The 72089-nt window shown below is 31.3% G+C and overlaps 4 protein-coding genes across 7 annotated transcripts; 2 read left to right on the top strand and 2 right to left on the bottom strand.

Annotated features, from left to right (window-relative positions):
* Window positions 1-9336: 9336 nt before the first annotated feature.
* On the bottom strand, window positions 9337-24147 carry LOC107437372 (uncharacterized). Its single transcript, XM_087152317.1, has 8 exons — window positions 23779-24147; window positions 19876-19982; window positions 19772-19802; window positions 18922-19048; window positions 17433-17517; window positions 15009-15107; window positions 12935-13114; window positions 9337-11243 (listed from the first exon to the last, which is right to left on the bottom strand). The coding sequence occupies exons 1-8, from the start codon at window positions 24006-24008 to the stop codon at window positions 10873-10875; spliced, it is 1230 nt and encodes a 409-aa protein (XP_087008443.1). The 5' UTR covers window positions 24009-24147; the 3' UTR covers window positions 9337-10872.
* A 4779-nt stretch (window positions 24148-28926) lies between these two features.
* Window positions 28927-31608, top strand: LOC107437371 (uncharacterized). Its single transcript, XM_016049355.4, has one exon. It carries the CDS (start codon window positions 29251-29253, stop codon window positions 30514-30516), a length of 1266 nt encoding a protein of 421 aa, XP_015904841.3. The 5' UTR covers window positions 28927-29250; the 3' UTR covers window positions 30517-31608.
* A 9038-nt stretch (window positions 31609-40646) lies between these two features.
* LOC107437373 (tRNA-specific adenosine-34 deaminase catalytic subunit ADAT2) lies at window positions 40647-47801 on the bottom strand. 4 transcript variants are annotated; one of them, XM_087152314.1, is made up of 6 exons: window positions 47685-47801; window positions 47073-47177; window positions 44574-44724; window positions 43329-43435; window positions 42762-42834; window positions 40647-40794 (listed from the first exon to the last, which is right to left on the bottom strand). In XM_087152314.1, exons 1-6 carry the CDS (start codon window positions 47694-47696, stop codon window positions 40754-40756), a joined length of 489 nt encoding a protein of 162 aa, XP_087008440.1. In that variant the 5' UTR covers window positions 47697-47801; the 3' UTR covers window positions 40647-40753. The 4 variants fall into 4 exon arrangements, with proteins under 4 accessions (XP_087008440.1, XP_087008441.1, XP_015904843.3 ...); XM_087152315.1 differs by having other exon boundaries at window positions 47325-47763; XM_016049357.5 differs by having other exon boundaries at window positions 47539-47762.
* A 12271-nt stretch (window positions 47802-60072) lies between these two features.
* On the top strand, window positions 60073-65130 carry LOC147804323 (uncharacterized). Its single transcript, XM_087151524.1, has one exon. It carries the CDS (start codon window positions 60073-60075, stop codon window positions 65128-65130), a length of 5058 nt encoding a protein of 1685 aa, XP_087007650.1.
* Window positions 65131-72089: the final 6959 nt, after the last annotated feature.

The following is a 72089-nucleotide window of genomic DNA, read 5'->3' as shown; positions in this document are numbered from 1 at the left end:
AAATTATTTTTTCCTTCACAGCATATTAAACGTATACACCACTATATACTTATATATTACATACATGTATAATAATAACAGATCGCTGGGTTAATGTTCTTACAAAATTTAAAGCAATACTTTTGCCTACAATTGTAATTCAAGTGCACTATCACTTGTGAAAATCAACTTTGGAAAGAAAGTAAGTTAGCAGGTAAACTACTTTCCTGCTTCCTTTCCCCCACGGCTAAAGAGAATAGAAGGGCTAGTTCACTCCGCTCTTAGAGCTGAAGCTACGATTTCCCTCCTCATGACGTCACTGTGTCCACAGATCTCGGAGATCGCAAGCAAAGATGTTATGATAACTTTGCATCTTTCTCTCTGTAAAAATAAGTTAGACTTTTTCTGGTTATTAGCTTTCAAACTTTACGTAATTAACACATTATTTCCATAGTTTAAAAAAACTTTCTTGGCCATTATATTATAAAAATATCATTTTAAACTTATAAAAATGTTTTACTAGTTAGCGAAAATGACACTATAAATACTTTATTTTAAAAAGTTCAGTTTTAACTTTAATTATTAAGAAAAATGAAAGCATATATCGACACTTTTTTTATCTACATATTCTTTTATAACAATAAGTTGAGTTAAATTTAGAATCCCTGATTTTAAAATATGTCGTTAATAGCAATTTGTTCATACTTAATCATTAGGAAACATCAACCTAAAAAGCTAATTACTGAAACAAAATAATAATTTAGGTTCATAATGACATTAGAAATTTTACAACGGTTTATAGATAGTTAAATTTACGATGATATAATTTATAGATATTTAAATTTAAGAGAATATAATTTTTAAAAAAAAATCATAAGTATTTAGAATAACTACATTTAAAAATATGTTATGAAATTAGGAGAATTCCAACTATATACCATATATTTTATTTATACTTTTTATTTACATTTTCTTTGACTTTATCAATTTTTTTCACCTGTCTTTCTTTTTGAAGTAACGAGGCGGTTTCTATTCAGATAATGAATTTTTATAAAAGTTCTTAATGACAGAATAAACGTATTGCTGTTTTATATTAACTGTGTCATTTCGGAATCCATTCTTTCATAGTTGTTCATTTACTTTAGGAAACACGCGGAAAATTACATTGTTTCCTTTTGTTCTTCTATCAGAATTTTTGCAAGTTGCAATCGCGCAAACTGGCATTTCGATAATAGTTTTAAATTCTCGTAAATTCATTGCAAAAACTGAGGAAAGTCATTATAAAATATAACAAATGTCTTAGAATATGTCACAAAAATAAATGCTCCAATATTAGTTAGAGCTAGTAATCCGAACGCTTTGTTCTTGAAGTAAAAGTGCGAGCTTTGCGCCAAAGTGACGTCACTAGAGAAAATCGGAGGATCGGCGCGGCGAGAGTTTCCTCAAAGGAGGGAACCAGCCCTTCTATTCTCTTTAGCCCTGCCTTTCCCCTAAGGTCCTCTCTTATTTAGTTAAAATGTTCTTAGATATTTTAGAAAGCAGACAGTTGAAATTAATTTTCTTTCTTTAAGTTTACACATGTTTCGCATGTTTGCCAACTTCTACTCATGGTAGCAACACTCGTCGTTTTATGTGTAAATCTTGATTTAATTATTACTTTATGATCACTTTTTAAAATCTGTCCCAGCTATATCGTACCAGTTGGCAGCTAAGCACAGAGGGCCTGATCTAGAAATGTGGGAGGCCTAAGCACAGAACTTTAAACTAAAATTTACATGCTGTTTAGTTATGACGTGTTTTTAAATTATTTATAACACTAGTAAATTACGATATATTAGTAAATTTAAGCTTACATTTGTTTCAATTTTTGCAAAATCATAACTCTAATAGACAATTCTTAAGGAAAAACACAAAAAGGAAATATTTGTAACATTCAGGGGGCCCTCAGAAATCTGGAGGACATTGGCCTGGGCCTCTCAGGCCTAATGATAAATCAGGCACTGTATGCACATGCGATATGAAGCAAAGTAATAGTTTTGAGCAAGTAAAAATAATTTAAGACATTTAACCTTCTTTTTTTGGAATTTTGTTTTAGAATCTAAAAAAAAAAAAAAAGGAATAAAGGATAAGTAATAATTTAGATAACTATTTAGTAATTTTTGAGGCCTCTCTCAGAAATCATGGGTCATCCATTCCCATTGGTCAAAGGTGGTAAGGAGACCCTGGCGGACCCCTTACAAACTCATTTACATTCTCGTTCTAAATGTATTTTTCTATCAGTTATATTTAATAGTTGAAATAAAGAAAGAGTGGAAATAGGAAGAAGAAATTTACGTCGTTTTGAAAATAGAACATTAAAACTTATTACATGATTATAAGGAATTTCTGAGAACTTAGCGTTTAGATATTTTTCAATCCGTTATACATAACAGTTAATTTTAAAGGAGAAAAAAGACGCTTGTTTGAAAATTGGGGATCTTTTGTTTCACGAAATTGCATCTGAGATCACTAGGTCGAATCCTGAAACATTACGTGACACCAGCATAAACAATACTTTAGCAAAATCTGCACCTGGAACATGAAGTATACACAAATGATGCGTTACACGCGCCATTTTAAACTGTATTCTTTTGTTCCAAATACGTAAAACTAAAATAAGTGGACAAGCAATTATCAACGCTTGGCTACAGATGCATTTTCCCGCGAGAATCTAACACGGCGTTAGCCATGCGTAACAGATGATGCGCAAATGAGCTTTTTTGCCTAATGATTCATCTTATTGTGGTTTTTTTTCCCCTTTGTCGTTCTCTATGGAATAAATTTGATTAAATTTTGAATAAAGTTTATGAATTCTATATTGTTGGACTTTCTTATTCCCAGACAGCGGAATACATAGACTTGTTCTCCCCCTGCAAGTTATGGTTAAAAAATTTTTTTTTATATGAAATAAGAGCACAAAAATCCAATTTTCAAATCCATCACTTGGCATCCATCGGCATTTCCAACCATACTTTTGAATTAAATGGAATAATACAGCCTTTTACTTCTTAACGAGCTTAAGTCTCTTTTTAAATGCATCACATGGCATCCATCGGCATTTCAAACCATACTTTTGAATTAAATGGAAAAATACAGCCATAAGTCTCTTTTCAAATCCATCACATGGCATCTATCGGCATTTCAAACCATACTTTTGAATTAAATTTTTGAATTTGTACAGATTCAAGATTTTATAATTATTAAGTTGTGAGAGCATATGTGAACAAACAAAATAATCAAGCAAGTTCAGATCGGGGGAGTTGAGAGGCCATTTATCCTTCGACAAAATGTCAGCTAAATATTTGCTGCACCATTCCTGAACCACACCTGCAGTATGAGAAGGAGCACTATCTTGTTGGAAGCAGAAATATTTTACCCCATACGTACTCTGGACAGTTGGGAATAAAACTTTTTTCCAAAACCTTAGTTTAAAAATGTTGTGCATTGATTTTTACTTTTTTTTCAATAAAAAATAACTGGATATATATATATGGATATATATATATTATTTTATATATATATGGCCACTTCTCAAAAGGTGGAAACAATAATATGTATTAACAACAGCTAATTTTTAATTCTATTGATATTTAAGTTAGATGCACTAAATCGTCACTAATTATGTAATATACGTTTCCATTTAAATAAATGCAACGTTAGTAAAATAATTTTTTTCATTGAATTTTAGGACATCAGATTATCTTAGCAATAAACAACAAATACCTTAAACAATATATTTATGGGAAAAATTGCAGGCGTTGCAAACGTTACACAATTTGGCCAATACAATATTTCATATGTAAAAAAATGGCATTTTGTTGCAGAAATATTTCACAGAAACATTAGAAAATACTTAAATGTTCGTAAAATTAACCAAAAGGATGGGTTGAAAAAGTGTACTGAATATACTTTAATCTAATTAGTGCATTATTTTAAGATAAAACTTAGATGCATTGCATGCAAAACTGGAGATCAGTAAACGGAATATCACAATATGTCCAGCAAAAACTATTTAAAGACAAAACTATTTTGCGTTTTTGAAATTAGGATAGAATAATATCACCATTCAGCAATAAAAAATAATAAAAAATTTGGGGGTCAGAAATTCGAAGAAAAAAAAAATCCGACAGCGAAACTTTTTTTTAAAAAAATGAATTTTTAAGGTATTTAATAGAAATTGCCTTTAATAATTTATGTTAAATTCTGTGATAAAAGTATTTATTGTGAATTAAATTCAAACGTAATTGTTAAAAAGGGATTAAAGCTTAGATCTGTGTTATACTCCCACCTTTCTGAAAACTTCTTATTTTCAGTGAGCAAAATATAAAAAATTGGGGCTAAACTGCACTTTTTAGATATGGCAAGAATGCATGAAGATTGAAGCAGCAAGAAAGTCTTTTGAGAAAAGCCTATGCTAAAAAGACATCAGGGTAGACTGTGCTGAGAATGATGTAAAAAATTCTTAGGGTTAAGCCCTAGAGAGTAGTCGCTAAATGTAGAAATCACAAGAGAAGGCCAGGGCCCACCCCTGAATCCTGTTTTATGTCATCTCTCACCATTTTCTGGAACCCAGGACATTACCAGGAATTAAAGAAATACATAATTTTACAATGGGAATCAGCATGAATGATGCTGGCAGCAAAATCCATCAATGGATTTAAAAATAATTTTACATAAAAGGAACAATTATGTAAGCATACATTTTAAGGCAAAATGTAAAAGAAATGAAAGTAAGTGAGATATGGTTTATTTATAGTGAATATAAAACAATGGCCCAGATTATATTTGTTCAAGAACAGAAATATAAAAACAATTCAAAAACACATTCATGTACAAATATAACAATCATATAAACTTTAAATTTTCCTTTTTTTTTATAGAAAAAAAAAACAAAGATCACATCAGGAGAAAGACTTAAGATGGCACGGTAACAAGTAAAAAAAATCAATGCATTTAAATCAGCAACAAAACGTACAGTCAAAACAATTTATACAACATATTATGCACTTTTTTTATTAAAAGTATGTTGCATATTGTAAAAGGAACAGGATAGCCACAAACACTCGGGAAGAAAAAAATTCTTTGACTTTTTTAGGCAGATTTCCTTTTTAAATTTCCTTGATTTTTCAATCAATAAATTTAATTTCATTATTAATTTCTCAGCAGAGACTTTTTTTATACAGAAAACATATTACAGAATATTTATGAATCATTAAAATTAAAAATAAATAGTTTAAAAAAATTATTGCGAGACCATTTTCTTTGGAGGAAAAATTGGATTTTTAAGAGTATCAAACTTAAATTAATTCATTCTTCCTGACTTTTAAGGTATTTAAATTTCTGACATTTCCCTGATTTTTCCACATTGATAAAATTACCCGATTTTTCCAGATTGTTAAAATTTACTGATTTTTCCACATAAATAAAATTCCCTGATTTTTTCCACATTAATGAAATTACCTGTTTTTTTTTCTTCAGAATGATAAAATTCCCTGATTTTTTTCTACAGTGATAAAATTTCTTCATATTTCCCTGATTTTTTATAGATTAATAAAATTCCCTGCTCTGTGGCCACCTTCAAAGTGTCAATCGCCAATCGACATCGTGCTGAACTTTCTAATTACAAAAAGTTTCTTATATCAAAAAGATTAAGTCTGTTTTGAATTAATTGTTAAGTTATAAATTATCAAGAACTATCACTTTTATCTAGGATATGCTGCCAATTTTATCTTGAAGAAGTAAATCACTGTCTGAAAATGGTTGCATTAAGTTAAGACACTTTTATCTTTAATTGGAAACTCCAACAAGTGTAGTTAAAAAGATTATTTATTAGATGAAAGATTCTTTTGAATTTGAAAAGTTATTAGAATAAAACTCTATTTTAATTTATTTTTGTTTTAAGTTTTTTTTAGTAAGAAATTCCAAATGATTCGGTAAATATCTTTTAAGATGACAATATATTTGCTGGATTAGAACACAAATAAGGAATCATATTAAAATTTGGCTTTTAAATATTTTAAGTGATTTCTACAACTATATTTGTTATCACACACTGAGCAATATTCTTGAAATTGCAATATTCTTGAATCTATTATCTACAAAAAAAAAAAAAAAAAAAAAATCCAACTTGATTGGCAAATAACACTAGTTGTAGCAAAATAAAATTCTTTTTCCGTGTCATCACACAAAAAATTCATATATAAAGATTGGAAATGACTAGATTGTTATATTCTTTTCTTTCATATGTAAACAAGAAAATAAATTAAAAAATTTCAAAATAAAACAAAATCAACAATAGCTTACAAAACTATCAAAAGTCACATTATAATTTATGATTAACAAATTAGTAAGGTTAAAATTATGTAGCATAGATGCGTATTTATATAATAAACAAGCAGCCACCATTGTTAAATATGAAAATACAGTGCACAAAAAAACTCAACTTATTTACTGATCGTATTGTCATGCACTAAGATGCAATTTTAATGATTTAAGAGTCCAACCTTAAATATGCTAATTAATGTATATGATACTTAAAATTTCAAAACCAGGCAAAATAATCTATTTTCTCAGAATAAACATATCTTTCTCAATAGATTTAGATTTAAATCTAACTAAAATTTAGATTAAAATATGGGGTGTAGTACAGTCAGTGACCAGTAGTAATATCTTTTTTTAAAAAAAATGTGGCCACTTTTCCAAAAATTAAATATTCTAAACTATTAAAAAAAAATATTGATACCATTAATTTAAAGCATTTCTCAAAACATGGTAAATACTGCAGGATTCATTTTTAAAAATGAAGAACTATTTTCCAGTCCTCTTCAAATATGTATTGTAGATAACATTTCAATTATTAAAATTTACAGTTAAAATCATCGAATCAATAATATATGTTAATTAATGTATGTAAACAAATAATGTATGTGAATATGTTAATTTTAACAACAACAAAAATTTTCGTCTAAAAACTTAAAATCTATTAGTTACAATAATTCTAAACCTGAAATAATTGTAATCACAATAATGAAATTATATTAATCAGATTATTTTTAAATATTATTGGTCAAAAATTTAAATTATAAAGGCATATAAAATTAACTTTAACTCTAATGAAACTTTTGACAACCAAATCCAATCCCCCTGAAATTTTGAACTAGTGCAAAATAACCTGAACATTTTGGAGATGATAACCGCTTTTCCAAGTAATAAATAATATAAGAGAAATTGAAAGTATTTGAGGTTTCTGTTAATTTAGACCTATATTCGTAAAGTTAAAGTTTTTTCCTAAAATTTTTTTTTTTAAAAAACTAATATACTCAAGTACTAATATACTTGAGTATAGACACTTGTATCATTAAAGACACATTGTAGTATAAGAAAATCTAATCAGTAAATAAAAAAATATTGAGATTTTTATTTTAGGCACTGTAAAAATTGTTAAGAATTCTCAGACAGAAATTTAAAATAAACAAAAAACAGTTACATTTTGGCTTCTAAATTCTGTAATCAAAATTAAATAAATGGAGTACTAAAATATGCTTATAGACCTTATAATTCTATCCATAGTAGTATTAAAATATTTCAAAGATTTATTTTAACAAACTTTCCTTAACCTATAACTAAATTAGGTAATAATTACTTTTAGAAAGCAGGAAAAAAAAATTATATCAAATAAAGCATAAAAAACAAGTCCTCTCTTTAACACAACTGTTACAAAACATGCTTGTAATAAAACACAGAATTCCAAGCCAGATAAAAATTAAAAACAATAATTCAATATGAAGACCATATTTCTGAAGAAAAAAAACTTAAAAATTAAAGGAAGACGTTTAGTAAATTTCAAACGAAATAAAACTTATATAAGATATATTTTTTTCTCCCTTTTGAAAACCACTTTCTCCCTCTTAAGACTTCACACCACACGGTAAATCACAACTAAACCTAGATTGTTGGGGTTTTCAATACGTAACTAAAAACATTTCTTCGTTTAACTCTTTCTACATATTTACTAAGGTCCAGATTTTGATGACATTCACATTTTTTACTATTTTATAGAAGCCTTTTGAAATTTGTTTCCATTTCAGGGAATTTTTTTATATTGTGGACTATTTTATAAGTTCCTTTTTTTTTTTTTTTGCATTGAGCAATTTTTCGTACTTTTGCTTCTTATATCTCAATTCTAAAACCTTGCTTTCCTCTTTTAATATTTATTTTGACTCAGTTTTAGCATGCATATTTTAATACAATTAAGTGTAAATTCTGGTAAGAAATACTGTTTCATACAAAATACTTTCTTAGTTACACAAGAATTTTTTTCGATTTTAAAGTCATTATTTTGCTATTCTTAAGGTTATTTTTAGGTCATCAAAACCTATCTTTAGAAACAAATTTTTTTTTTTTTAAAAACTTCCAACGTTCTTGGAAAAGGGCAAAAGGGTAGGTAGATACTTTATTTATGTCCCACTAAAGCTGCGCAATGGGCTATTGGCAACTGCCTGGGAAACATCTCTGAGGATGATCTGAAGACATGTTTCACAATTTTAATCCTCTGCAAAGGGGATGCTATTCCCGCTTTGAGTACTTTATGGTAGAACAGTTTCACGGGGACCGATACTGCGCACCCTTTAATCTCTATGCAGGCTGGTTAAAGTGGTCACCTACCCACTTACTGACCTTAGAGCAAAAGGGATAAGAGTTTGAAATAATTATAACACTTCCAACACCGAGAACCATCATGTATATAAATTTATGGATGCAACTCAAACAAAACCTTGCTAACAATTCGCTAATAAGCTGGCAATATTTAAATTGCATCCAATTCTGACCACAAAAACAAATTGAATAAATAAGAATCAGGGCCTTTAATGTGATATCTGAACCACAAAATCACTTCAAATAGATGATGTTCTATAGAATATACAGTTTAAATACTATAAACATGATATCACAAGTATATTAATTCAATGCCATATGATCAGTGAAAGGAGTTAAATGATAAGTGAAATATATCTATTTAAGGCATAGAATGCAGTAAAAAATGTCTAGAACTAGTAGTTATTATTACTAAAAATAACAATCTAATGACAAAGACTGCTCATAAAGTGAAAGTTAAATATAAGGTATTGTTCATATTTAGTAAAGACTTTACATAAAGTAAAGATATCTTCTTTGCAATCACAATCAAACAAATTGTCAAAACAAAAAAATAAGTAATAAACATACTATTTAACCAATTGTAATACCAGGCTAATTTAGCCATAATAATTTATTTAAGCTGTCAGAATATTATGATAATTTCTCAAATATTTCATAAAATTTTTCTTTTTCCTAAATACTTTTAAGGTGCAGGGCATTTGAAAATTCTTATCTTAATCAAATTGCACTACATTTTATTAAAAAAATAAATTTTTTCATTGTTTAAATTAAAATCCTTTATAAAAAAACTTACAAAAATATAAATCATATATTAAAACCAATACCAATTTTTTTGAGCAATATAAATTTTCACACGATATTGCAACTGATATTATAAAATATCCAAATAAAAATATTTCATGTCTCACATAAAATATGTCAAAAATATATTCTAAGCTTTGCTGAGATCAAATTGCAATTGCAGTAACAAAATGCAAAAGTTTATAAAGCAAGTCATCATAACAAACTTGTTAATAAACATACTTATACTGTTAACAGTTACATGCTTCTCAACTGTTATTACACTTTATGCTAAAAACTGACCTATATATTATATCTGCAAGTAAACAAATATAGATAATCTTCACCAAATATGTAGTGAAATTTCACATAAAAATTTTTTTTAATGACAATTAATTAAATATTTCATTGACAGTCAAGAATTTAAAAGTAAAAAATGACTTAATACAATTTCTAGAAGTTTTAATTTTAAATTTGCAACCATAATAGTTATAAATAAAATTTTTAGTTAACAATCTATAGCATTGTTTAAACTGCTATAAAACTTTAAAATATCAAAGAAGCATAAATAAACCAGCTGAAATGTCCATTCGTTATTTAGATGAAATAAGGGTTGAATAACCTGTGAGGCCCACTAGCTAAATGGAAGCAGCAAAATTCAAGGTGATCAAATATTTAAAATTTTCTACAATTCCTTTTTTTAAAAAAAAAAAAAAAAAATCTTTGGCCATAATGTGTTTAAAAAAAAAGTTGTCTTGCTTAAATTTAAAATTGTTATACAATAAATAACATGTATTTTATGCCTATAACTTTTTTTTATTAAAGATAAAATTTTGAATGTTAATTTATTGTAGATAATACATAGACTTCGTCAAATTTTTAAGATTTATTGCTTTTAATAAATCAATAAAAAATTAAGATTTTATCAATTGATACAAAAGCTATAAATTCATAGTGACCCTTGACACCTCTAGTTTAAATAGATGTCCACAAAGAAGTGGATTATAAAATAAATATAAAATTTTAGGAATTCTTATAAAACTTCTCTAGCAATTGAAATGAATAAAATTTAAATATAGATATAACATTATAAAAATTACTTTAATTAATAACTTTTACAATTCATCATAAAAAATATGTAAAAAAACAAAATTCAATCCTTTTCCTAAAAAAATGTTAAACGATGATTGAAAAATGGGAGCTTTTTATAAATTACAATACTATAACTTGTAATGTTACTTAAATATATAACTATATGATAGATTTAAACTTTGGTGAAAATGTGCACACAACCACAACACACACAAAAAAAAAAATCTCTCTTAAACACTAACTAAAACAAGATAGCAACTAAAGTAGTCGAGATCCCCAGTTTTAAAAAAAAATCTGAAGAATTTTTATTAGCAACAGATGTCATCACTTTAAACTAGGGATATCAGAGTCATCAAGCAATTCAAAATCTTCTAGTTCGTCTTCTAAATCGGAAGATAACTTGCGAGTTTCTTTTCTTTTAGAAGACTTTTCTTGTGCAGTGGTGTCTTTTGTGCACAGTTGATCACTCGATGGCTTTTGTTCTTGTGCATCGCTGAAAGAGAGGCCTTCCGTGAAGGCGGCTTCGCTTTCCGATTCAGAACTGTCTTTAAAGTGTGAGGGGTTAAAATGAATTTCAATTTTTTCTGATTCTACTTGAGGCACGATGTCCGAAATATCTTCATCAATGTCGCTTTCTCCTTCTTCTTCGACACTTGGGAATGCCCCAAGTCCTTGATAGAGGGAAAAGTCATCACCTACATTTTGCAAAAATTAAAAGAAATAAATACATTATTTTCTGTCTAACTTGCAATTTAAATTTCAACAAAAATAATAGTTTTTGATTTATGTGATTAGCTGAATCAAACGCCTTTCTTTATTGAGCATCCTATTCCTGAAAGCGAATCACAAATTGCAGGTTTAATTATCAGGGGAATTTAATAATTCCTAAATGCCTCATGTATTTGTTTAGCTAATTGACAAACACGGTTGGGAAAAATAGCCGATATTTATTTACAACACAGTTTCAGTAGAGAATTTATAGTAGAAAAAATGCATTGCAAAATTTCCCCCAAAAAATAGAAAACAAAATAATTTATTCTCGTGCAACTGATAATCCAAAAGTTCAGTTGTAAAATTCTTTAAATAAAAAGTTTGATAATATTAGAAAGCACTTCCTTTTGAGGATATAATCATGTGAGCTGGTGAAAAGATTATATTATCCCCCCCCCCTCCCCCGGATTTTTTTTTTTTTTTTTTTTTTTTAAGTTATTTTATTTTAATAATTTTCTTCCTCTCCTTTCATTATTCTGCAATGTTTCATGATTGAAAACCTATCAAATAAATTTAAATTTTTTTTTTTTAAAAAAGTCAAATAAATATATAGATATTTTTTATAAAAACTAGGGATGAAACGAATAATTTTTCCCCATTGCATATGCCCCCCAAAAAACTTTAAAGGGTTATTAAAGGAGGGTTTTAACAAGTTTTGATATTGTAGAGTTAACACATATAGTTTTAAAAAGTCGCTGATTAATTAAATTAAGTTACTTTATAGTTGGTGCTCAACAGTTATCTACTGATAACATCACCTACACACCCAAAACTCATTGAGATAGTAATATCGTACATATTATATGTTTGTGATTGGCACTGACTTAAAGGAATGAAAAAAAATTTCAAGACTTACAAATTTTATTCGCTTATAATGATGCTTGATTTAAAAAAAAAAAAAAAACAAAAAAAAAAAAAAAAAGGGATTTGTCAAAGTAATAGGAAATACTTTGTTGGTATAATTTTAAGTCTATTAGAGCATCAAACCACGGTTTTTACAAACAATCTGTGTTCGAGGAAGAGGTAGCAGACTCCAAAAAAATTTGAATTAAAAGGACAAAGTAGAGAAGAATTGAAAGCTATGTATATTTCGATTCCAATGCTATCACTTCCGAAATAACTACTCCTGATGATATTGTACCTGAAATATATTCTAAAGCATATGAGAAAATAATGAAAAGAGCAGTGACGATAACAATGGAATGGATGTGAAGAATTCTAAGCTGAACTGGACTCGACATACACAATGCCATTTGAGTGTGGAGAGACACTTAAAACTATTTTCAAAGGCAGCGGTGCAAATGAAGATGTATTTAGGAAAATAAATCTTATCTGAAGAACAATAACACAACAAAGAAAGAATAAGACAGTTTAAAACAAATTAACTTACATTTTTATATTTCTAAACAGTATAAAAAACAGTAAGTACCATGTATGAAAATAATTAAGCATATATGAACCTTTTAATTTTTTGACAAACCCATTTTTTACAAGCAAATATTACAGTTCCTATGAACTCGTTATCGGCAATTTTGACTGCATAAATACTCTTATATAAACTACATTCAGAAAAATTAAATGGGCCCAAAATTGAGCAGAAAGACAAATAACTCACTTTCAGTTATAAAACTTGCATCTCCAGAAATGGCAGAGCTTTCTGTTAAAACAACCCCTGGACTAGGAATTTCAGGCACATCATCCTTTAAAGAAAGCTGCCTAATAACCTCTGGTGATATTTCAGGTACAAATTCCTCTATATCACTGTCTTTGTCCGAAATGCATGGGGATTTTGAAACTATTAGAAATTATTGCATTGTTTAGATGTTACAAGAAATACATTAAATTCAATTGAGATACATCAAATGTACAATAGTAAAAGATAGGTTATAGCATGGGTATGTGTATATATATATATATATATCAGGTGTGTAGCAAAATCTAACAAAAAATAAGCACCTTTTAAGTATTTTTTAAGCACTCAAAAGATACTTTTAAGTACTATATACATTTACAAAATGCAAAATAATTGTCAAAGATTTTACATGATCATGATAAAATAACCAGTTTCTGACAAAAAGAATTCTTGATTATATTAACCATTGTAAAAAAGTTTAAGAGGTTTTTCGGTTCAATATAAGAGGGTGGAAAATGAAGTTTGAAATAGAGAATATCTTCCAAAATGTAGCAGCGTTGCACATGAGAGTGCAATAGTCTCACCAAACCCAGCTTTGTTGAAACACATGCGGATCCGCAAGTATTTCAAACATGTAAAATGATTGGCGCTTTCATACGCTATGGATCGACGGTATGTTGAAATAGATTATGGTTGAATGAATTGGAAATACGCTGAATAGAACAATATGAAAAGCACACTTTTACATAATATGTGGCAAAAATCGAGATGGTAAAGAAAAATTTTCATTTTGGAAAAGGGAAAATTAAACAGTTTTTAAAAACACCCAATGAAAAAAGCATCCTTGAAGGCTTTTAAAAACGAAAATAAGCACCTTTAAGTACTTTTTAAAAATGCTACACACCATGTATATACACATATATATATAAGCATTCCCACAATAGCCCACTGTGGGTCATGGCGGAAAAGGCTCCACAATTTTGTGACCAATGACATGATTGCCGCAATGTCGTCAGCACTGTGCATAATACTTTTAACTTATCTTGAAATAATATTTTATCTTATCTTTTGCAAAACAATGTTGAGAAAACAAAAACTTACATTGTAATAATGAAATTTTTTTAATTTGAATGTCGAATTTTTGTACTTTCAAGTATTAAAAGTATAAAATGAATTTTAAGATATTATTTATCTTAGAGGCCTATTATATTTACAAATATTTTTATATTTTGAATTACTTACTTAATGTTGTTAATATTTTATATTATCATGCATTATTTTTTTGATATTTTATAACTTTTATAATAATAAATTTTACCATAAACATATGAGTATGCAACTTATAATTTAGTTAAATAGTTATTTTCAAACATTAAATTTATTAATTTGCACTTTACACTTTGTTCATTCATTCATCAATAGCTCAACAGTCCTGGATGGACCCTGGCTTTTTCAAGATGATGAGACCATTCTTTCCCCCTGGGCGCTACAGCCAGTCTCTGGTTTTATATTGAAACAAAGTCACTTTGAAGGTAGTCTGACCACCTCAACCTGGGTCCGCCTCTCTTTCTTACTCCTATCGGTTTTGGAAGAAGGATTTTTTTCCCAATCATTTGCTCATCATTCGTTCCTAAAATTTATCCGGCCCATTTCTTATGTTATGTATTTCAGACTGTCGGGTTTTCTGAATAAATCATCAAGTTCAGAGTTAGTTCTCCGAACTCCGTTATCGCAAAAGCCACCATAAATGGATCGGAAAATCTTCCTCTCAAAAATTGTGGGAGTTTTTTCACCAGCCTGGGACAATGTTTGTCTCAGATGCATAAGCAACTTGGTGTTCCGTTTAATGGAGTCAGAATTCAGACTTTATTTGTTTAGAATTAAAGTTAATTTTAACATGAAAAAAAATTAGATTTTACTGTTTTTGACAGCTTATTCAGGTAGGTCTTTCGTGGGCAGTTTTAACTAGATTTTACAGCACCTTTTTACACCAGTCTCAAATACTAGACAGCCCTGATAGTTATTATTTCTTAAAATGTAAAAATCATAAATATACCTTGACTGTCGGTTTCAGAAAAGTAGCCAATTATCTGATCATAAACAGTTGAAGGAATTAGATGTAAAGCTACTCCAGGTCCCAGGGTTAATAACAACACTATATAGAAAAATATATATATATGAAATTAATAAATAAATTTGACAAAAACAATTTTAAAAAAAATGACAACAGAGGATCTTATCGTGCAAATAAGAAATTTATAATTGTTATGCATACATTTGTTATACATAGAGTTCATGCCAGTAGGATGATGCGGCGACAATTGTCACCAAATGTTGCTAAAATCATACAAATGGGCGGCAAATTTACTGCCTTGTTTAAAATTTATAGAATAGCAATCCCATCTAATTCCATGAATTTGAAACAAAATTTGTTGTACTAATTTCACAGTTCTATGCATGGTATGGAAGTCAAATGGAATAACTGAAAGTGTCTGGTACAAAAAAATTTAAATGGTGAAATTTCAACTTTACATGTTGTGCTGTGCCTTCATATACTGACAGTACAAATCAATGAGATATTTTTTGCTCTAATAGAATTGACTTTATTTAAAACTTTATAATTTTTATCTAATTAATTTATAACACATATTGTTAGTTATTACTTTCTTTGTTTTCTTCATTTACTTAATCAGCATTTTAATCTCTATGTTGAATCTATATATTTATATTATTTTCACTTAATTTTAATAAATCCTAATATTTAATCATTATATGGGTAATGAATCCAACAAGTTTTAGGGTCGTATAGATGGCAATAAATAATTCTTAAAGTGAACCATAAAATGTATTATCTAATAGTGCAGTTTGATTTTTTTCTCAAGTTTTTCTACCATATTAAGTTTTGGACCACTAAATGAATACCTAGGTGATCCTATTTTACCACTAAATTTTCATTGCTGGTGTGAACCCTAGTTATACACATGATAAAAGATAAGATCGAATTTAAAATGCAGCATTACATTTAAGACCTTTTTAAATTTTAAATATCACTGGCTATTTTTTTTTATGGCTGCTTATTTTGACTACCAGAACTTATAATTAATTTAAATATATAAAGTTCACTCAAAGGTGCTATGTTTTAAGTAAATTTAATAATTGAAATCTAATAGTTATTTCACTAACAATAATAAATATTTTCCATGCGATCATTAAAAGGAGGCAGGTAAATATTTTACTAGAGTACCTATAATAAATTGCTAATTATTTAACAAGTACCTGTATAAATAGTATGTAAGTTTGTAAATATTCTATTTTAGTACCTATTAGAAATTGCTAATTATTAAATAAGTATCACCATTTACTTAACATTATATTAAAGAATAATTCAAAACACAATTTAACTTTGTGCTAAGAATACATTTGTTAGTGTAAATGTTATACATGCATAACACATAAATTTATTTAATACATTCATAAAATTATAATTTATATATATTCCTTATTTTCGATAATTATTGTAACATTAAAACTAATATTAATGATCTGATATTATCTGTTTCCAAAGTAATCCCACTTTGGATATTTATGATAAAACATGGTGCTCACAATATATAAGAACAATTTTTTTAATATATATATTGCCATCACAATGCTTAAAAAATATCCATATTTTATGATAATATATCACCTAGCTTCATTTTCTTCTAACCAACATGATCACATGTGGATGATATTGAATGAAAAAAGCTGAAGTCGAAAGCTTGATAATATTAAAGAACTTTGATTATAAAATAAAGTTTTACTATACTCTGTATGTAAAACATTGAAAGAAACTTTGTATATTTGTTTTAATTTCTCAAGGCATTCATTAAATTTATTTTTCTTTCCAATTTTTTATTTACCTTATTTAAACATTATTTATAAAATGAATTGAAAATTAATATTATTTTATTAACTAGAAACTAGATTATGTTATTAAACTAGAATGCAATTAAAAAAGTTCAAAATTCAAATACTTGATACTTCTCATTTAAAAAAAGAAAAAAACACTGTGCAATAACTTGCTGTCTTTGAATGATATTTGATACTATCAGATTTTATATTCCTCATTGTCGATAATTATTGCAACATTAAAATTAATAATCTGATATTATCTGTTTCAATAGTAATCACACTTTGGATATTTATGATAAAATATGGTGTTCATAATATACAACAATAGTTTTTTTTTTAATATTGCTATCACAATGCTTAAAAAATATTCATATTTTATATTAATGTACCAGCTTCATGTGCCCTTAAGCAACATATGGATGTTATTTGTCAAGCGTCATAAAATTAAAATGATATATTGTCCAAATATCTCTTAAAAAATCATCATCATCTTTAAAAACATTAATATTTCACAATGAATTTGTTCAGATCTATAAATAATTATATAGACAACTATATGAATAACAACTTAGGATAGTATACTTGCCAAAGAAATAAATAATAAGCACTCCAGGGAAAACTATGCCAAACAAGCCAGTCAATGAAAAAAATCCACACATGAGTGCACAAAACTGTAACATAATAACGACAAATAAAACTTACAGTTATAAAAGCTAAAACATAGAAATTATTAATGTATCATAAAAATAATACAGAGGAACTTAAATATATCAAAGCACTAGAAAACTAAAAAATTTAACAAATTGTCCAAAACCTCCAATTTCGAAAGTTAAATGTTTTTTGTAGAGATTTGCTAAATTCCTTGAAAAGCTATTATATATAAATACACTACTGCTTATGGAGAAATAGTTTTACTGAAAAGAATGTACAATATAATTAAATAAAATAAGGTTTCTCAGAATTATATTTTTGCAGAGATCATAACTACCATAAATTCTCTGTAGATTCAGGAAATTATTTTCTTAGTGGTGGCAAAGGTAAATTAATGTCCTTATATTATAATAAACTAGAATCAAAAGAATGTTGTACACCATTAAACACAAGTAATTTAAACAGATAAAAGGTCATATAGACAAATGCTTAAGTTCTAATAAATGAAAAAAAAAAAAAAACTGTTTACAAAATTTCGGTTAAGTTCACTGGTACTGAAAAAAATAATATGCAACAACTTCAAATAGTTAATAGTCTCTGTAACATTTGAAAAACACCCAATTGTTTCATATACATTACATAGTTTAGTAGTTGAAAATTAGGAAAAGTCGTGAAATATGGACATTGAAAAAATAAAAAGAAGCGGATTTTGTTTCAAAAGATTATATTCCACAAATGAGTGTTACTTCTTTCTTACTATTTTACTAACCTGATTTGTGTATTTTTTCTATCTGAATCAAAAAAAATTTTACAATTAACATACATTCTAATTCTAAACTTTTTTCTTTATAATCATAATTTCTATTATTAAAAAATGAGAATTTGAACATTTTATTTTATCTCTCTCCCATCCAAGTGCCCAGGAAAATTGCTCAGAAATTTTTCTGTTTTGCACATTTTTCCTATTCAATAACACGTAAAAACAGGTTTTTTAATGCAGTAAAGTCTGCATTTGAAAGTTCGTAAAAAGCCAGGACTAACATTCAAAGGGTTAAATAAGATTTGTAGGTAAGATATCCCATAATCCACATCTCAAAACATTTAATTGCTAAATAACGTACAAAATTGGTACGACTAAAAAACAAAATAATGATTTAAATAATTTAAAAATTTCGATTAATTTATTGAAAGTATTTTAAAGCAAATGGTTCAGTTAATCAAACTACATAAAAACTGAAAATACTAACATTTCTAAAAGCCTACAGAAACAGAAGCTGAAAAATGCCAAAAGAACATTTGGTTGTAACTCTATTTATAACCCATCAATAAACAATTAAGCACCAATGCATGAACACAACTTAAATAATATATACATGCTAGATCAATTCAATTAATTGTTTCAAAGACAAAAATAAATTACTCACTAATCCATGGTTTTCTTTCCTCAATTTCCAAACGTCTTTCCACAGTATAATCATTTTGTCCAGGAAATCGTTTAAATATTTACACAACTCAGGAACACTCAAAACACCCGGATTCAATGTACACCAACTAATTAAACACAAATTAAGAAATTTAACAAAAATGAACAGAATTAAAATTCAAGTATTTATATAAAAAAAGGGTTTTTTTTTTCAAGATCTTTCCTTTCAACAGTTGTTAAATTTTATTTTAAAAAAATTTTGTAGCCTTTAATATTAACCGCTAAATACTGTTAAATTTAAGACCAATAAATTTTTTTATACCACTACATTAGGATTTTGATGACTCAACAAAAACTAACACGTGATAGCTAATGTAAATATTGATGAAAATGCTCCATAATATTAATGACATCAGGGGTCTGTCTAGGTTTTTCTGAGAGGTACCTATTTTGTGAAAATTTAGACATAATTTGTGAAAAATTAAAAATTATATTAAAAAATCAACACAAAAATATGGATTTATCGTTTCTTAAGGGATACAAAAATAAAATTTTAAGAAAAAGTATTTTGTGAAACTTCCGGTTTTCCTAAAATTGAATTTGTGAAACTACCGTTTTTCCTCAAGTTGAATTTGTGAAGGTACCGCTAAACGGTAGTAAATTCGGCCTGGACAGACCCCTGGACATGAAGGTAAAAATAAATTAAGCACTTGAAAAAAAAAAGCTGATTAAAAAGTTCTAAATTCATTGGTTTCTTGGTTCCAAAATTATCTTGGTAATTGCAATAAGGTGACAAATATACTTGAAACTCTAATAAACGTAACAATATAGAAAATATACTAAAAATCTACCTTTCCGTATCTTCACCTTCTTTAGGAGGCACTGAAATAAATAAAAGTCATTCAGAAAACAGACAGTTATCAAATAAAACAGCTCTAATAAGTAATTTACTCACCTCTAATTTCAGGCCATATTTGATTGACCCAAGTCTTATACAAAAATAATGCTAAAGCAAATATTGATAATATAGAAAGAAATCTCCGATTCCAAGATACAATAAGCCTGCAAAGAAAATTAATACGTTTGAAAAAGACTCCATTAATATAAATGTAATTAAATATGTGAATAGAACAAATTTAACTGCTACTCATGAATGCATTCAAGTATCAAAAAGGTCAATAAATGTAAAATATTTACATTTAATCATGGTGAAAACTCTTTTTTATAATTGAATTTTTTAAACATATTAATTAACGAGTATTTTATCTTTCTAGAATTTTGTATAAATAATAATTAGACCGAAGATTAGACATTAGATTAAAAAAAAATACAAAGCAAACAATCTAGATAGTTGAAAAGTTACTTAACTATAAAAATTTTAATATTACAGGAAAACAATATATATTTTATAAGATTAAGAAATTCATTTCCATAGTTATTACTAAATGGATGTTCACTAAAAATGGTGATACTTTTCTAGCAACACATTAAGATAATTTTTCTAAAGCACAAATTTGAAAACGTTTGGATGAATAGTTGGTGGAGATATGCTTAATTTTAAACAATCTATGCAAAAATAATGCATTTTAAATATGAGATATGTTACAAACTAAGGTAGACAACGTTAAAGAGCACAAAAATATTAAGATATCTATTATTTTTAGATATCTATTATCACAACATCCATCCTCATTAAGATATGTTAATGTCTTTTTTTTCCTCATAATTTAAGATTTTTTAAAAATTTCTTTATTGTGAATGTGAACTTAGACGATAGTGAATGCTTTAATCTACATAGAAGATTTACACTAAAAAAAAAGGTTATTTATTCATTTCAGAAAGATGTAATGATTCACTATTTATAGACACTAATTATGCCTTAATACTTAATGATAATGGATGTTGTGATAATAGATATCTAAAAAACATCAATGTAGACAACACTAGATTAATCAAATAATTTATAATAATAAAATATTGATTGATCATCATGTTTGGTGCTTGATTTGGTGAAAAAAATTTAACTATGCTAAGTCTTTTAACGGAAGAGTACCTTATTTTTTTTACAGGAGACTTTGAAATCAATAAGTACAAAAACAAATGTATTTTTAAATTCCTCCCTACATATCCATAGCTAAACATTTAAAAACAATGCACTCAACTATTATTGACGCTTATTCTAACTTAAAAATAGTGGTAATAAGTGATAATAGATACCTAATGCACTAATATAGGAACCGTTGCCTAATATATTTTTTAATACCCACCTAGAAATCAATAAGCCCAAAACAAATGTGTTTTTAAACTCCTGCTTACCTACATAACTGTTAATTTACCATCAATACTTTGATTAAATGGACGGTGTTTTCAATATAAATGTAAACAATAACAATCTCAATACCTGCTCCAGTTACAGAAAGTTTGCGACTGCTTACAACAGCCTATTCTCCGAGGGGATATTTTCAAATGGATAATTTTATTTACAATAAAAGAAGTAAATTAGATAATTAGCTCAAATTTGCCATAGTTATTTATAGATATATTGTTAAAAATGGTGACATGGTTGCCAGATTTTGAATAACTCGCTTTTTTGGCAGTCCTGATTTGGCCTCCTTCCATCTGTTTCTTACTGTTTGTTGCAAGCTGTGCACCATCTTACATTAGTGTTAGCACCTTTAGCATTGTAAACACAAGTAATAAGTAATCAAATACCATGTTCGCAAGAATCTCAAAACACAATGATCACGTGGTGAGCCAAAAATGGCTTTAAAATACACTGGAGACAGTAACCCGGAAGTATAAGCGGTATGTAGCTTTCAACATTCCCTAGTGTAGAAGACACCATCCATAGATTAAACACAGAAAGCATTACAAAAACACATTACCTAACAAAGTAACATTGATTAACAACAATTTCAAAATAAAAAACATGTACTGCTTAACTTCATTTAGTAGATATAGCCTAAAATATATATATTATCAAAGATCAGTATACATATATAAAAAAAATAATAAATAAATACATTATCAAAGTTTAGAATAGAAGATATAAAATTTATCAAACAATCACAACCAATTTGAAGAAGATATTATATTTTAAAAAAGCTATTTAACTATTAAGATACTATTTTATTCATTCATATAAATTTCGTGACAAGAAAATTTTAAAATTTTCTCTCTCTCTCATAAAAAAAGTTTAGTATTAAAAGATTTTTTTTTTAACCACAGTTGATTAACAACAATTTCAAAATAAAAAACATGTACTGCTTAACTTCATTTAGTAGATATAGCCTAAAATATATATATTATCAAAGAACAGTATACATATATAAAAAAAATAAATAAATAAATACATTATCAAAGTTTAGAATAGAAGATATAAAATTTATCAAACAATCACAACTAATTTGAAGAAGATATTATATTTTAACAAAGCTATTTAACTATTAAGATACTAATTTATTCATTCATATAAATTTCGTGACAAGAAAATTTTAAAATTTTCTCTCTCTCACATAAAAATAGTTTAGTATTAAAAGAATTTTTTTTTAATCACAGTTGCTTCGATTAAGAAGCAAAATTATGTAAACAAAAATATAGACCATAAACGAAAAGAAAACTTTTAATCTGAGGTGGGCAATTTGATGATCAATAGATTATGTATTAAAAACAAAATTTAATTATTGTCAAGAAATATTAATTTGAAGTACCTAATATATTACTATAAGTAATTTACAGATCAAGATGCAATAATTACCCTGTTCTTAAAATTCTCTTTAAAGAAAATTATAAAATTCTCTAATGAAAATACATTTTAATATTAAAAAGTGTTTATATTTTTAATAGTAGTAGATCCTATTATTCTTCAATTCAACAGCATGTAAACAAGGATATGACAATAAAAAAATTTCAACACTGACTTACATTTAGTAAGCCATAGATAATATATAACATAATAAGCACATTTCAATAGTTATCAATGAATGTTAATTTGAAGTAGCAAATATATATGTAACAAAAATAGGTCAAGGTTGGAATTACTTCTTTTATACTACAATTATTATAGAAAACTTTACAATTTACCCCAAAAAGGTACCTTAGGAATAATAAGTTTTTGTTTTCTATTAGTAATTAATCCTATTATTCTTTGATGTAGCAATGTATAAACAAGTATGTCGCAATAAGGATATTTTAAATCGAATGTAAACATACCTGGGAATTTATTGATCAATAGTCAACAAACAAATGTCAGTAGTTATCAATGAATGTTAATATAAAGTAGCAAATATATTTTGAAACAGTAATTTATAGGCCAAGACACTAATCACTTTATTTATATAAATTCTTTCCTTATTCAATCGAAGAAAATCCTAAAATTCCCCCAAAAATAAGCATTTTAGGAATAATAAGTTTTAATAGTATTTAATAATGTTATACTTTGATTCAACATGTAAACAAGAATATGATAAGAAAATATCCATACGGATGTAAATGTACAAAGGTAAACTAACAAACAAATTACGTAACGTATTAACGACAAATTTCAATAATTACCAACAAATGTTTTTTGGAAGTAACTAATATATTTTGATTTTAGTATTATATAGATCAAGGCACTAATCACATATTTCCATTTAAAGAAAATTAGGAAATTCCCCTCAAAAAAGTACCTAAAGATTAATAAGTTTTTATCTTTAACAGTAGTTGATCTAATTATTCTGTGGTTCAACTTCATGTAAACAAGAATATGAAGATAAGGAAATTTCAATTCGGATGCAAATATACATAGGTATATCAATGATCAAGAGATAACACATTATACAATATTTTTTTTTAAAAGTAAAATAAGCATTCTTACCAATATAAAATATTAAGAGTAACAAATGCGCCAGCGCTTAGGTAAGGTTTTTCCCAAATGAGAAGACTTTGCAACGACACAACATACGTCTCAATAGGACTCAAAATAGAACTTAAAACGCTGGTCTTCTCAGCACTTAGAGATGGCGAAACACCTTGATGCGTTTTAGAAGGATAAAGACTATAAGCATACTCAAAAGGTTTTCTTAAAGTTTGTAATATTGAGCTCATCTTTGTAAAATTATTTAGGTGCTCGAATCGAAAATTTAACGACAAATAACTTGATTATATCAACATTTACGTGATGTAAACAGAATCACGCCACAACAAACTGCACGCTGTTCGTTATCGTTATGACGTTCTAGACTTGCCCTCAGAAAAATGCGCTTTCATTGGTTGTAAGAAGGTTGCCAGATTTTATCGCTATAGTAGTCTTAATTATGTAATCGGACAAAAAAAGGATGAAAACAAAATAAAAATTCTTTCATGGAAAACATGTGCAGTGTTGCCAGATTGGGCTACAAGTAGCGGATTGGGCTACTTTTAAAAGTCCCCGCTACTGAAAATTGAATTTTCGCTACTTGCTACTTTTTGGGCTACTTATTATTTTTCGAACGCTACAAATCTTAAATATGCGCTACTTTTTTTCCTTACTGAAATATATATATATTTCTAAATTTTTTCCCTTCCCATTATAAAATGATTCTGAAAGTTTGCAGCTTCTTTACAATTTTTAAAAAGGACATTTTTGTTGTTGTTGTTGTTGAAAACGTTCTCGCTTCAGTTTTGGATTCTTGATATGTTTTACTGATGGAGTCTATAATCTTTCCATGTTTATGTTTCAAATCGTAGACTCGGGAAATCGCAAAGATATATATGGAAAAATGCACGGAGAGTATGATGGTGAAAATGTTTTTTAACTCCAACTATTATTAATCGTTTATCTTCTGGAGAAAAAAAATCACGTTACTCGCTTTGAAACTCAGAAAAATTAAATCCAAGTCATTTTACCTGATGAATGAAAATACACTGGTTATCATAAATTAAGGAAAAATCACAAAAATAGCGATAACTCTTTCAAAAGTAAGCCAAACCGTGCAAAATTTGCATATGTTGTCCACTAAGAGTAGCTGAGTAAAATTGCAATATGCAAATTAGTGGCGCTGCACTCGGCTTACGTCATCTGCCTGGAGCATAAAAGTCCAAGTTTGAGAGAAAGCACACAAATTTTACTGTGATTGCGACATTGAAAATCTGAGATAGCCAATTCGTAATAATGACCTCTAGGCATCATTTGCCTGAAGAACTACGATGGAGAGCCATCGGGAGACTAGAGGCAGGGCAGAGTCAATCAGAAGTGGCCAGATGGCTAAATGTGAGTCCATCTGTGGTTCATAGACTTTGGAGGCAATTTCAAACCACAGATTCGGCATCTAGGAGGTTCAGTCAAGGACGGCCAACTGTTACGACCAGTGCCGATGACCGATATTTGACATTAAGTGCACGCAGGAATAGAACCGCTACTCCGACACATCTTAGATCCTCTCTTGCTGCAGCCACCGGAAGGTTGGTGTCAACGTCAACTGTGCGCAGAAGGCTCCACGAAGGTGGTCTGTATGCGAGACGACCAGCCATTTGCGTGCCGCTCACATCACGCCATAGGAGAGACCGTTTGCAGTGGGCCCGACAACATGTCCACTGGACGTCAGATCAATGGAGGCCTGTTCTCTTTACGGATGAGTCCAGGTTTAGTCTAGAAAGTGACAGTAGACGTTATTTGATATGGAGAGAACCTGGGACCCGTTATCATCCATCAAACATCCGTGAAAGAGATGCATACGGAAGAGGCAGTGTCTGTGTTTGGGGAGGCATATCCTTAGGAGGGCGCACATACCTCCATGTCTTTCCAAGGGGAACCGTGAATGCTCAGGTTTATCGAGACAACATCCTTGATGCTTATGTGCGCCCATATGCCGGGGCAATTGGTGATTGCTTCCTGTTACAGGACGATAATGCAAGACCACACAGAGCTCGCATTGTTGATGATTATCTTCAACAGGAAACAATTACTCGCATGGAGTGGCCAGCTCGATCCCCGGACTTGAATCCTATCGAGCACGTTTGGGATGCTCTAGGGAGGCGTGTATCTGCCATCAATCCGCCCCCTCAGACCCTTGCCACGCTTGCAACTGCTTTACAAGAGCAATGGCTCTCACTTCCTATTGAACTGATAGACCGCATAATTGAAAGCATCACACATCGCTGTTTGTGCTGTATTGCTTCTAGAGGCAATCATATTCCATATTAAAGGTACTTTTTCTATTGCAAACCGATACTTCCAATTTGTTTATTTTATACATGTGCTAATTTCTATACTACTATTAATGTCTGATAATTTCTTTTTATGTTGTTTAATACCTTACTATGTGTTGTATATTGTGGGTAAGTTTCATAAAATTCCATGTGTAATTTCTTGAGTTATCGCGATTTTTGTGAATTTTCCTTAATTTATGATAACCAGTGTAGTTGTTGTGAATGACAATGAGTTTCCAAAAAATATCGTACTGTTAAATGCTTTTTAGTGAATTCATTTCACTTTTGCACGAAAAATAGGAAAATTTTAATATCTCTCTAGAGCAGGGATGGGCAAACTACGGCCCGCGGGCCAACTGTAGCCCGCCGGAAGGTTTTATCCGGCCCGCGGATATAATTTTAATTTGCCGATCAGTGGCAATATACATAAACAATATACATCCATTTTCTTGTCAACTATTTAAAATTATTTATGTTTTTCCTTTTTTAACAAAGTACTGATGACCTTTTTACTTTCTCTATTTTTGTTCTACAAAACATAAATTGATGGAAATAGTTAGCACAGACAGCTTCAATTGGTAAAATGTTGAAAGCAGAAGTTCTTCATAGAATAGTCTTAGATTGGCTCTAACTAGCGTTTGTCTTTCTCGAGGAATCTAATATAGGTAAATTGTACTTCACATTTGGCAGACTGCGCATTTTAAGATCCAACGAGCGGACAATCTAACAATCATCTGAAGCAGTTGTTTCTAAATATGCCAAAGTTTTACAAATCATTACCAAAAGCTAGTTTCCAAAATTTAATATTTCATGCCTAGAAAATCAGCTCTATGTTTACTGAATCTTATACATGTGAACAAGAGTTTTCAACTTTGAACCTTAGAAAGAATCATTTCAGAAGTGGACTAACAGAAAAGCATTTAGCCTTGTTCCGTAAAATAGGCACATCTCGCTTCGAACCTTAATATAAGGAACTTTTAAAAACGAAATCGCAATTTCATTCATCTCACTAAATATTTAAATTAAAACTTGTATATCGCTTTTTTTTTTTTAAATTTTGAAAGTTTTATTTGTCCCACCAAACATTTTTTTTCTCGATTTTTGGCCCTCGACCAAAAAAGTTTGCCCATCCCTGCTCTAGAGCTTAGATTTGCCCGTTGTAAATGATGAAATTATTTTTTTTTAAAGGAAGCTATAATATGTATTGCTATGGTTACAGTTATTATTTTTCACCTCATTTTGCCAAATATGCAATAAATAAATGAAACAAATAAAAATTAAGTTTTGTATAGTTATCACATTAAAATAAAATTCGTATTACCAAACGCAAATGATAATCAGAATTGGCATCAAGGAGAACGACATGAAGAAATATTTCATAGAAGGCCAAGGCCCACCCAATGATGACGATGAAACGCAAAAGATGGATTTTGTTTTAAAACAAAAATATATACTATGAAATTTCAAATAATAATTAACTATAACAATGAAATTATGAATAAAAATGACTAAGTTAATAGAAACATAATGCACTTAGGGATCAGGAAAACTGAATAACGACAATTTTTTTAATTCGAAAATGTCAAAATTTTAAACCTTTCGAAACATTTATAGTAATTGCAAAATAACTAGGAAAGATAATTACTTTAAATGATAAACACGGTAATGTATATGCTGCGTGTTATAAAAGGAGTTTAGAAAATTATTAAAGCTACTACAGTGAAACTATCGTAAACTGATCAGAAGTGGAACTACAATTTGATGGTTTTATAAGAGAAGTCATCTTATAAAAATGATAATAAATTGTTTTTACCAGTTTTGCACTTGATCATCAAAATCTTAGATAGGTGATTAACTTATAGAGATGGTCAACTTAACAGGTTTCACTGTGCAAGTAAAGTAAGCACAGCAACTAAGGCGAGCTGCGAGAAAAGAAAATATTTACGAGCATTTAGTGCAAATCTATGTTTTTATCATTGTTTTCTTTTTTGACTTTACAACAGATGTTACGGCTACTATAAATGAAAAAAAAATTAGTTAAAAATATTTATTGCTTCGTAGACGCTTTAAAATACTGTTTGATACGTGGTCCAAATCAAAATATTCATTTGTTCACTAAATTACTATCAAAACTATTCTCAATCGAGTTTGAAACAATTATTGCTGCTGTTACAAAGAAAAGCAAAGTCATATTTCTCATCTGCGAGCTGAATGTTTGCACTTTATATTGTTTCGAACTTCAGAGCAGAAATGATTAAATAAATTATTTTGTTCATCAAAAAAAGATTTTTTGCCTTTTATTTTTAAATACGCACAGATGTAGGCCCATGAAGTTGAACTTTTCTGAATTTCTTGTTGCAGATTGGGTCCTAGTTAGGTCTTATTTTTAATTTCCTCGAAACGCGAGATAATTTTTATTAAAAAAAATTAGCTAGTGAGAACATTTTTATGTGCGAGTAATTAAGAATCTTGAGGTTGGGGAGCGAAGCGAGCTGAGGTCGAAACCTCTTAGTATTCTTATGCAGCTTAAATACCGCACCAACATTAAAATATCGAAGACAGTTCCGACTGATTTTTACACATAAAAAAGCTGGGGAAAAAACGAGCTAGCCAATGTTATTATAATTTTAGTGTTTTCTGGCAAACGGCTCTGTTTTACAGAAATATAGCCAAATAAATTAGTGCAGTAAATAAATTTATATATATATATATATATATATATATATATATATATATATATATGACTTATTTTTGGGCTACAAAATGTTCGAATCCGCTACTTTTGGAGCTCCCATTCGCTACTTTTTAATCTTAAGTTCTGGCAACACTGAACATGTGATACAATCTGATGATAATTATAAGAGAAAGGATAAAAGAAATGACGTAGTTTCAAAGTTCGAAGTTCCTTTTTAAAATAAATCAGTATTTGCCAATTGAAACGATGCATTTGAGCGCTAAGTTTTTCGGTTATGTGAAACTGAAACTAGATTCATTCATAAATAAACAGAATAGTTGTTGATTGTAATGAATTGGCTAGCTTCATTATTACTTCATTTTATATTAATCCTTCATCAAATTTTGTTGTACATTGAAACAGAATAATAATCGATATTTAATTCAATAAAAAATTATCTTATGTTGAAAAATTTGGAAAACAACGATGGTTAACTTAAATGAACGATCCATTAGCCTGCTTCATAATATAATCTCATGTTATTTTAAAAAAAGAAGAAAAACTAAAAGTAGTAATTCATTGAACAGAAATTTATACTTTTATCCAAGTTTGAGAAAATATAATCAATTGCGAACTTTATACCACCAACATCGCATTTTATTTATGAAATCACTAATCAACACTGGTTGTTTCTTACATCATCGAAAGTACTTTAATAAATGGTGGGAGAAAATTCAAAATTTTACTGATGACCAATGGTTGAAATATTTAAGAATGAGAAAAGAAACTTTTGCTCTTTTAGTTAGTCACATAAATCCTTATCTCCAAAAATCAAGCAAATTTGAAGTATCTGTTGAAAAGCAAATAGCTTTAGCTCTGATTTTCTTATCATCAGGTAAAAGTTACAGATACTTAAGTCGTTTATTTTCAGTATCGAAAATCGATATCCAAACAATTGTGACAAATGTCTGTTCTGCCATAAAACACCTTATGCCAAAATATTTAAAAATTCCTTCTTCCACAGAACTTAAAAAGAACATCTCAGATTTCCAAGCTATATGGGGATTTCCACAGTGTGCTGGCGTACTCGGTAGCATGCATATTCCTTTAAATATATCCCATTTACCGCATAATGCTGTTGATTATTTCAACAGCAATTCTGACTATTCAATGTTATTGCAATGTATAGTTGATGCTAACTATAAATTTTGGGACATAAATGTTGGCTGGCCAGGCAATGTTCCAGAATCTAGAATTTTAACCAACTCAACTCTGTGGTTGAGGGGTCAAGATCGAAAACTTTTCCCAGAAGACAGTCAAAACCCTCGGGTAATTGATGTTCCATTATACATTCTCGCAGGGGCAGCCTATCCGCTATCCCATTGGATATTAAAACCGTTTTTGAATGACCCAGAATCTGATAAAGAGAAAGCTTTCAATGAGAAATTCACCTTCGCATATAATGTATGTGAGATTGCAATGAAACGGTTAAAAGCTAGATGGAATTGCCTTGTTAAACGAAATATACACAATGTTGAAACCTTACCTAGTGCTATTGCTGCATGTTGTATTCTGCACAATTTTTGTGAAATAAATCAAGAGCCTATACTAGATAAATGGATTTTAGAAACAGAAAGTTTTTTTAAACAGCCCGTTCCTTCTGTTTGTTCCACTGTTATAGGTCCTCAGGCTGAAACCATTCGCCACACAGTCTGTGAATATGTATCCGAATGTCCAGTAAACGATGTCTAGAAGTCTTATATTTATTTAAGAATACTAGACATTAAAGAATTATTCATAATGTTAATATGTAATTTTTCTTGTTGGTATTTTTCTGTTGTAATAGCATTACCATTCATCTTTTGAAATATATTGCAAATTTTAAAAATTGATCATTGAATTTCACTTTTGCATGCAATGTATATGAATTTGGGCTGAAATAAAAGCTAAGTAGAATTGCCTTGTTAAACAAAATATCTACAATGTTGGAAGTTCTATCTAAAGCTATTGCTGCGTGTTGTACTGTTCACATTTTTTTTAAATAAATCAAGACCCTTTATTAGATAAAATGATTTTAGAAACAGAAAGTTTTTTTTTTAAATAACCTGTTCCTTCTATTGTTCAACTGTTATAGGTTTTCAAGCTGAAAAGATTCACCATACAGTCAGTGAATATGTATCCGAAAGTCCAGTAAACAATGTCTAGAATTAATATATTTTTTAGGAATGCTAGACATTAAATAATTATGTGTAATTTAATTATTTTGTATTAAAATAGCATTACCATTCATCGTTTATCTTTTAAAATATATAGTAAGTTTTAAAAATTAAACATTGAAATTCACTTTTGCATGCCATGTATGTGAAATTGTGTTGAAATGAATCAAGGCCCTTTATTAAATAAATGGATTTTAGAGACCCAAAGTTTTGTTAAACAACTTGTTTTTCTCATCTGTTATATGGCCTCAAGCTGAAAACATTCATCATGCAGTCTGTGAATATTCATTCGAGTGTCTAGTAGAACTATGTCTGGAATTCTTATATTTGATATTCATTGAATAATTATTAGTAATTTTTAAGTGTATTTTCTTATTAATGCAATAATTATAATTCATCTTTTTATGTAGTACATATGTTTTAAAATATGTAGTTGGGTAGAAATAAATTTTGAAGTAATATACTTTTGTGTCAATGTATGGGAGATAGGACAGAAATGGTCAAAAGCCAGATGGATTTGCCCTTTTACATGAAATATTCATAATGTTGAGGTTTTATCTTGTGCAATATCTGCATGTTGTATTCTTCATAATATTTGAGAAATAAATTATAACTTATATTAGATAAATAGATTCTGGATAAAAGTTTTTTTAAACAGCATGTTTTTCCCTATCTGTTCAACTAACTCTTTAAGGTCCTTAAGCTAAAAACATTCAACTTACAGTTTGCTAATATATGTAAGAATATCTAGTTAATTATCTGAATTATTTCATAGTAATTTTATTTTGATGCTACTGAATACTATTTATCTTACATACAGTATATATATATATATATATATATATATATATATATATATATATATATATATATATATATATATATATATATATATATATATATATATATATATATATATAATGTACACAGTCAATTCGCTATAACTTGAATATTACTATAACTCGATTTTTTTATGAGGTCCCGATCCCTTTATCTTCAATTTCATGTTAATTTTTCTTGATTACTCGAATTTTACTCCTTTAACTCGATTTTTTTTTTATCTTTTAAAGCAAGGAAAAAAACCTAAGCTGATATCTTGCCTCTTCTTTTGCAACACACACTCTTCATGGAGAAAACTGCTCAGAAGCTAATGCTGCCCCCCAGTGTTGCCAGATTGGGCTACAAGTAGCGGATTGGGCTACTTTTAAAAGTCCCCGCTACTGAAAATTGAATTTTCGCTACTTGCTACTTTTTGGGCTACTTATTATTTTTCGAACGCTACAAATCTTAAATATGCGCTACTTTTTTTCCTTACTGAAATATATATATATTTCTAAATTTTTTCCCTTCCCATTATAAAATGATTCTGAAAGTTTGCAGCTTCTTTACAATTTTTAAAAAGGACATTTTTGTTGTTGTTGTTGTTGAAAACGTTCTCGCTTCAGTTTTGGATTCTTGATATGTTTTACTGATGGAGTCTATAATCTTTCCATGTTTATGTTTCAAATCGTAGACTCGGGAAATCGCAAAGATATATATGGAAAAATGCACGGAGAGTATGATGGTGAAAATGTTTTTTAACTCCAACTATTATTAATCGTTTATCTTCTGGAGAAAAAAAATCACGTTACTCGCTTTGAAACTCAGAAAAATTAAATCCAAGTCATTTTACCTGATGAATGAAAATACACTGGTTATCATAAATTAAGGAAAAATCACAAAAATAGCGATAACTCTTTCAAAAGTAAGCCAAACCGTGCAAAATTTGCATATGTTGTCCACTAAGAGTAGCTGAGTAAAATTGCAATATGCAAATTAGTGGCGCTGCACTCGGCTTACGTCATCTGCCTGGAGCATAAAAGTCCAAGTTTGAGAGAAAGCACACAAATTTTACTGTGATTGCGACATTGAAAATCTGAGATAGCCAATTCGTAATAATGACCTCTAGGCATCATTTGCCTGAAGAACTACGATGGAGAGCCATCGGGAGACTAGAGGCAGGGCAGAGTCAATCAGAAGTGGCCAGATGGCTAAATGTGAGTCCATCTGTGGTTCATAGACTTTGGAGGCAATTTCAAACCACAGATTCGGCATCTAGGAGGTTCAGTCAAGGACGGCCAACTGTTACGACCAGTGCCGATGACCGATATTTGACATTAAGTGCACGCAGGAATAGAACCGCTACTCCGACACATCTTAGATCCTCTCTTGCTGCAGCCACCGGAAGGTTGGTGTCAACGTCAACTGTGCGCAGAAGGCTCCACGAAGGTGGTCTGTATGCGAGACGACCAGCCATTTGCGTGCCGCTCACATCACGCCATAGGAGAGACCGTTTGCAGTGGGCCCGACAACATGTCCACTGGACGTCAGATCAATGGAGGCCTGTTCTCTTTACGGATGAGTCCAGGTTTAGTCTAGAAAGTGACAGTAGACGTTATTTGATATGGAGAGAACCTGGGACCCGTTATCATCCATCAAACATCCGTGAAAGAGATGCATACGGAAGAGGCAGTGTCTGTGTTTGGGGAGGCATATCCTTAGGAGGGCGCACATACCTCCATGTCTTTCCAAGGGGAACCGTGAATGCTCAGGTTTATCGAGACAACATCCTTGATGCTTATGTGCGCCCATATGCCGGGGCAATTGGTGATTGCTTCCTGTTACAGGACGATAATGCAAGACCACACAGAGCTCGCATTGTTGATGATTATCTTCAACAGGAAACAATTACTCGCATGGAGTGGCCAGCTCGATCCCCGGACTTGAATCCTATCGAGCACGTTTGGGATGCTCTAGGGAGGCGTGTATCTGCCATCAATCCGCCCCCTCAGACCCTTGCCACGCTTGCAACTGCTTTACAAGAGCAATGGCTCTCACTTCCTATTGAACTGATAGACCGCATAATTGAAAGCATCACACATCGCTGTTTGTGCTGTATTGCTTCTAGAGGCAATCATATTCCATATTAAAGGTACTTTTTCTATTGCAAACCGATACTTCCAATTTGTTTATTTTATACATGTGCTAATTTCTATACTACTATTAATGTCTGATAATTTCTTTTTATGTTGTTTAATACCTTACTATGTGTTGTATATTGTGGGTAAGTTTCATAAAATTCCATGTGTAATTTCTTGAGTTATCGCGATTTTTGTGAATTTTCCTTAATTTATGATAACCAGTGTAGTTGTTGTGAATGACAATGAGTTTCCAAAAAATATCGTACTGTTAAATGCTTTTTAGTGAATTCATTTCACTTTTGCACGAAAAATAGGAAAATTTTAATATCTCTCTAGAGCAGGGATGGGCAAACTACGGCCCGCGGGCCAACTGTAGCCCGCCGGAAGGTTTTATCCGGCCCGCGGATATAATTTTAATTTGCCGATCAGTGGCAATATACATAAACAATATACATCCATTTTCTTGTCAACTATTTAAAATTATTTATGTTTTTCCTTTTTTAACAAAGTACTGATGACCTTTTTACTTTCTCTATTTTTGTTCTACAAAACATAAATTGATGGAAATAGTTAGCACAGACAGCTTCAATTGGTAAAATGTTGAAAGCAGAAGTTCTTCATAGAATAGTCTTAGATTGGCTCTAACTAGCGTTTGTCTTTCTCGAGGAATCTAATATAGGTAAATTGTACTTCACATTTGGCAGACTGCGCATTTTAAGATCCAACGAGCGGACAATCTAACAATCATCTGAAGCAGTTGTTTCTAAATATGCCAAAGTTTTACAAATCATTACCAAAAGCTAGTTTCCAAAATTTAATATTTCATGCCTAGAAAATCAGCTCTATGTTTACTGAATCTTATACATGTGAACAAGAGTTTTCAACTTTGAACCTTAGAAAGAATCATTTCAGAAGTGGACTAACAGAAAAGCATTTAGCCTTGTTCCGTAAAATAGGCACATCTCGCTTCGAACCTTAATATAAGGAACTTTTAAAAACGAAATCGCAATTTCATTCATCTCACTAAATATTTAAATTAAAACTTGTATATCGCTTTTTTTTTTTTAAATTTTGAAAGTTTTATTTGTCCCACCAAACATTTTTTTTCTCGATTTTTGGCCCTCGACCAAAAAAGTTTGCCCATCCCTGCTCTAGAGCTTAGATTTGCCCGTTGTAAATGATGAAATTATTTTTTTTTAAAGGAAGCTATAATATGTATTGCTATGGTTACAGTTATTATTTTTCACCTCATTTTGCCAAATATGCAATAAATAAATGAAACAAATAAAAATTAAGTTTTGTATAGTTATCACATTAAAATAAAATTCGTATTACCAAACGCAAATGATAATCAGAATTGGCATCAAGGAGAACGACATGAAGAAATATTTCATAGAAGGCCAAGGCCCACCCAATGATGACGATGAAACGCAAAAGATGGATTTTGTTTTAAAACAAAAATATATACTATGAAATTTCAAATAATAATTAACTATAACAATGAAATTATGAATAAAAATGACTAAGTTAATAGAAACATAATGCACTTAGGGATCAGGAAAACTGAATAACGACAATTTTTTTAATTCGAAAATGTCAAAATTTTAAACCTTTCGAAACATTTATAGTAATTGCAAAATAACTAGGAAAGATAATTACTTTAAATGATAAACACGGTAATGTATATGCTGCGTGTTATAAAAGGAGTTTAGAAAATTATTAAAGCTACTACAGTGAAACTATCGTAAACTGATCAGAAGTGGAACTACAATTTGATGGTTTTATAAGAGAAGTCATCTTATAAAAATGATAATAAATTGTTTTTACCAGTTTTGCACTTGATCATCAAAATCTTAGATAGGTGATTAACTTATAGAGATGGTCAACTTAACAGGTTTCACTGTGCAAGTAAAGTAAGCACAGCAACTAAGGCGAGCTGCGAGAAAAGAAAATATTTACGAGCATTTAGTGCAAATCTATGTTTTTATCATTGTTTTCTTTTTTGACTTTACAACAGATGTTACGGCTACTATAAATGAAAAAAAAATTAGTTAAAAATATTTATTGCTTCGTAGACGCTTTAAAATACTGTTTGATACGTGGTCCAAATCAAAATATTCATTTGTTCACTAAATTACTATCAAAACTATTCTCAATCGAGTTTGAAACAATTATTGCTGCTGTTACAAAGAAAAGCAAAGTCATATTTCTCATCTGCGAGCTGAATGTTTGCACTTTATATTGTTTCGAACTTCAGAGCAGAAATGATTAAATAAATTATTTTGTTCATCAAAAAAAGATTTTTTGCCTTTTATTTTTAAATACGCACAGATGTAGGCCCATGAAGTTGAACTTTTCTGAATTTCTTGTTGCAGATTGGGTCCTAGTTAGGTCTTATTTTTAATTTCCTCGAAACGCGAGATAATTTTTATTAAAAAAAATTAGCTAGTGAGAACATTTTTATGTGCGAGTAATTAAGAATCTTGAGGTTGGGGAGCGAAGCGAGCTGAGGTCGAAACCTCTTAGTATTCTTATGCAGCTTAAATACCGCACCAACATTAAAATATCGAAGACAGTTCCGACTGATTTTTACACATAAAAAAGCTGGGGAAAAAACGAGCTAGCCAATGTTATTATAATTTTAGTGTTTTCTGGCAAACGGCTCTGTTTTACAGAAATATAGCCAAATAAATTAGTGCAGTAAATAAATTTATATATATATATATATATATATATATATATATATATATATATGACTTATTTTTGGGCTACAAAATGTTCGAATCCGCTACTTTTGGAGCTCCCATTCGCTACTTTTTAATCTTAAGTTCTGGCAACACTGCTGCCCCCCTTAAAGTATGTGAACAGTGGTTAAATGAAACGTTACCAAATTTACTTCAAGGATACAGTGAAAATGATGTTTTCAATATTAATGAAATGGGTTTATTTTTTAAATGTCTTCCAAATAAGACTAAGATGTTTAAGGATGAAAACTGCTCAGGGGTAAAATGAGCAAGGAACGTTTGACTGTCCTAGTTGGAGGAAATGCGTCTGGGACAAAGAAATTGCCCTTACTTGTTATCGGAAAATACCGAAATCCCTGATGTTTCAAAAATGTAAAAACGTATCCTTTGGATTACAAGTCTAACAAAAAGTGTTGGATGACATCAGTTTTATCTGAAGACTATGTAAGAAAATTGGATCGAAAATTCTTTGCTAAAAAAAGAAAAGTGATACACTTTATGGATAAATGCACAGCGCATAGTGATCTACCTAGTTTTAAAGCAGTAAACTTGCAGTTTCTCCTGCCAAACACAACAGCAAAGTTGCAGCCGATGGACCAGGGTATCATAAAATGCTTCAAACAGTCTTATCGTAAATGGCTTGTCAGAAAAATGATCTTAAATATTGTAAGCATTTAGAAGATTTGTAATTAGTAATAAGCATTAATTAAATAATCTGACAATATTTTGAAAGTCCGAAACCGAAACTAACGGTAATTCGAACTTTTTCGCCAGTCCTATCAGATTCGAGTTATCGCGAATTCACTGTATATATATATATATTTAAATACTTGTACTAAACAGAGTTGCCTACTACTATGTTTTTTGTAAAATAATTAAGTGAGTGGTAGACAACTGGAAACTAAAGCTTTCAGAATATTTTATACTTTTGCTAACATTTTAAAAACCTCACAACAAAAGAGTTGAAACAAAATGGTGTTTCATATGATCTTTTGAAGTGGTGTGAAAAATATTTTTAAATTAAATTCATCAAACGAATATCATGCTTTAAAATGTAAACATTGCTACCACTGAAAGACATTTTTCCAAAAAACGTAGAAAGTTGGCAGCCCTGACTATAATATAAGGAATTTTTGAATATTTATTTTTGCAGGGCCCGCACTAAACATTCGCCACCTCTCCAAATGTGATAAAATCGTAAATTCAACAAAACAAATTGCGTTTTGGTGAAGGTATTGGCAAATGATTTTTTTCTACCTAAAGGAAAAATATAAATTACATTTGATCCTAAAATCTACGCTAATATGAATTTTCTTGAACAAATCTTTTCTTTTTTTATGGTTACGGTTATTTCCGTTATATACGTTGCATAACTAATAAGAATTATATTAAGTCCAGATAATGTGAGCCACAAAAAAATTATGCAGGCATTATAAAAACACAAAGTTCAGATAAATACGTCGCAACACAAAGTTCAGATAAAAAAAATAGTCAGAATCTAAAAAAATTCCCAAATTTTGCTTCAGGCTTATCCTTATATTACTGCTCAGGTCTAAGTTATCAAAAAGTAACCCCTAGCTATTCTTATTTCTTTTCCTCAAAGATGATAAAGCATCTATAATTTTCATCTTCTCTCTCCTTCATTGCTCATTTACTCTTTCCCAACTGTAAAATGATTCTTGATTTGTATTTTATAAAATAGTTCAATTCATAGTAAATTAATATTTTGATTTGAGATGGGGAAAAATTCATAATAAAAATTAAAATTTGTCTTTGGCTAAGAATTTGAAGTCTTTAGCACGGGACCTGTTTATATAGCAAGTGAACATAATAGTTTTTATTTTTAAATTTTGTTGTAATTTTAAATGCATAAATAATGTTATAAAATATTACTACTATTAAACTAAATGTAATAGTAGTTTATATTAACAATTAAAAAAATATTTTAAAATTCTATTATCTTGACTTTTCCAAGATTTCACTTACGTTAAGGTATATAAAAAAGGTATATATAATATATATGTATATATATTCTATATATATGTATATATATTCTATATATATGTATATATATTCTATATATATGTATATATATTCTATATATATGTATATATATTCTATATATATGTATATATATTATATATATATATGTGTATATATATATGTATAATATGACATTCAGTTATGTTTCATAAAAATAATTTTAAAACCATCAATTTCTTTATTGTAGACAGTTTACTTCAGGAAAATGAAAAAACAAATCTGTTGAATGGTAACAAATATATATATGTGTGTGTGTGCTTTTTTTTTTTTTTAAAACTGCAGTTATGGTTATTCTTGTAAGCACACTTCTATATCAAACTCGAATTTTGTTTCTGTTCAAAAATTTGTTAATTGTATGTCATAAATGAAAGAATAATTGTTGACTTAAATTAAGATGGACTACCTGATCTGTCCCTATACCAAAATCATCACCAAGTTTTGGTTACAGCTCAGAAGTGGCATGTGAGGAACTAAAATATAATTGAATCACAAAATCAGGTTTTTGAATACTTTTTTTTGAACTACAATTTTATTAGGCGCCTTTAGAAATTTCAGTTTGGCGTAAGGAAATACCAATATGGAAATATCCCATCTAATTAAGGTTACACTTTTCTTAGAATACATATCATGGTGGTTTTGAAATTTATCACTAAATAGATAGAACTTATTTCAAGATGGTAATGTTAAACTAACTGGCAACTAGAGGTTTTTTTTTTTTTTGGAAACTATTTTTTTATCAGTTTTCACGTCCTTTCATAAAGCTATTTAGAAATAAATTATGAAGTTAATATAAAGCAGAAAAATTCATCAAAGTGTGTGAAAAGGAATATCTAAGGTAAAACCAGTAAAGGCTGTTAACTGATTCTCATTTAAAAAAAAAAAAAAAAAAACATTTTTGACATTTTTTGTCCCACTTTCTCTATACCACAAACTTAAGTCAGGCTATGTTAAGTAAACAGATATTAGCAGTTCAAATACAAAATACTTGTAATAGATCATATTTAAAAAAAAATTTAAAACTTTAACTATGTATTTCAATGATATTTGAGAACATAACAATAATGATGATTACATGTGCACTTGTTTTAATGAAAAAAGCATAAAAGCAAACAATATAAAAATAATTAATCAGTTAATTCCAAATGTCACATGTATTAAACCAAAAGGTAATCATATGGGTTTCTATGATCTTCGAGTTCTTAACATTTAGGATTCCAAAATTTCTTTCAAATGCAATCTATACATCATGGCTTTACTTGTTCTCTTCCTTTCTTTCAGCTTTGCCCAAACCTTTCTGAAGGATTTAATTCATCAGAAGAATTTCAATTTATTTAATATAATTCTTCAATGAAGGGCTTAAACCTACTATAGCGATAAATCATACTTTTTCCAAAGGTGACATTTTACATTTAACTGTTTCTTCATATTGTTTCCGTATAAATACTTTTGTTTTTATAGAAATCTCCTCTAAATAATAGCTCAATATACATAAATACATTATTTGACCACAAATAAATATTGGTGTTTTTTTTTAAAACCAAAAATGCTTTCCGGCACAGTTTGAAAATTCGGCTTATCATTTTACTGTGCCAAACCTTTCATATCTAGGCTTTAGCTTTTCTTTCCAAAAAAAAAAAACTATGACATTCATTTTTTGAGTTAAAAATTACCTTAGACACTCCTTGTACCTGTTTTTTTTTAAAACTTTTTTAAGTGCTTGAAACATGTTGACTTTTATTACTATCTGCATATTTTTGAAGTAATGATTTGAAGACAATATTGATCAAGTAATATTTGACTGCTTCAGTTTCTTGGAATTACTTATTCTATGGGCTTCTTTGTTAAATCAATTTGTATGATTATAAATCTTAATAAAGCCAAGCCTTTTTAATTTGAAGTTTTAAAAAAAAATACACAAATGAGAAAGGGACTTAGATATATTTATTTACAAAGATAAACATATATACATAGACATGATGTTTACACACACAGATTTTATCTATTTCAACACATCATGGTTTCAAATTTATTTCTTTTCAGAATTTTCTTTCAGTTTGGGAAAAGGAGCTGAATTATAAAGAGAGATAACATAAATATACATGAATTTTTCATCACTAAAATTGAAATATAAAATAGTTATATTAATAGTTATGTAGCCAACTCTTGTTGTATAATTATATATTGCAGTGTTTTCACTAAAGCGCGAGAATCTCGCATATTTTTTTCGTTTTTCGCATTAAACAATGATTAAGGCGAGAAGTTCGCGCACTCTGTTAATCAATTTTAAAATGCGCGAATCTCTCGAATTTTGGAGAAAAAATTCGTCTTCCGCCATTTTTAAAAAGATATGAAAACAGCTACGACAAGTGTTGAGAAAAAAAAAATTTGTCCTTTATAATAAGTTGTCGGCAATTTACAGCAATTTGTAAAAGTTGAAGTCTGTGAAAACTATGCTGGAAGATCTAACAAGAAGTATGAACATGGAAATAACTTCAACTAACTTCACTATTCTATAACAGAAATAATGAAAAAGCCTATGCTGGCATATGTAGAGGATAGGAAAGTGTGTGCACAAAGCTACAAATTTAAATAGTGATATCGAATAGTTCAGCATCTGTTGCAAGGTCATTTAGCACCCAAAACCGAATTAAAACAAAATATCGTAACAGATTGACTGATGAGCATTTGAGTAACCTAATGAGAATAGCTGATGAAAAAGTAGATATAGAACATTTTCCATATGATGATACAGCAAAAATATTCAATGGTTTAGAAATTAGAAGATGTTAGAAATGTATTATAATTAAAGAAATATTTTTTTAACTTTTTGAAATCTCACCCAGTTTTTGAGAAAAGGTGAAAAATTCTCCCCCTTTTTTTTTCTGTAATGAAAACACTGTTGAGTAATAAATCAATGAAAAAATATGAGATTGTAACAAATAAAACTTTTATCTGTAAAAATAATTTAACATTTGGTTAAAATAATGAGTTACATACTAAGCTTAGGGCATAAAGTGTTTCTTTAAAAATATTTCGCTAAAAATGAATTTTACATAGAGTATAATTTTTTCTTCTTCTTAAAATGTTGTGAAATAGTAATTCGTAATTTTTCCAAATTATAAAAAAAAATTCATTTTAATTAGTAAATGTTTAAAAAAAATTAATCTATATATAAGCAGTTTTCATTGAGAGACTACATTTTGCATTTTTTTAATGATGATTATTGTTAGTAATTAAAGCACTCCTGTGGTTCATTTGGTTAAGGCGTCACTCACACTGCTAATGGAAAGCTGGGGGTTGTGAGTTTGATCCTAGCTGTTGGCAAAAATACCGTCATGAGAGCGATACCAGCTTAGGTGCTGTCCGCATCATTCAACCAGGTTCAAAACGGGGCTAGGATGCTAGCCATGATTGGCTAGAGTGTGTATGTTAGTAAATAATAAAGCAAGTAAAATGTTTTTTAAAGAAAAATTCTTAACATTCTCGGCTATAGTATGATAAAAATAATAAATTCACACTTAGACCTTAACTTTTAGTTCAAAATCTACAAAGTTTCAAAGAATTCAATTCAGTAATGTGTGTTAGCACAAAGAACCTTTCTAAAAATCGGAATTTTTTTTGAAAATGCACTTAAAGTATGCAATTGATATTTTGGAACGGAAGCAGATTGCATCTATAACTTCAATTTTAAAGATTGGAATTAAAAAATTCAAAAAGATATAGAAAGTCAATGAACAGAAGTTTAAATGTAAACAATAATAAAAAATCAAAATTTTTGTCAGAATTGCTAATTTTTACCCAGTTGGATACCTTAATGAAAATTAGTCTTATTTAATTACTTTGAACTGACACATGTTTTTGTTTACCTTGACAACCTATTATAAGAAAAGTCTATTTTCTGGATTTCTTAAAGTCAAAATGACATATTATCTTTTTAAAAAAAATCTTATGATTTAGCGGTGAAACAAAAACATCTCTACATTTTAATACTGCTGAAAAAGTGATTAAAATTAAATAATAAAAACAATAAATACCATTTGGATTTTCCCCTCTATAGAACTGTTTTAATAAACTAACAGCTTCTTCAGCTCTTTCACCAGAAGTAATCTAAAATTTAAAATATGTGTGAATCAATATTTTTTTTAAATAAAATGGTTTAAAAATTCTATTGTTACAGCTTAACAATAATGATACTATGAGATCCTATGAGGTATTGATATAATAGAAAACAAGCAATATATATTTCCTCTTGATTAAAGTAAATGTTCCTAATTAATTTTGGTAATGGAATTCTAAAAAATCAACTTTCTTTTGACATAACCCTTAGGCATTAAAAGGAAAGTAAATTAGCAACAGCGAAAATACTAACCAAACGAAAGAAGATTACTAATTATTTTGAAAATAACCTCAGTAGTTATAATATTGAAACTCTGAGATGACATTCAATGAATGATGGCATTCAATAAAGTCCTGGAATGAATGATGAATTCCTAGTTACTCAGTACTTCAGCTGTTTTTATTTCTACTTCCATTTAAAAAAGTTAAACCATGACTATGTTTAGACAACAAACATAAGTAAATATTCTTAAAAATCAAAATACCTTCAATACATCTCCTTGAAAAGCAACTTTATCAGAATGAACGCTAAGAACTGTCCCACATCCACCAAATCTATCATTATCACAGCCATAAGTGACATGGGACACAGCTAGGAGCAAGTTAAAGAATTTATTTTTCTTGAAAAAGTTTTCAATTTATTTATAATAAACATTTAACCTTATTTATAATAATTTTATTTCAAATCAGTTGTCTTGAAATTAATTTAAAAAAGAATATAATTGCTTTCATGCAGAATATATCAGTTTGTATCTAGGTATCTTATTCTTAAAAAAAAATCACAATACAAAGTCTCATTTACGAACATTGGTTTTCCTGGGTACTTTTTAACAATCAAAATAAAAGGTTTTTTCCTTTTTCAAAAAAAAAAATTTTTTTAATGTGTTTTTGCTGTTTTTCTTACAATTAAACATTTATTCTGTCTCAGTAATTTAATATTAAATTTAACCAAAAAAGATATACAATGAACATAAAGCAGCATAGTACATTACGCCAGATTAAAAAAAAAGAAAAGCGCTCTTGAAGAGACAAGAGCAGTTAAAGGGAAAAAAACTTTGATGAGAAGAATAAATTACGATAAATTATGCGGTTGAAAAGAACATCAATGGATGAGATTTGTTTAACTTCAAATCCTAAATGTTTTCAATAAAATATCTCAATTTAATTCATTGATTTAGATTTTTCTTTCATTAAATCAGATTAATTTAGTTTTGGAATTTCTGAACGGCTCATTTTTATTGCCATTTTTTTTTATCTCTACTGCTAATTCTTTACTTGGTAAGGAAAAAACATATCTTTATTCATGAAAGCGAAAGTTCAAATTATCCTCTGCTAACTTTTTATTATTATTTTTTAAATTTATTTTATTATACTAAACATTTTTTCTTTTAAATGTCATTCAACCTATAAGAAAATGTTGCATGAAAGTAACTTTAACCATTATTATCCTCTATTCATTACTTTTTTATTGAATAATAAATTTTAATACTTGTTTACCAAAAGATCTATTATCCAGAAAAATCTATTTTCCAAACTTACCAAAGCTCCAATGATTCTGGATATGGGGCTTTCCACTGTATATTTTGAAAGAACCTTTAGCATAATTTAGACAAATGATTTCAATAAATTAGAATCTTCAAAAAAAAAAAAAAAAAAATCTAAAAGTCATTCAAATTTCATAATCCCTATTCAATACACTATTTAATATTAACTTGAAGGAAAAAGGATACACAATGAACGTAAAGCAGCACTGCACATTATGCAAGGTTCAACAGTAACAAAAACATGAAGATCTTTAAAAACTTGTGCCATATCTTCATTATTATCTTTGCACCATGTAATTACTTGATCAATGCAATTGATTTCAGCATGCCGAGTAGCCTAGTATATATAAAATGTAAAATTAAGTATAAAATATGTTTATTTATACAGTATAATCTCAACAATTAGAACTTCTGAAATCAGCAAAAAAAAAAAAAAAAATTGCTACTTTTTTTTAAATTTATGAGGATAAAAAGGTAAATTATACTTTTAAGACACCTTTATCCTCAAAAATGTCTGTGCTGTAGTTTAATAGTTTTTAAAAATCATGTAAAAACCTGTAGAAATAACTGGAAAAAAAAGAGACCAATAGAATTATTTTGATTTATGATGAAATTGCTGAGAATCAAGTGAAATAAAAAGGGATTGCTAAAATATGCAGTTCAAAATTGATGTTGCGCAATATCATATAAATAATATCAGAAGTTTGAAACTATATGAAAGACCCCAACAACAACTACCAAAAATACAATTGATAAAACTATGAGATACCAAAGTAACATAATGGAATTTTGCCACTTTGGTTAATGGTTGAACAAAATTGAATTGTTAGCAAATTGAAAGTTTAAAAAAATAAATGATGCAGTAAAAGCAACATAGAAACCTGTTTCAATAACTACTGATTGAATCACCTTGTGGTTTAAAGATGTGTGTGAAAAAGTGATAACTCAATAGCACAAATCAAAATTTGCAAGTAGTAACACTATCACATCAAAATTCTCAGAACTTTAAAAACCATATGAAAATACATAAAAAAATCTACTGAAACAAAAGTGATACGACACATAGATTTAAGATGGAATGGAACACATTTTTTATACCCTTTTAACTTTTTTATCACTATTGGTTTAAGTAAAATATTTAAAAACTATAAATTTCTAAAATCTGGATTTTCCTGACTTTTGAGATTATACTGTATACATATAATCATGCAATCAAATTAGGTGCTCAAAAAAATTTGCAAACACTATTACTAATTAAAAACACAAAAATACTTATGATTCCATAAAAAAATTCATCATGGCCAACAATATAGGATTAATAAACAATAATCTCCTACAGGGTTTTGTTGAGAAAAAATAATGCTTTTTTTATATTCATGTTTGGGACAGAATTTTCCTAAAGTCATCATATATTAGACAAGTCCACTGGTTTGGAGTAAAATCCAATTTGTTTTTTAACAAAGCATAAAGAGTTAATAAAACTCAATTGGTTTAAATAACGGGTAGCAGAATCCCACATTTCCTTTTTTCATACAAATAATGTCTTTAGTGTTATATAGAATATCAGCTTAACTATATGGACATTAAAGTTGAGACAGGGTCAGTTTAAGTACAGAAGCCAAGGCCGAGTCAGACGTGGGTTCTTTCTCTGAAGAAAAGTTTCGGGCGAGCTCGCATTCAGGATAAAATTTTCATTAACTTTTAAATAAACGTTTTATTTCCTTATTATGCTTAAAAATTCATAAGAATAAAAGTTTTACTGATTTGCTTCTTTTATTTGATGCTTTTGATATGTGAAGATAGCACTAATTGTCAAGTGACTTTTATTAAGCTTGATATTTTGATTTTATTTTTAAATTTTTGTTTTTGTCATCTTGATTCAGTTAGTCAATCTTTCTCTCAGCTTTTCTTTCATTGGTTGTTGATAAGAAAGTTTTTAATTCACTAATTTTTTTAATTAAACATCAAAGGCAAAGCAATGAGATCTTAAAATTTGGATTTTATCAATGTTTATTTCAGACTCTGAGTAATCCTATGTATCGTGGGCTCAAATTAAAATTCCTCGGGGCCCTAACCACCAAAAGCAAGCCCAAGCTAATCTCTAATGGATATAGCTATTTAAGAAAATGGACATGACAGTTGATTCAGTTTTCGAGACTTATCATATAAAAACTGCTTTTTTATTAAAGGAAAAACACTAAGGGATGCTAATAAATTAGTAATGTGATGTCGTACAATTGCTTTAATCAGTTAACATTACATTTAACAATATGCATAACAATATTCTTAACTTTACAATATACATTTTTTAGAATTAGTCTTTTTTAAAGAAATATTAAAAATTAATAGTTCTTTTTACAAGGTTATCATGGGTCCTATAAATTTATAATAACGATATTAAATTAGCATTTTATGAATTTAGATATTTTAGAACAACTTTATCGTTTATTGTTCAAAGAGATACCTGAAAAGATACATCTGTAATACACTTAGCCGCCCGGGATTTTGACCCGTAATAAATTTGTTTAGTGATTAGAAAAGTAAATATGAAATTCCCCGATTAGTTGCTAAATTTGAGATGAACATTAAAAAGGTGTATTTTTTTAAGCAAGCATTTTGAACTCTATCCACATTATCAAGCTCATTGAAGATCTATTTTCATTGTCATCTACCAAACCTACTTACATTTTTTGTCTCATTTATATTGTTTCTTGACGAAGCAATAACTTTATTATTGTAAAGCATAACACAACCAACTGGAACTTCACGGGCTTCTAGTGATTCATTAGCCTAAAAGAAATTTAATTCTCAAATAAAAATTTTTAAGATTTCCATACATTTAAAAAAAAATTCTTTTACAAATCTATTAGTGCGCTTATGGATTAGTGGAAGAGATAATTAGTAATATAATATACAAAGAAGTGCTGCTAATATTACGGTTTCTCTATATTGCCTATTTTTTCTATGTACTTTGCTGTTTTAACAATTTCTAAAATTTATAAATACTACGCTACAAAACTATTTAACAAATAGTAAACAAAATTTATGAAATAACATAGTTTTTAAAGTGTATTATAGTGCATAATATGCATTCTTCTAATTGTTATAAAAGTTTGATAGCATAAAAAGTATATTCAATTTTTATGCATACGAGTTGGAAAGCTAATTCCATCGTTAGAAAACTCCTTTTAAATGACACTACACAATAAACTGTATTTATAAATACTGTTAATGTTGCTCATTAAATTGATAAAGAATTATTAAGTGAAATAATGAATTAAAACGAAATTTTAACACCATGCGTTGCATTTGTAAGCAATAAACAGTCCATTCTCATGGTGATTGATATACAATTGATGATCACGATGCTGCTTATCGGCGATCAGTTTTGGAGCTTTTTGCAATTTTCAGCTTATAGCTCGCTAATTTCCAAGTTAGCAGAGATCGGTGGATAGTGATTATGGATGGTGTTTTGTACATTAGGGAGCGCTGCAAGCTCGGGACTGCCTAAATTTCCGGGTCACTGCTTCAGTTGTATTTTAAAGCCATTTGGCATCATTGTGTTTTGAGATTCTTGCAAACAATGCATTTGATTACTTATTACTTATGTTTACAATGCTAACAATACTGTTTACTGACAATGCTAACAAAAGGTCCCGCAGTGGACTGATCGTTAAGGCACGGTTCTCAGCAGATCACCGAAGTCAAGCATCACTGACTAGTGTGCGGGTGGGTGACCATTTGGATCCGTCTGCGTAGGGACCGAGGGTGTGCGGTATTGGTCCTCGTTAAACTGTGCTACCGTAAAGTGCTCGACTTCGCGCGCAGGTCGTCGGGCTACCGAAGTGGGGGTGCCATCCCTTCCGCAGAGGATCAAAATTGTGATGGCATGTCTTCGGATCATCCTCCGGGATGTTTCCCAGACCGTCGCCAATAGCCCAATGTGCAGCTCTAGTGCGACGTAAATTAACAACAATAACAACAACTACAATACTAAAAGTGTTAACACTAACGTAAGATGGTGCACAGCTTGCAACACGAACAAACAGTAATAAACAAATGGAAAGAGGCCTAATCAAGACGGCCAAAAAAGCGAGTTATTCAAAATCTAGCAACCATGTCATCTTTTTTAATAATAAATAACAAAATAACTAAAACAAATTTTCACTCCAAACTCCCCAGAATTACATAATAACATTAATATCTTATGAAATACGGCAGATTTGAGCTCAGAAATTATCTAGTTTATTTCTTTTACTGAAAACAAAATTATTCGTTTGAAAACATCGCCTATCAGAATAACATGTAGTAAGCAGCTGCAAACTTTTTAACCGGAACTAAAGTAGGTCCCGAGCTCGAGATTGTTATTGTTTACATTTCTATTGAAAACACTATCCATAGTAAGCGGATAGATTTTAGAGTTCCGTTTGTCTGATGCCTCCATTAGGTACGAAAGACCTAATGTACGAAAGACCAAGACCCCAAGACCTAGCTGTTTTTTGTGGCTGGTGCACTGTTGATCAAAGAGGTGGCATACTAGAATAGTGTGATCAATATCGGAGATGGAACCACAGTTGCATTTGTTGTCTGGAACGAGTCCAAAACGGAATAACTTTGCTTTAGTTGGATAGGATCTAGTGCGGATTTTAGAGAACGTAACGTCTTGGTGCCTGCTGGAGAGGAGTAGAAGTTCATTTTTATTTTGGCTCAGGTGAAGAAAATCGGTGTAGTATTTGCTACTCTTGAAGGTTGATTGCCTGGATAGTTGGTGGATTCGTTTTATTGATTGATAAGTATCTTCTATGGTAAATCTATCGTAAATTCTCGGTCTGGAGAGTGCTGCTTTTGCCAGCTCGTCAGCAATTTCATTGCCGAGAATCCGGGAGTGGCCAGGAACCCATGCTATATCTACAGACTGGCATGAGGATGGGAGCGCTTCTATCAAGGCTATAATTTGGTGTATGATTCCTTGTGGAGAGTCTGCAGCAGAATTTAGAGCTGTCAGAACAGAGAGTGAGTCTGTAAAATTATGGATGGGTGGTTTAATGTAAACAATAACAAGCGTCCTTAAACCGGAAGAAATTTAGAAAATTTCCGGTGTATCCCTCCGCTTATGTTATGACTACGAGGCGATGTGTGAACAAGCCAAATATTCTATGCAGTTTTGTTATTGTAATTTGGGTTCAAATCTAAACATAATTGTACCATTCATAAGAGCTTTCAGAAATGTATTGATTCTCAGAGGTCGTAAGGCCAAAAAAAATTTTGGAAAGTTAATATCTCATTGTGAATAATTCTTAAGGTTTGCCATGTTTTGTATTTTATCCCTTATTTGGCTACATTTGAATAAAATGTCGCTAAAAATATCTTAAAAAATATCTTTTTAAGTTAGCCTAATTAGAAAATATTCTAATGATTATAATATTAATATGTTAATGCTGAAGTTTAAAGGCCGAAAGAAAGAACTCGGTACTTGTGAAATACGGCAAAAGATATGATGCAATAATATGGTGGCGCGTTTTTTCAATCTGCGGCGAAAAAATATATCGGAAGCAGTAACCCGGAAGTCTTGAAAGAGCAATTTTACCACTAGCGCCACCACCCTTAGCTTTACACGATCACCCATCCATAATTCGAGAACTTGTAGAGCATTTTTGATTGTTGTTGTTGTTGTTAATTTACGTCGCACAAGAGCTGCACAATGGGCTATTGGCGACGGTCTGGGAAACATCCCGGAGGATGATCCGAAGACATGCCATCACAATTCTGATCCTCTGCGGAGGGGATGGCACCCCCGCTTCGGTAGCCCGACGACCTGCGCGCGAAGTCGAGCACTTTACGGTAGCACAGTTTAGCGAGGACCAATACCGCACACCCTCGGTCCCTACGCAATCTGATCCAAGTGGTCACCCACCCGCACACTGACCGCAGCCAGTGATGCTTGACTTCGGTGATCTGCTGGGAACCGTGTCTTAACGATCAGTCCACTGCGGGACAGAGCATTTTTGAAGTGCTAATAATATAGTTATTCCCTCAGCTGTAAGGACCGAGTAAATGGATGGAACGAATCCGGACATCGCTGATCCGGAGCGGGAGTTGTATATTGTCACTCCTGCCTTGTCTGATGTTCGGGAGGCATCTGTATAGATCAGAGTGTGGTGTGGCCAATTATTTCGGACAAAGTCCCAGAATATGGTAGGTATTAAGATCGGTGGTAGATTCTTGTTTTAATTGGGGAGATTTGTGAGATGTATACGGACTTTTGAGGGTATTTTCGGAATTCGATAGTGCATTTTAATCATATGATTAATGGTTATGACCGCATGGAGATCATGTTCTGGCGTTCTTGGAGATTAGGACAGCCTGCCTCCTGGTAAAGTAGCGGTAGTGGAGTCCATTTGGGAAGGCCCGTAGCTCTCCGCAAGGCGGCATGGCACACAGTGTCGAGTATCTTGAGCTCACTTTTGCTGGCGGGGGAGTGCAGGTGACAGCCGAAATCCAGCGTAGGCGTAATGTATGACTGGACAATTCGGAGTAAGTGGAAGGAGCGTGCGCCCCATGAGTTTCTTGATATACATTTTAGTATGTTAAGCTTTTTTAGTGTGGAAATTCTTTTTTCCTGAAAGTGGTGGCGGTAGCTGAGGTTCGATGAAAAGTAAACCCCTAAAATGCGCATATGTGGCGTCCATATGATGGTTTCTCCTTGGAAGTGCGGGTTGGGAGGGGATTCGATGGCTCTATAGGAAAAATCTATAGTTCGACATTTCCCAATGTCTGCAGAAAGGTGCCATTCTATTAACCACTTCTGTAGACGTAGAAATTATAGCTGAAGTTTGCGGGTTAGAGACGGCAGGTTCGGGGAATAGATTAGAAGGAATATATCGTCTGCGGAGATAAAACAATTGACGCCTTCGTGAAGGATATCAAAGATGTCATTTATATATAAGATGAAGAGGAGAGGCGATAGCACTGATCCTTGTGGAACGCCCTTACTGCTGCTAAAAGCCCTTGAGTATGTATGCCCCCAGCGCACTCAAAAGGATCTATCCGTGACGAAGGATGAGGATATCCCCTGATGTTATGTTGTAAGAGTTTGTATGCAAGGCCATCTGCCTAGACGTTATCATAGGCCTGGACGATATCCAAGGAGATTCCGACTGTAAATAAGTGGTTCGCTTTTGCAAAACAAATATAATGATCTAGAGTCGAAAGGAGACTGTCGCATCCACGACGGGGAATTAATCCGTGTAGATAAGGGTGGAGAGAGTTTTGATGTTCGAGGTATGCAACCAAACGTTTGAGTATCATTCTTTCCATAGTTTTGCAAAGGGTGCTGGTTAAAGATATAGGCATGTAAGAAGAGGTTTTGAGGCGTGATTTTCCGGGTTTGGCGAAAGGGAGCACCGTAGAAGTTTTCCACTCCACCGGAAGCGATCTTGAGGACAAAGATTCGTTGAATAGGGACAGCAGAATGTTTAGGGATTCGTCATCGAGCCCCTTTAGCATACGGTTTGAGATTCTGTCCGAACCTGGTGTAGTTGATTTGGCTAAGGATATGGTTGTTTGGAGTTCTACGAGTTAGAAAGGTTCTGATAGAGCTGAGTATGAGTCTTATTCACTGGAGTCGTAAGGGATGCACATAACGATTGGTTCTCTGGCGTAAAACTGACCAAAAAGGTCAGCCTGTTGATTTACGTCAAAGATGTGCTTATTTCCCCGCAATAGGATAAGATGGGAGTCAGACACATGAGATTGTGTGGGCTGAAGATTTTTAAAGTAACCTAAAGATGTTTGGGGAGGAGCCTAAGGAGCAACAAAGTTGAGACCAGTATTTTTTGGATTCCTTCTTAATCGTGAGTAGGAGGTGAGCAGCAGTTCTCTTAGACTTGATCCAAAGGGCCGTGTCACCAGAGCGTTTGGCCCGCCTCCATGCTTGTCTTTTCCTTCCAAGTAGGTGAGAGAGGTAGGAGGACCACCATTAGGGGTATTTAGCCTTCGGAAATTTTTGCCATCAGCGATTTGCCTGTAGTGTGTTAGTGCACGTCGAAGTGAATTCTGCAATTGTGTTACTACCACTATTTTTTATGGTAGCATTGACTTGAGTAGGAAAGGCATTCCAAAGAATTCGTGGACGGGAGTAATCCAGATCATAACCGGAGCCCCGTTTTTATGGGTACGTGGTCACTATCGAAGCTATCCGCATGGACCTCATGAGAGCAAAGTAAATATAAGTCTGGAGATACAAGAGCCACGTCGAGCAGCGATGGTCTATGATGCTGGTCAAAACGGGTTGGGGTCGATAAATTGAACATGCAAAAGTTTTCTGATATTACATAGTCGAGGAATTGGGCAGACCCTGGTGAGTCACTGGAGCTGCCCAAGGCTCGATGGCGTGCATTGAGATCGCCTACTATCAGATATGGTGGTTTTGATTGGTGGACAATTTGTTCAATCCAATGTAGATCCAGCCTTCCTGGGGGGGAGGGAATAGATGTTAATAATAGTTAGTAGTTGTGGTCCGACACCTGTCTCTACTATAATGCATTCATGTTCTATGGAGGGGGTAGGAGGAGGTTGTATTCGTCTGGAGGGATAACGACTATTAACTGCATTGATGAGACCACCGCCTCGTTGTCCATCACGATCCTGGCGATAAATAGAGAATGGTGGTAAGTTGAATGCGTCTGAGTGCTTTAAGAAGGTCTCTTGGATGCATAAACATTCTGCGTGGTTAAAATACGAAGTTCGCAACCATTGCCGTTTATTTGCAAAAGTAGCAGATACCCTTATACATGAGTATAAGCTTATCAGTATGTTTTAATTTATCTTGTTCACCTCATATATCTATTTTTGCACATTAAGTTAACCTCTTCCTCTTACAGCATAGATAAACTTCAAGAAAAGTATATTTTTTGAAAAATAAATTCTAAATTATCCTTTTAACGTGATTCAAAGAACTTTATTTTTAAATGAATACTATTATAAATTGAACAAAAAAGCTCAAGCTAATTTAATAAAAATATACTTCCCCATTATAGTTAATTCTTCCAAGCTACTATCAGTGCTTCTGGCTTTTACAAATAATAAACAGACCTTAGACCAATTTATTTTTTAGATATTAAATTGAAAATAGCTATGAAAAAAATATGAAAATATAAAAATAAAATTTAAAAAAATAATAAATTAAAAAATTTGGAAAAACAAAATACAGTTTTGTTACTTTTTCGTAACATAATATACTGGCTTTTAGAAATTTCTAACTTTTCTATACTCCTGTACTACATATAAAGTGTATTCAGTCGGTCAACCATAATGTATCTATATTTATTTTTAAAAAGTGGTACATACTTCGAAGATGCCCGCTAGATAAAACTTTTTGTTTGTGTTTTGTTGTGTTGTGTCATATTTTTTTTAATGCATGCGAGATTAGTGAGCGTTCATTCTCTATTGCGTCGCATAAGTATAATTATTACTATCACGCTCTCTGTTACAGAAACTATTTAATAACTAGAAAATATGATGTTAATGTTTTAAAACTCTCAGTTCATTCCAATTTAAACACTTTAAAATATAAATCAAAATTATAGTTTTCAAACCATTTCTTTAATGTAAATTCTCAGTGCTACGTTATAAAATTTAATCTCTATGAATAACTCTTATTTATGTAAAGACTATAATTCAATATTACTAATTATTCAGACAAGTAAAATTTTTGTATATGTTATTTTATGTATCTAAACAAATTGACTTAAAAATCATATTTAATGACAACTTGCTAATCTGCAAAAATTGAAAACTTAGAAAAATTATAAATTTCAATTGATTTTTAACATTTACCTAACAATAAAAGTCAGACAACTCCTGAATCTTATTTACCTCTTATTTGGGTAACTCGGAAAGTAAATTCGTTCTTATTTTTTTTTGGGGGGGGGGGATGAAAGACAATTTTCGCCTAATGAATAAATATTTTATTAAATTATAGATTGGCCATCCTGGTCCAACACCTTTTGCCATCTTTCTGGCAGTAGCATGATTCCACGCTCATAAAAGTTTTGATTTTTGCTTATAAAAAACTGATCCAGGTGATTTTTGACCTCTTCATTTGAAGTAAAGGTTCGAAAGCGCCAGATCTGGAGAATATGGTGAGTGTGGCAGTGTATCCCATTCAAGCTGTAAAAGCTTTTGGTGAGCGACCAAACTTGTATGAGGTCTCGCATTTTCTTGGTCGAACACTATACCTTTTCTGATGATTAATTAACTGCCAGAAAGAAATTCAGTTTGCCCAGCTGACGACAATGGACTTCCGAATTAATTTTTGTGTTATCTAGTAAACGCTAAAAGAAATATAGTTGTCATGATATACTTGTCCGACCTTCGTCTTAGTCTCGCCTTATCTTCGGGGACGATATCGATCTAATTGCAGTCTCAGAATCCAGTTACGAAGTAATACGCAAAATGCAATTCTCTCTCCACCAAATTCAGAAATGGTGTAGTAATGATTGGAGCCTTGAAATTCTGTTAAAATTAAGTGTACTACTAAGTATAAAATAAAATATCACACAGCTAAAGAAATACTTGGTTACTATTTAATTAAAAGGACATGAACATATAACAACTGCACACAGCAGAGAGAAGAATGCATAACAGCACTTAGTTGGTTGGTGTTGCCAACAAGAGAACCACAAACCTTTAAAACGATTAAGATTACTCTTTTGATTTTATCACAACACTTCCCCTAAATCAAAAAATGAATAAGTTCTCTCTATAAAAAATAAGGAAAAATTAGGTACACAAGTCTAACATTCCTATCAATTTCTTAAGATATTCAAATTTAATTTTAGGCAGAGCCTTAGTAAATAAGTCAGCAGTTTGTGAATCACTACTGCAGTGAGACACACCTAGTTTATTGTTCTCATAAAGTTCTCTTATGAACTTGTATCGCACATCAATATGCTTTGTTCGGTTATGGAGAACATTATTCTTAATTAATTTAATCGCACTTTGGTTATCTACATTAAGTATAGGCATTTCATCAACAGAACACAATTCATTCATCAAATTTGAAATCCACACAGCTTCTTTTCCTGCTTGACTGGCAGCCACAAACTCTGCCTCTGTTGTCGATAAGGCAATACACTTTTGACGCTGGTTCTTCCACCCAATAGCACCACCAGCAACAATGAAAACCATTCCTGAAGTAGACTTTCTACTAAGGGGATCACCTGCATAGTCTGAGTCGCTAAAGCACTGCATGTTACATTTTAAATCAGCTTTAAACATTATTCCACACTTTTTAGAACCATTAAGGTATTTAAAGGTTCTTTTCACTAAATTCCAGTGTTGTTGCTTCGATTTTTCCAGTACTTGTGACAAGACACCTATCACATAGGCGATATCAGGTCTTGTGACCATAGCCAAAAACATTAAGCTTCCTATAGCTTCACGGTAAGGCACATTATCTGGAAGACATGGTGAATCTTCATTTGTAATGAAGCCCTTTTCTATTGGTACACTAATTGGATTGGATTCTAACATATTAAAGCGATTCAGAATTTTTTTACAATAAGTTTCCTGGTGTATGAAAACGTTACCATCATGAAAATATTCAATTTGCATACCCAAATAATGAGTAGCAGCTTCAACAGTTACGCAAAATTCTGCTCTAAGTTTGTTAAGAAACTCATTAGCTATCTCTTCTTCTTTGGTGGCTATGATACCATCATCAACATAGACAATTAAAATAAGTGTTTTACTTTCATTATAAAACAAACAAGGATCTGCAGAAGATTGTTGCAAACCACAGCTTTCAGCAAATATTTTGAAACGCTCATTCCAACACCTTGAGGCTTGTTTAAGCCCATAAATACTTTTCAGCAACTTGCAAACTTTATTAGTTCCATCATTAAACCCATCTGGTTGACTCATATAGATCTCTTCTGCTAATTCTCCATAAAGAAATGCAGTCTTTACATCAAATTGTGAAAGTCTCAGTCTCTTACTTGAAGCAACTCCTAAAACTGTTCTTATTGTTTCCCATCGAGCAACAGGACTAAACGTTTTTGAAAAATCAACACCATATTTTTGGCTGAATCCTTTAGCTACTAAACGAGCCTTGAAACGTTGTACAGACCCATCTGCATTCATCTTCAATTTAAAAACCCACCTACTACCAATAGCTTTTCTTTCATGAGGCAGATCAACAAGTTCCCAAGTCTTGTTCTTCAGAAGCGAATTCATTTCTTCTTCCATGGCACATAGCCATTTTTCAGAATTCTCAGAAGACATGGCTTCTTTATAAGTTTCTGGCTCAGCTAATTCAGCTAAAAGAACAAAATCTTTTAACTTGGAAGGCTTTTTCAATTTATTTCTATCTCTCAGATAAGTAGAGTCATTGTTTTCATCTGTAACTTCATCAATATTGATTTCAATGTTGCCTACACTAATGGAGTTATTAACTGTTTCTTCAGCGATGCTTTCATTATCTATAATGTTACTAACTCCTTCAATATTTTCAGGAACAAGATCTTCTTCAAGTTTGCTTACCTCTACAAATTGTTGAGTATCCTCAACAGAAGAATAAGTAGTACCAACTGAGACTACCTCTTCATTTTGAAAAATAACATTTCTACTTAGTATAATTTTGTCTTGTTCTTTAATATATATTCTATAACCATCTTTTTCACCCCAATAATCAACAAATATACCTTTGAGACTCTTACTATCCCATTTCTTTCTGTTTGGCTTGGGTACGTGAACGAAACATTCTGTACCGAAAACTTTTAGATGATTGATGCTAGGAACTTTCTTGTCAAACCATAGTTCATAGAGACTTTTCGACTTTACTGATGAAGATCCAGTCCTATTTAAAACATATACAGCTGTGTTTACAGCCTCAGCCCACAGTTTTAAGGGAAGATTCTGTGAATGTAGCATACTACGCGCACTTTCCACAAGTGTACGATTCTCACGTTCAGCAGCACCATTCTGCTCCGGTGTATAAGGCATAGATATACGAGAGGTCACTCCTTCACTTTCAAGAATGTTCTTCACTTCAGAATTCTGAAACTCTGTTCCTCCGTCACTCAGAAATTCTTGGATTTTATGCCCTACATTTTTGGCTTCATTCATGAAATTTTGAAAGCTCTTGGTTACTTCATTTTTAGCTTGTAAGAAGTACACTCTGCGATATTTTGAAAAGTCATCTTTAAAACACGCAAAATATTTTGAATTACCAAGAGATTTCTCATGCATGGATCCAACTACATCAGCATGTATCAACTCTCCTGCTTTTGTTGGGCGTTCTCTAGTTCCAAATGGCTTCCTGCATTGTTTTCCAAAGCAACATCCTTCACACAGTTCATTTTTACATGCAACTTTAATATCATGTCTATTAAGAATCTCTTTAACATGCGCTTTATTCTGATGACGCAACATTTCGTGCCACAATTGCAAGTCATTTCTTGCAGCAATGCATACATTTGCAGAGACACTAGGTGCTCGGACTCTCAGTTTCAAAGCATATAGGCCATTAGCTGTGCAGACGCCCTTTAATCGCACATTTCCATTTCGAATAAACACGCATTCAGTTCTTGTTGCTTTAAACTCAAAACCCTTGGCTATAGTTTGTCCAATAGAAAAAAGATTTTTACAAATATCAGGAACATACCACACAGAAGCTAAATGATTTCGTTCCCAATTACCACAGATTTTCATTTCAACGTTGATAGTACCTTCACCATAGGCGAATATGGCATCATTGTTTCCAATGTACACTTTCTTTGGTATATCAAACTGTTTAAAGTCCACAAAATAAACTTTATATTTTGTCATATGAGCAGTAGCTCCACTATCTGCCAACCAAACTTCATTGTTTGTGTTACTTTCACCAAAGCACATGAAGGCATCACCATCAACTTTATTTTTATTTCTGTAGCAATCTTTTGCAAAATGTCCAACTTTTCTACAAACATAGCATTTTCTTTCAAATTTCATTTTTGAAACCACTAAGGCTGTTGAAGAACTTGTCTGTTTGGCGGGTAACCTCATCTCTATTAGGCGTAACCTTTCAGTTAGTTTAATTACATTCCGTTCTTCAATGGGAACTGACTCCCAAACACTCTTAAACTCGAAGTATTCCTGCGGAAGTGTTGATAGAATTCTGCTCATTAATAACAGGTCAGGCAAAATAGTTTTGGCGACTCGATTTAGCTCATCATTAAGCTCCGAAAAATTTCTTTGCAGTTTAGCAATGTGGGTTGCGATGTCCTCATCCATATCTTTTTCACATACTGCAAAAAAGCTTTCCATTAACCTATCAAGTCTTTGACCTGAACTCTGTTCATAAACAGATAGCAGTTTCTCCCACGTAGCATTAGAACTGTCACATGTAGAAGTTAATTCTACATTGCTATCATCCATATTACCAACTAAAATTAACTGTGCCAAAGCATCATCTTTGGAAAAACTTCTTACTTGCTTTTCATATGCAGTTCTTTCCTCACTTGTGGCACTTTCACTTAGATTTTCAGTTAATTTCCTACATCCATTTACGTTGTCCAACACTTCATTATGACGTAATAACAATTCAATTTGTCGTTTCCACTTAGACCAGTTCACTGAACCTTTTAATTTTTCTATATGAGTTTTAAACTCCATAATCAAAGCTCAACAAAATACAGTCAACGCTTATCACTCAGTTAGGCTTAAGACCGATATCAGTTCACAAAGAATAGCTTATACTATAGTAACAGATTAATCGCTGGGCCCATAACCTGTGAAAATTAAGTGTACTACTAAGTATAAAATAAAATATCACACAGCTAAAGAAATACTTGGTTACTATTTAATTAAAAGGACATGAACATATAACAACTGCACACAGCAGAGAGAAGAATGCATAACAGCACTTAGTTGGTTGGTGTTGCCAACAAGAGAACCACAAACCTTTAAAACGATTAAGATTACTCTTTTGATTTTATCACAACAAATTCTTCCAGAAAAAAGTGCCACCATCAACTTCTCTAGAAGACGGATAGCAGATAATTTTAGATTCAACAAACACATTCCTTGGGTCCAAAACCTTCGAATAATCGGCCTACATTTCTCTAGCAACATGATCTTACACTATCACTTCAAAATGTTAAAACAAAAAATTATTTGAAAACTCTCTGTGTTTCATTGCATCTCTAGCACACATTGTTGTGCACAGTCAGATCACCTGCGCAGGATAGTCACCTCTTGCATCAGGAGTGTCCTTGACTTTGGAAGTTACATCATTTCCTTCTCCCAGCCAAACCGGTCTCCGAACCTTAGACGTTTTATATGATGCCTCACTTCAAGCGGCAACTGGTCTGCGTCGATGGACACCTATTGTTGAGAATCGATTTAGTAGTTTTAATCGTAATCGTTATGTATTTGTTTTATAAAAATAATAACCTGAATCTGGGTATTATGACTGATGTAAGAAGTAATAAAGAAAGGTTGTTTTGTTTTTATTGAGAACTCAGCGTTTCTTTGCGTTGATTTAATTATTAATTTCGCCTTCATTGCTGATAATTTAGGCCTCGTTCGTGAAACGAAACAAGGCGTCCGTGATTTAAAAAGAATTTCTGCAATTAAGATTGGAAATATTGCATTGTTAATATAACGATTTGTGTTAAGCCTACTCTGGAATTTAAAACTGAAAATGGCCGAAGAAAAAGAAAATGACATTGCAAGTAACGTAGAAGATTTGAAAAAAGCAAGAACACAGTTACGCCGTGCTTTTACTACTGCTTGCAATCAATTTGCTAAGTTAGAAGAATCCGAAAATATTGAAAGTAAGGAAATATTTACTATTTATAATAAGATAGTTGATAAATCGACTAGGTTGTTTGATTTGGATTCTCAAATAAGTTTGTTAAGTAATATTTCTGACGAAGAATTTGATTTAGCTGAATCTTATAGAGAGAAATTTATTGAAGTGAAAGTATTTTACGATTCTTATGTTCAGAAAAATTTTGATGCCAAGTCATGCGATGTGCAGTCAATAGTTGGCGCAAATTTAAAGCTGCCAAAAATAGTTTTGAAAGAATATGAAGTTGGTCCGAAAACTTGGGTAGCATTTTGGGGACAGTTTTCTCGCATTCACAATGATAATAATTTAAAAGAAGAAGATAAATTCCAATATCTATTGGCGTCTATTAAGTCAAATACGAAAGCAAGAGATATCGTTGACAGCTATCCACCATCCAAAGAAAATTATTTGAAAGTAATAGAACACTTAAAGTCTCGTTTTGGAAGGACAGATTTATTGATAGAAGTTTACATTAGAGATCTTTTAGCTTTAGTGCTAAATCGCCAAAATGTACGGCTTGCTGAGCTTTATGATAAATTAGGTTCGAATTTGAGATCGCTGGAAACATTGGGGGTGACCACAAAAAATTACGCAGCAATGTTGTACCCGGTTGTAGAATCATGTTTACCCGTTGAAGTTTTAAAGGCGTGGGATAGATACAGATTAAATGCCAAAATTGGCGAAGAAGAGATGATAAATCTAACTAAAGAAAATTTGTTGGAAGCGTTAATGTCCTTTCTCTCTCATGAAGTAGAAGGTGAAGAACATAGGGTTTTAGCGGAAAATGGTTTTGGGAGACAAAAATACAAACAAGAAGTAAATAAACCATTTCAACAGGACGATCCAACAGCCGCTGCTTTAATATCATCACTTCCTGATAAATCGTTCGGAAAAACTGATTGCATATTTTGTCATAAACCTCACAATACCAAAGATTGTCGAAAAGCTTCTGATTTGAGTTTGGAAGAAAGGAAAAAAGCAGTTAAGCAAGCAAAATGTTGCTTATTATGTTTAAAAAAGGGACATTTTTTCCGAGATTGTAGAAGTAAAGTAAGGTGTTTATTGTGCAATCAACGACATTATGTGATATTGTGCCCTAATTTTAGCAAAGGATCCATGAATTCCCCTGACAAGGAACAAGGGCATGAAGAAGAAAATGCCACAGCACTGCTTTCTTCTCAATCGTCGCCAAGAGAAATTTATCTTAAGACTGTTATGTTAAGACTTCGTAATGATGGTAAAGAGGTTTGTGTTCGATCTTTATTAGATGATGGATCACACCGTTCATACATCGAAACTAGTTTAGTTAAAGAATTACATCTTCAATCTTCAGGTACCGAAATACTTTCGCAAGGTTTGTTTGGTGGAGGAACAACACCTGCTGCTAAGCATAAAAAATATAAATTGACTATAGAAGGTTTAGACGGAAAATGTTCTATGCCAGTTACATTCCTTGATCAGTCAAAAATTTGTACGGCATTACCTAGAATTCAAGATGAAAAGCTTATTTCCGAATTATCTTCCCGTGGGATAATTTTATCTGATGTAGGTAGAAATGCGTTGCCTATAAGAATCCTACTGGGAGCAGATGTCCTTGGCAGTATTTTAACAGGTAGAGTAGAAGTTTTCAAAACAGGGATAACAGCCATAGAAACTACAGTTGGTTGGACCATCATGGGTCTTGGAAAGAAAAAGGAAGTTTTCAATATGGTATCGTTAGCATTGAATAACTTTGAGTTGCATAACATTTGGGATTTGGAAGTTTTAGGAATAACAGATCCAACAGAAGTGCACGAGAAAAGAATGCTAGAAGAAGACACACTGATCCATTTTCAAGAAACTCTGAAGGTTAATAATGAAAATCGTTATGAAGTTACACTTCCTTGGTTGGTAGGACATCCTCCCTTATACAACAATCGTAAAGTAGCCGTATCTAGACTCCGTTCTGTTACGAAGAATATGGTAAAAGAAAACACATTAAAATCATATAGCGAAGTTTTCTTGAATTGGAAAAAAGAAGGAATTATTGAGGAAACTAAGTTATCGGAAGTAAAGAATTCAGTCTACTACCTACCACACAGACCAGTAATTAAGTTATCAAGCGCAACAACGAAAATACGGCCTGTCTTTGACGGTTCATGCAAAACTAAAGGTGGTGCTTCATTAAATGATTGTCTTAGTACTGGACCAAGTTTGACACAGCAAATTCCTCCCTTACTAAACAGGTTCAGATGGGGTGCAAAGGGAGTTACTGCCGATATTAAACAGGCATTTTTGCAGATAAGTGTAAATCAAGTAGACAGAGATGTATTGCGATTCTTGTGGTATAAGGATTCTGATTGTTCAACTATCGTCGAATACAGACACTGCCGTGTCGTTTTTGGAATTACTACTTCTCCTTTCCTACTGAATGCAACGATACTACATCACCTTGGTCAGGAAAAATTTAAAGGTAAAGACATGGATTTTACAAGAAGTAAATTAGAAGACGGCTTTTACGTGGATAACTTGGTTACCAGTGTGGATGAGGAAGATCAGTTTCAAATTTTAAAAACTCAAGCAATCGAGATAATGGCCGCTGGGTGCTTTGATTTACGATGTTGGTTTTCTACAGGCTCTTCCGTAAATCCGATTCAGTCAGTATTAGGACTTAAGTGGAATTGTGAAACAGATAAAATATCATGTATTTTCCCTAAAACAATTGCCGACCTGAGTCCTTTACCGAGTAAAAGAATGTTACTTTCAGTAGTAAACAGCATATACGACCCAATAGGATTTTCATGTCCTGCAATGCTCGTACCGAAATTGATACTACGAGAGGCCTGGAGAATGAAATTACATTGGGACGAAGAGCTTCCCGAAGATCTTAAAGTGAGGTTTCTTAGGTGGGCAAAACATCTTGGTCTGATTGAACAATGCACTCTTCCAAGAAGAATGTTTAGAGGTAATGTCGATGATGCAACTTTACACATTTTTTCAGATGCATCAGAGAAAGCTTATGCATGCTGTGCATTCTTGAGATGTAAAGAGCAAGGAGAAGTTTTTGTAAATTTGGTAACTGCAAAATCTAGAGTGATGCCAATGAACCGTCCAACGATTCCAAGAGCAGAATTATTGGGAGCTGTCATCGCTGCTCGGTTGCATAAATCTATTACAGAATCCCTGAAGTTGCCTCTTAAGACATTTTTTTGGAGTGACTCTATGGTTGTGTTAGCGTGGATAAGGAAGCAAGAACCTTGGAATACATTTATCGGAAATAGAGTAAAAGAAATAAGAAAGCTGACGGATATCAACGCATGGAGACACATACCAGGAGAGTTAAACCCTGCCGATTTACCATCACGTTCTTGTAATTGGTATGATCTTTTACACCAGAAATGGTGGGAGGGTCCTTCGTGGCTACGACAAGATGAAGAGTCATGGCCGGTTACAAATTTGTCTTGTCCGGAGGAAGCGCTGAAAGAATGTCGAAAGATAGTAACGAGTGCAGCAAATGTTCAAAGGGAAGTGGTCAGTGACAGATTTCTATATTTTTCGAAATATTCTATGATAGTGCGGATGGTTGCATGGATGCTCCGTTTTTGTGTCAACTGTAGTAAAGTTCGAGAAAATATTAAAGGAGCAATTACCAGTGAAGAATTTCAAATTGCTGAATTATGCCTGATAAAGATGATTCAAAACGAGTGGACGGATGTGAATAGGAAGAAGTATGAAACTTCTATGAAATTTTATGAAGAACAAGGTATATTGAGGGTCAAGACCCGTCTTATACTTGGAGAAGACGATGAGAACTTTCAATACCCTATTGTTCTTCCTGATCATGAAATAACTCGGCGTTTGATTGAATATACACATAAGATTCTAAAACATGCTGGAATTCAGACCCTTTTAGGATATTTAAGAAGCAGGTTTTGGATCCCCAGAGGACGAAGGATTATCAGGGAAATTATTTCAAAGTGTATTCCCTGTAAAAGACATTCCTCGAAACATTCAACTACGGAGAGTGCGCCATTACCAGTCGATCGTATCCAAAGAATTGCTGCGTTTCAAGTCGTCGGGGCAGATTTAGCTGGCCCTGTCTTTCTGCGAGGACGTATTAAGGCTTGGATTATTTTATTTACTTGCGCGGTGTACCGTGCCGTGCACCTTGAGTTAGTAACATCTTTGTCAACCGATACCTTTATTCAAGCATTAAGAAGATTCATCGCTCGTAGAGGGAGATGCAGTGTAATATATACGGATCAAGGAACGAATTTTATTGGCACGGCAAGAGCACTTCAAAACTTGGACTGGGAAGTTATTCAAGCAGATTCTACAGCATCTCAAATAAAGTGGAATTTCAATCCCCCAAGTGCACCGTGGTACGGTGGATGGTGGGAACGTCTCATTAGAGTTCTCAAGGATCTTCTAAAGAGAAACCTTGGCAAAGCAAGTCTTAACTATGAAGAGATGCTTACTATGTTAGCTGAGTGCGAGAGTACCATCAACCAAAGACCTCTAACCTATACATCTGAGGACCCTGAAGAGCCAAAGTCTTTGACTCCTTCCCATTTCTTGCGCGAAGTTACCACACCATTACATTGTGACACAGTCGATCTAGATCTGATTGATGGCAACCATTTGCGAAAAAGGCTGCGCTACCTGCAAAAGGTACGCGATGGTTTTCGCAAGAGATTCCAAAAAGAATACTTAGCCGCTTTAGTGAAAAATCCTGAGGAAAAACAACGCTACAAACTAAAGGAGGGTGATATTGTACTAGTGGGTTCTAGTAATTCCAAAAGAATTGAAAGATGGAAAACACAGAGTCGCTCGGTTAAAACTGGCTCATACTACCATTATTCGGCCAATACAACGACTTTATCCCTTGGAAATACGTTTCGAGGACTTATCAGTTCCCCCAAATTATGAAACGAAAATAAGTAATGAAGGTATCTTTGATATCTCTGAAGAGCCTCCTGAAATAAAAAATACACGAAGTGGTCGTCAAGTAAAGATGCCCAAGAGACTAGATCTTTGACTGAAAAGACACTTTTTCTTTTTTTTTATTCTTTTCTTTAGAGAGTTTATGTCATAAAGTAAATTTTAAACTAATTTATAGATTTCAGTTAAAGTACTTTACTTCAGTAACAGTTGTTTCTCTCAGTAGTTTGTTTATATTTCTCACTAACGTTTCCCCCTTTTTGGTTAACTTTATATGTTTATTAAGTTTTGTCTTGATTAAAATCAATACAAAAGGTGGGAGTGTTGAGAATCGATTTAGTAGTTTTAATCGTAATCGTTATGTATTTGTTTTATAAAAATAATAACCTGAATCTGTGTATTATGACTGATGTAAGAAGTAATAAAGAAAGGTTGTTTTGTTTTTATTGAGAACTCAGCGTTTCTTTGCGTTGATTTAATTATTAATTTCGCCTTCATTGCTGATAATTTAGGCCTCGTTCGTGAAATGAAACACCTATCCCACTCCTACTCAAGGAAGCGGGAGTGAGTTCCCTAGCTTCACGACATAAGTGACAATCGGCAAAATTCTACTTCCGACACATTTCCCTCCAATCATCCTCACCCACTCACTATCACCTACATCTCCCTCCATCATGCTTTCCACAAGGCAATAACAACATCACTTACACCTTCTATGCATAGATGGATGACCATGACCACGAAGCTAGATGATGTTATTAAATATCACCCCCCAACCCAAACCTCTTCAAAAGTTTCAATTTATCTTGACAAATTACCATTCCAAACCAAAAATCTATTCCCGCTACAGGTTCGAGCACTGTTTGAAAAGTTTCGCCACCGGAACGTCTTAAGAATTAAACGGTATTAATCTGGCAACAGATGGATCCAAACAATCAGACAAAATTGGTGTAGGAATTTATTCCTCCAAAGGGTACACGATCTCAAGTCGTCTTCCTACTCACACATTGATCTTCATAACCGAAGGATTGGTCATACTCTTAGCCCTCAAACATTGCGCTACAAGCAATGGCCACTATATCTGTCTAACGGAAAGCCGTTTGATCCTTCTGTCTCGCAAAAAAGGCACCCGGAAATTTCCGAGAATCTACCTCGTCTTCTTGGGTTGCAGCTTGTACAGGAATAAAAGAAAGCGAACACGCAGACCAACTTGCAGAACAAGCGCTAAACCAAAACTTCATAAGGTATCTTTCATCCCCTCAAGACCTCAGCCAAGCCTTCCTTCATGTACTGCTTAATAAGGAACTCTGTGTATGGAAAGGTTGCAAATACTTCCTTTCCTTTTCCCACCTTGATTGATCTCAAGATTACCGTTCACTCATCAGTTCCCGAAATTTCGATGTCCTAATTGTCAGGCTCAGAACTAAATCTCTTCCAACAAATGCTATCCTACGCAATTGTAAATTGATACAAAACCCAAACTGCCCGTATTGCGGAGGTATCGGCACAGCCATCCCCTCGGCAAAAAGAATCGAAATTGTGATATTATGTCTTCGGATCATCCTCAGGGATGCTCCCCAGACAGTCGCCAATTACAAATTCTTACAAGCAGCAAACCGCTTCTGACTTTTTGCTGCAAACTCTAGCTATCAATCAAGCCTCAACCCTAAATTATATTAATGAAAATACAAAGCTATACGCTAAAACCTAGAAATCGTTGTTACCTTCTTCAATCAATCAATCAATCATTATTTGCTGATAAGATAAACACACAGAGGAATGATAAACTATATTATAACATACTTTCTTACTAATACCGAAGACGACTTTAATTAACCATATTTTTGTAAAGAAAAGCTTTCAAAAAATTATTTTTGATTTGTCCCTACTTGACTTAAATTTATAAGCCTGGGTATCCATAATCTTACAAATGTAAAGTGAACTATCATCCTAGTAATGGAAACAATATAGAAAGCGCTTTTAAAAGGTTATTTCCACACAGATCAAATATTATCTTCATAATACGGAAAAAAATCGATGTGAATGATAAAATACCTTCTTCCTGACAGTAAATAAAATTCATATTGTGCGTGCATAAATCTTTTTTTTTTTTTAAGAAAAAGATAGTGTTTTCTGCACGATTCATATAATCAAACTATTCATTAAGTGTATTCTTCCTGGCAAAAGGAAACATTATTAAAGGCAATCTCATTCTATGTTGGCAGTAACATTCTATGTTGTGATACTAACAGCAAATACTATATATACTAACTCATATATTATCTTTATGCAGAGAAAAATAGATGTGAATGATACAATATGTTCTTGCTGACAGTAAATAAAATTCATATTTTGCGTGCATTTTTTTTAAAAGAAAAAAGGACAGTGTTTTCTGTATGATTTATATCATCAATAAACTATTCATTAAGTGTGTGTCATTTCTTTTTGGCAAAAGGCAACAATATTAAAGGCAATCTCATTCTATGTTCCCAGTAACATTCTATGTTGTGATACTTACAGCAAATACTATCTGTGCAACGTGTGTCATAGTTGCAATGATGTTCTGAGTGGAAAATATTTACACATATGGAAATTTAATCTTTGTAGTATGTGTGTTCATAAATTTCCAAGTGTAGTTCATAATTATACTTTATTGTAAAGCATTTTACTTCCATTCTAAAAAGTGTACAAAAACTTAATTGTTTTGAGTTCATAATATGAAAATAATTTATTTAAACAGTCATTGTGAAAAATTAATCAAGGTAAAAGGAATAATTTGGTTTAAGTAACACTTTAAACGAGCTTTTCATGCAGTGCATTATGAAACAGTTATAAATAGATTAAAATTGCTGATTTCAGTTGCAGATAATTAAGATGTCTGTCACTTTCATAAAACACATATGATTTGATATTTCTACACAAGAAATTTAAATTTTGATTTTCCTGTTCACACTGAGAAAATGTTTTCTGTATTCAGTTCAGGCAATTTAATAGAATTAAACTTTTTTGACCTTCTCATATTTCTTTTAAGTTTGTGATGGTGAATTTTTCTTCTCCTTAATTTATAATGAGCTATATTTCTACAGTGTCTGTGTGAATAAATTACTATTGAAATCAAATTAGATATTTCATGTTCAAAACAAATATCATTGTTTGTTCATATTCATTTTTATAATATATCCTCCTAGTAACAAATATCATTTAATTAACAATGTCTTCAACTGCATTCATTCATAGTGTATCGAATTAAATTAAACCCAGCACGGGAGAGCATTATTTCCGCACTCTTTTTGTGATAAAATAGTTAATAATTTAGTTTATTATGTTCAACAATTATTATATTATGAAAATAGTTTGTGAAAAATAGAAAATATTTGCATATCAATATAATTTAAAATTAATGTTTTGATATATGCATCTATTAATAAATCATATGCCTGCTGTACAGTTTCTACACTATTATATTTTACTTAGTTAAAAATTTAATCTAAGTAAGTAACTTGATACAGAATGCTCTTTTTTGTATCATGTTATTAAGGGCCTAATTTTATTCAGAATAAGTATCATCCTGTAAGTAAACCTTATTGTTAATCTAACAAGAGTTTTTCAGGAAAAAGACCGTCTAAGCACTAAAATTCATACTGGTGAAAAATCTTATTCTTGTAGTTATAAATAATAAGGGTTTTTCACAAAAAGGTAGTCTGAAAAAACACAGTCGTGTTCATACTGGGGAAAAACCTCCTTGTAGTATATGTAATAAGAGTTTTTCAGAAAAAAGTAATATGACTGAACATAGTCGTGCTCATATTGGTGAAAAACCTTATTCTTGTAGTATATGTAATAAAAGTTTTTCACTGAAAAGCAATCTGAAAAAACACAGTCGTGTTCATACTGGTGAGAAGCCTTATTCTTGTAGTATATGTTATAAGAGTTTTACTCAAAATGAGCATCTGAATAAACACAGTCTTGTTCATACTGGTGAGAAGCCTTTTTCTTGTAGTATATGTAATAAAAGTTTTTCACTAAAAAGTAATCTGAAAAAACACTGTCGCAATCATACTGGTGAGAAGCCTTATTCTTGTAGTATATGTTATAAGAGTTTTTTTCAAAATGAGCATCTGAATCAACACAGTCTTGTTCATACTGGTGAGAAGCCTTATTCTTGTAGCATATGTAACAAAAAATTTTCACGCAAAAGTAATCTCACTACACACAGTCGTGTTCATACTGGTGAGAAGCCATATTCTTGTAGTATATGTAATAAAAGTTTTTCTCAAAGTAAGCATCTAAATCAACACAGTCTTGTTCGTACTGGTGAGAAGCCTTATTCTTGTATTATATGTAATAAAAGTTTTTCACTAAAACGTAGTCTGATAAAACACTGTAGTGTTCATACTGGTGAGAAGCCATATTCTTGTAGTATATGTAATAAAAGTTTTTCTCAAAGTCAGCATCTAAATCAACACAGTCTTGTTCATACTGGTGGGAAACATTATTCTTGTAGTATATGTAATAAAAAATTTTCACTAAAAAGTTCTCTCACTATACACAGTCGTGTTCATACTGGTGAGAAGCCTTATTCTTGTACGATATGTAATAAGAGTTTTTCTCAAAGTCAGCATCTAAATCAACATAGTCTTGTTCATACTGGTGCGAAGCCTTATTCTTGTAGCATATGTAATAAGAGTTTTTCTCAAAGACAGCATCTAAATCAACACAGTCTTGTTCATACTGGTGGGAAACCTTATTCTTGTAGTATATGTAATAAAAGTTTTTCACTAAAAAGTAATCTGAATAAACACAGTCTTATTCATACTGGTGAGAAGCCTTATTCTTGTAGTATATGTAATAAAATTTTTTCACTGAAACGTTCTCTCACTATACACAGTCGTGTTCATACTGGTGAGAAACCTTATTCTTGTAGTATCTGTAATAAAAGTTTTTCTCAAAGTCAGCATCTAAATCAACACAATATTGTTCATACTGGTGAGAAGCCTTATTCTTGTACGATATGTAATAAGAGTTTTTCTCAACGTCAGCATTTAAATCAACATAGTCTTGTTCATACTGGTGAGAAGCCTTATTCTTGTAGCATATGTAATAAGAGTTTTTCTCAAAGTCAGCATCTAAATCAACACAGTCTTGTTCATACTGGTGAGAAGCCTTATTCTTGTAGTATATGTAATAAAAAATTTTCACTAAAAAGTTCTCTCACTATACACAGTCGTGTTCATACTGGTGAGAAACCTTATTCTTGTAGTATCTGTAATAAAAGTTTTACTCAAGGTGAGCATCTGAATAAACACAGTCGTATTCATGCTGGTGAGAAGCCTTATTCTTTTAGTACAGTCAACCCCACTTAAAGGAATACCATTGGTTCCAGCCAACTCTATTCCATTAAGCAGGTTATTCGATTAAAAGGGTAGTGCATTATTTAATCTTAAATCTTATGCTTTAACAACATTTTACTTCTAAGTGGTATTTAATACATAGTATGATGTTTTGATTAAATAATCATAATTAAAACTATCAATATTAGTATCATTAAATATACTAATCTCATTTTAAGAAATAATTAAATAAATTAATGCTAATGAAAAATATAATATACGTACCATAATATAATTTTAATTTATTTAAAAAAAATCTGTAATGGAAGACTGTTTTGATACACATTTAATTGAACATTTATCTACTTTTTTTTTCCAAGTTGTACAGTACATTATAGTCCCTTCCATTACATTCGAAATGTCATGCTCACCATTCAACCAACTCAAGAGTTATTCACTGAAGTAAGCAATGATTATTTTAATTTAAAGGGAACCCTGTATAGTGTGAAAGCAGGTTTTTTTAATCTACATCTTATCAAAACAAATAACGCAAGAGGACTAGAAGTTTTTCCCGCAAAATAAATAAATCACTCTATACCTTCCGGCTGTGCAAGTGAATAGTGTCAAAACCCCGTCCGTTTACTCTAATGTACAACTGCTGGTAACATTTGATTAATGCCTTAACCATTAACACCTGTTTAGAGCAGCAAATGAATAGGAAGTGCCATTGAAGTGATTACCGGATGTATCGTCTTAACTGAAATTCCATTCTTTCTATCTGGTGAAACTTTTCGTACAAATATATTAAAAATTTTCATTTCAGTACCTCTTCTATATACAATTAAGCGAGGACTAGAAGCAACAAATAACCATTTAAGCGGGGAAATGTAACATTAGTTTCATATAAAATGATTTGGTTCCATTTAATTTTATTCGTATAAATCTATCTAGAAAGATATTATCTTTCCGCCAGTTATCTAGTGGTTGTTCATTCGTGCTACTTAATCTTATGTGATTAAGTGGACACAACTGTATATGTAAATACAGTTTTTCGCTAAAATGTCTGATAAAACACAGTCGTGTTCATACTGGTGAAAAGCCTTATTCTTGTAGTATATGTGAGTTTTTCAGAAAGAGTGTTTCTGAATAAACATTGCTATGTTTATTCAGAAAGAGTGTTTCTGAATAAACATTGCTATGTTTAAATTGGGGAGAAACGTTATTCTTGTTGTATATTTAATAAAAGTTTTTCACTAAAAGGTAGTTTGAGAAAACAGTCGTGTCCATACTGGTGAGAAGCCTTATTCTTGTATTATATTTTGTAAGAGTTTTTCACGAAAGTTTTCTCTGACAAAACAGAATTGTGCTCCAACTGGTGAGAAACCTTATTCTTGTAATATATGTAACAAGAGTTTTTCATTAAGAGGTAGTTTGACTCAGCATAATCGTCTTCATATTGGTGTGAAACCTTGCTCGTGTAGTATATCGAATAAAGCTTTTTCAAGAAAGAATTATCTAACTAGTCACAGTCATGTTATTGCTATTTAAAAGCCATATTCTTGTTTATGTTCAAAGTTTTCTTCTTTTTTTTCACTTAAGGTCCATCTTAATTTATTG

This window comes from Parasteatoda tepidariorum, chromosome 9 (assembly GCF_982258835.1).
Source record: "Parasteatoda tepidariorum strain Cologne lab strain chromosome 9, Ptep-v5.0, whole genome shotgun sequence".
NCBI classification, from domain to species: domain Eukaryota; kingdom Metazoa; phylum Arthropoda; class Arachnida; order Araneae; family Theridiidae; genus Parasteatoda; species Parasteatoda tepidariorum.
Note: the sequence above shows the minus strand (reverse complement) of the source record. Positions and strands in the feature narration are given on the sequence as shown.

What these genes read in the sequence shown, in the direction of transcription:
- LOC107437372 (XM_087152317.1), bottom strand. Translation starts at nt 24,008, where the DNA reads ATGAGCTCAATATTACAAACTTTAAGAAAACCTTTTGAGTATGCTTAT. An exon ending in ACTCTTAATATTTTATATTG is followed by an intron (nt 19,983 to 23,778) that starts GTAAGAATGCTT and finishes TTTTCTTTGCAG; the next exon opens with GCTTATTGTATCTTGGAATC. An exon ending in GAAGGTGAAGATACGGAAAG is followed by an intron (nt 19,049 to 19,771) that starts GTAGATTTTTAG and finishes GTGTTTAATTAG; the next exon opens with TTGGTGTACATTGAATCCGG.
- LOC107437371 (XM_016049355.4), top strand. Translation starts at nt 29,251, where the DNA reads ATGGTTAACTTAAATGAACGATCCATTAGCCTGCTTCATAATATAATC.
- LOC107437373 (XM_016049357.5), bottom strand. Translation starts at nt 47,559, where the DNA reads ATGGAATTAGCTTTCCAACTC. An exon ending in TGCTGCTTTACGTTCATTGT is followed by an intron (nt 43,436 to 44,573) that starts GTATCCTTTTTC and finishes ACTTGCTCCTAG; the next exon opens with CTGTGTCCCATGTCACTTAT. An exon ending in TAGAGGGGAAAATCCAAATG is followed by an intron (nt 40,795 to 42,761) that starts GTATTTATTGTT and finishes TTTATAATTCAG; the next exon opens with CTCCTTTTCCCAAACTGAAA.
- LOC147804323 (XM_087151524.1), top strand. Translation starts at nt 60,073, where the DNA reads ATGGCCGAAGAAAAAGAAAATGACATTGCAAGTAACGTAGAAGATTTG.